Raw genomic sequence first — 54,752 nt, 5'->3', positions numbered from 1 at the left:
AACTAGGACACAGTAGATAAGACTGTCCTACTAGTGGGACAACTCAGGGTGCTGGTCAGGCAACACATTCTACTCCCTCTCAAGTTCAGCCAATTTCATAGTATAGTGGTAGAAGTCAGGGTTCTGATGGTCGTGATCAGGGTGGTAGAGGTTCTGGTGGTAGAGGATCTGCTCAAACTCAGGGACAAACATCTGGTGGTAGAGGTTCTGGTGGAAGAGGATCTGCTCAAACTCAAGGACAAACATCTGGTGGTAGAGGTCAAGCTAGGGTTTTTACTTTGACTCAGCAGGATGCTCAAGCATCTAATGCAGTAGTGACAGGTACACTTCCTATTTGCTCATTTGATGCTAGAGTACTGTTTGATCCTGGTTCCAGTCATTTCTTTATTTCTCCATACTTTTCCATGAGATTTAGTACACCACCTACTTTGTTAGAGTATCCTTTATATGTATTAACACCTATGGGGAATGCAATAGACACTGATATGGTGTATAGGGGATGTATAGTTCACATTGGGGATAGGGAATTAGCTGCAGATCTTGTTTCTTTGGATATGTTTGAGTTTGATGTGATTTTAAGCATGGATTGGTTAGTCACTTATCACGTTTCATTGGATTGTCATAATAAAGTTGTACTCTTTAAAATTCATAGGGAGGCAGAATTTCAATTTCACAGAGATCGCAGTATAGCCTCTAGTAATCTTATCTCATAGTGAGTGCTAGCCGATTATTGTGAAAGAGGTGTAAGGGTTATCTAGCTTATGTTAGAGATGTTCAGGTAGAAGGTGCAGGTTTGGAGAATGTTGTAGTGGTTAAGGAGTTTCTTGTTGTGTTTCTAGAAGATTTATCAGGTTTACCCCCAGAGCGAGAGGTAGAGTTTGGTATAGATTTAGTTCCTGGAACTGAGCCCATATCTATGCCACCTTATCGTATGGCAATCGCAGAACTTAAGGAGTTGAACGAGCAGCTACAGGACCTACTAGATAAGGGGTTTATTCACCCTAGTGTTTCTCTATGGGGTGCTCCTGTGTTATTTGTGATAAAGAATGATGGTATTTGAGAATGTGCATTGATTATAGGCAATTGAATAAGGTGACTGTGCACAATAAGTATCATCTTCCACACATAGATGACTTATTTGACCAACTTCAAGGCACAAAGTATTTTTTCAAGATTGATCTTCGATCTGGGTATCATCAATTGAGGGTTAAGAAAGAAGACATACTCAAGACAGCCTTTAGGACTAGGTATGGACACTATGAATTTCTTGTAATGTCTTTTGGTCTTACCAATGCTCCAGCCACTTTTATGGATCTCATGAATAGAGTTTTAAAGCCTTTCTTATATCAATTTGTTATAGTATTCATCGATGACATTCTAGTGTACTCAAAGAGTAAAGAGGAGCATAAGCAGCATTTGAGAATTGTCCTTTAGACCTTACGGGAGCACAAGATATATGCTAAGTTCTCAAAATGTGAGTTCTGGTTAGATAGTGTGGCTTTCCTAGGCCATACAGTATCTAAGGATGGGTTGTGTGTTGATAAAAAGAAAGTTGAGGCAGTGCTTCATTAGCCTAGACCCACAACTGTGTCAGAGATTCGTAGTTTCTTGGGTTTAGCAGGGTATTATAGACGGTTTGTTTAAGACTTCTCTCGTATTGTAGCACCTTTAACTAAGTTGACATATAAGAATGTGAAATTTCAGTGGTCTGAGGCTTGTGAAAAAGTTTTCAGGAGTTTAAGACTCGTTTAATTACAGCACCAGTGTTAGCCCTTCCGTCTGGATCAGGGGGTTATGCAGTGTATTATGATGCTTCTAGGATTGGTTTAGGATGTGTTTTGATGCAGCATTGATGGGTTATTGTATATGCTTCTCGTCCGTTGAAAAGGCACGAGCAGAATTATCCAACTCATGATTTGGAAATGGTTGCAGTAATTTTTGCTTTGAAAATCTGGAGGCACTATTTGTATGGTGAGACTTGTGAAATCTTCACTGATCACAAAAAAGTCTCAAATACATCTTTGACCAACGTGATCTTAATCTTAGGTAAAGGAGATGGGTAGAATTGCTGAAGGATTATGATTGCACCATACAGTATCACCCTGGAAAAACTAATGTGGTGGCTGATGCTCTAAGCAGGAAGTCTTCTGGTCTAGCCCATATATCCACTAAGAGGAGGCCTCTAATTGGTGAATTACATGAGTTGCTAGATCAAGGAGTAGAGTTTGAAGTCGTATCTGGATCCTTCTTAGCACATTTTCGAGTTAGACCTATCTTGATTGATCGAATTAAGGCTGCTCAAAAGAGGGATTCTCAGTTGTGTAAGATTATAGATAGTATCCATCAAGGCCAAGCTCAAGGGTTCATGTAAGATGATGATGGAGTTCTTCGTTATGGTGCTAGACTTTGTGTCCCTAGCGTTGATGAGTTGAGAAGAGAAATCATGGAGGAGGCACACCATTCTGCTTATATAGTACACCCAGGTTCAACTAAGATGTACCGTGATTTAAGGGAGCATTATTGGTGGGGTGGCATGAAGAGGGATGTTGCAAACTTTGTTACTAAATATTTGACTTGTCAACGAGTTAAGGCAGAACATCAGAGACCATCTGGGTTACTTCAGCCATTACCTATTCCCGAGTGGAAGTGAGAGCACATTACTATGGACTTTGTTGTGGGTTTACCTAGTACACGAGGTGGTTACAATGCAATTTGGGTGATAGTGGATAGATTGACAAAATCTGCTCATTTCCTTCTTGTGAAGACTATATATGACTTTGCTAAACTTGCATAGTTGTATATAGACAAGATTGTTAGTCTTTAGTTGTATATAGAAAAGATTGTTAGTCTTTAGTTGTATATAGACAAGATTGTTAGTCCTCATGGTGTTCCAGTTTCCGTTGTCTCTGATCATGGTACTTAGTTTACTTCTCAATTTTGGAAGAAATTTCAAGAAGCTTTGGGAACACGAGTAGAATTTAGTACTACTTTTCACTCTCAAACAAATGGACAGTCAGAAAGGACCATATAGACGTTGGATGACATGCTTTGTACATGTGTTATGGATTTTGGTGGCTGTTGGGATCATCATTTGCCTTTAATGGAGTTTGCTTATAATAATAGTTATCAGGAAAGTATAGAGATGGCTCCATACGAGGCATTATATGGTTGAAGGTGTAGGTCACTAATTTGTTGGGATGAAGTTGGAGAAAGAAGGCTTACTAGACCAGAGTTGATACAGTTAACTTCAGAGAGGGTTCGACTAATTCGTGATAGACTTTTGACTGCTCAAAGTCGACAGAGAAGTTATGCTGACCCTAAGCGTAAAGATGCAGAGTTTATGGTTGGTGATTATGTATTTCTGAGAGTTTCACCTATGAAAGGAAGCATGAGGTTTGGAAAGAAAAGGAAGCTTAGCCCTCGTTTTGTTGGTCCATTTGAAATTTTAGAGAGAATTGGAGCAATTGCTTACCGTTTAGCCCTTCCACCTGGTTTTGCACATGTACATCCAGTTTTCCATATCTCTATGCTTAGAAAGTATGTACATCTCATATTTTGCAACCTCATACCATATAATTTAAGGATGATATGTCATATAAGGAGCAACCAGTAAAGATTTTAGATCGACAAATTATGAAACTTCGGTCTAAAGAAATGGCTTTGGTCAAGGTCTTGTGGCATAATCACTCAAGTAGTGAGGCCACATGGGAGGTAAAATCTGAAATGTGAGCCAAATATCATCACTTATTTGATTATTCAGGTTAGAATTTTGTCTGTTTAAATTCGGAGACCGAATTTCTTTTAAGGGGGGAAGCATGTGGAAACCCAATATTTTATCTATTTATTTATTTATTTTAATTAGCTAATAATAATTTAATATAATTATCTAAAAAATGAATATTTTATTGGAAGACCTACTTATTTATTTTTATATATATATTATTTTTGAAATTAAATATATATCTGTAATCTGAACAACTCAATTCAATAATAACTCTTATCCCATTCTACACCTAATAGAATTCTTAAAATATATATGCCATAATCATCTCTTCTGCTAAACTTTGCTCTCAAAACCTATTTATCACCTCATTTTATACTAAATACTCTCAACAAGTATTTTCATCATCTTTTATTTATTGTTATATATATATATATATATATATATATATATATATATATATATATATATATATATATATATATATATATATATATATATATATATTTACGATTTATAATCTAATGTGCGTAGAGAATTCCTAAATTTTTATTTCTCTATTCATCACCTTCAATTCTGTTTTCAAGGTAAAAATTCTCGTTCTTTGTTCAATAAGGGGAGAATCTGATTTTATTTTCTTTCATTGATTTGTTACAACTACTCTAGAAATTCATTTTTTTCTTTGATCATTGGTATTGAATTGGGTTGATCATGATTACTGTTGGACAATAACTTATTTTTATAATATATATATATATATATATTAAGGTTATTTTGTTCTATTATTATTTGATATTTTTTTTTTATATTTGGGTGTGTAGGAGATTCGAATATTCAATCTGTCAATTGAAATTGTCTCTCTTCCATTGAAAATAACCATTGTCTTGGAGGTTCCAGGTGAGTGGTTGTTATAATACATGGCACCGTTATAGTCCCTTTTAAAATTTCTTAGCATAATTTGTTATTAAATGAAATTTTAAATCAATATTTGAACAATTATTTTACATGTGATTTCTAGAGTTTTATTTTATTATCGAATTTTATTCTGATTTTGATTAAATAATTGATTTTGTTAATTATCTCTGCATTAGAGCCATTAGGATTCCGAGAACAGGCCTTTAATGTCTTTTATATTGATTGATATCTAATTGTAGAATTTACATATGTGTAACGCGAAATTGATTGAGATTAATTTGATCTTATTGACTCTCTGAAATTATTGAAATAAACTATTGGAATTATACTGTCAGTTATTACTCTTTATCTTTAATTTTGGGTTGATTTTGATTGATTTATGGAAATTGATTTTCTAGTTTGAATTGGTACCTGTACCCAATATTTGTATCTGTTATCTGGCCCGGCTGTGTGAACTATCACGGTATTAAGTTGCATTATTGAGTCATGCATCATTATAATTTATGGTTTGCATTAGTATCATATACATTGATATCAGTGAAGGAGGAGGAAGATATCTAATACCTGATAGTGCACTTACCATCTAGCCTTTGGTGATGTGGGGTATTATCACCCTGGTGTACTGTACCATAAAATTTTTATTGAATGAATTTTTTTTTATATATGTTTTATGAAATTATTTTATTAATGATTTTGATAGCATGAGCATGATTTTATTGAATAAAAAATTTATTGTGAAATTAATCAAGCATTTACTTGTTCCTATTCCATTGTGTGCTATAATTATTATTCACTGAACATTAGCTCAAACCATGTTTTCTCTGTCTGTTATCTATTTCAGATCAGTAGAGTTCTACAGCTGATCCAAATATTCAGTCTATTTTCTGAAAAGGGACAATCTTTGATTTATTCTCATGGTATGCCCGAATTCATATTTTCTCAGGCTAATAATTAGTTTAGTTTGTTGAATAGTTTAAGTTTTTATTTGAAATCTACAGAGACTCCACACTTTACTTATGGGATATTTATGATATTTATTCAGTATTTTGTTTATTTAGATTTTGTCTTTTTTTTTTAGATTAGTAAGTGACAATATATTTATTTAAGATACTCTGATAAGGCTTGCATGATTTAAGAATACTTAAATTATACGCCGGTCACGGCACAGAATTTTGGGTCGTGACACTTTAATTATGTGTTTCAGTTGAAAAGAGCCTCCCAAAGAAGGGAAGGATTAAGTTAAGAATAGGGAAGTCAAATAAGGTTTATGCACAATTAGTCCTTAATTAATAAGTGTTTTACATATTTCAATTGATTAAATGATTCTATTGTCTTCATGTATTATGTTTATCAAATATTGATTTTATCTCAATAATTATTGAATATTATTATGGTGTGAATGAAATTGGTTTTGGGAAATTGTGATTGAAATGGGATTTGCATGGAAAATGGAAAATATTACTTACTGAGATTGGCATGGAAATTATTTGTATTATAATTATATGCTCACAAAAAGGGCAATGAATTTTCTGATGTTATTTTATATCTCACTACTAATGCTCGACATGGTTATTACACATCCCTCATTTATTGAGGAGACACTGGTGTTAGCTTTATTTTGAATGCCATGGTACATGCACATTGATGATTTGATCTTCCTCATATAAGGGGTTAGATCTAAGTTGAAGATGACCTTTCGGAATTTAATTTGCTATGGTGTGATGGATGGATTGTGCACGATTCGATCTCCCCTACCATAGGGAGTGAGAATAACTTCGAAAATGGCCCTTACGGATTAGTCTTGCATTAAGTAAGTGAGAATAAGAATGGATTTGAAAGTGAGCAACTGTGCTTCTAAAATGATATCTTTGGTTTATATTTTTATACTTTCCTTTTTTGTGAAATTGAATGTTTATTTTCATAATTTGATGTGAATATTTCAAATGTGCATTTATGATTTGGTAAATCTTAATTATTGATCAATGTCATTCAAATAAATGACTTGTACTATTGAAAACATTGACTTTGATTTTATGTATCATGAAGAAATTGAATATTTCCAATCTCTTTGTTATGATTTTGTCAAAGTATAGTGTATTAAATTTTAAATTATTAGTTGTACACCACTGAGTTCACCGCTCAGCGATAACTTTGTATGCTGTCGCAGGTAAAAGGTGTAACACCCTAGGCAAATCCCACATCGGCAAAACACGGGAGAGATGCTGGGTTTATAAGTTAGTGGTTTGTAACCCCTAATGACACGTTTTAAAACTGTGAGGGCTTCGGCCCAGAGCGAACAATATCACTAGTGGGCCGGGCCGTTACATTTGTGGTATCAGAGCCGCTCCACATGCAACCTTGAGCGATAGTGGGGCAAACCTCAGTGAGGACGCTGAGTCCCATAAGGGAGCTGGATTGTAACACCCTAGGCAAATCCCACATCGACAAAATACGGGAGAGATGCTGGGTTTATAAGTCAGTGGTTCGTAACCCCTAGTGACGCGTTTTAAAACCGTGAGGGCTTCGGCTCAGAGCGGACAATATCACTAGTGGGCCAGGCCATTACATTTGTGGTATCAGAGCTACTCCACGTGCAACCTTGAGCAATGGTGGGGCAAACCTCAGCGAGGACGCTGAGTCCCATAAGCGGGGTGGATTGTAACACCCTAGGCAAATCCCACATCGGCAAAACACGGGAGAGATGCTGGGTTTATAAGTTAATGGTTCGTAACCCCTAGTTACGCGTTTTAAAACCGTGAGGGCTTCAGCCCAGAGCGGACAATATCACTAGTGGGCCGAGCCATTACATTTGTGGTATCAAAGCCGCTCCGCGTGCAACCTTGAGCGATGGTGGGGCAAACCTCAGCGAGGACGCTGAGTCCCATAAGGAGGGTGGATTGTAACACCCTAGGCAAATCCCATATCGGCAAAATACGGGAGAGATGCTGGGTTTATAAGTTGGTGGTTCGTAACCCCTAATGACGTGTTTTAAAACTGTGAGGGCTTCGGCCTAGAGAGGACAATATCACTAGTGGGCCGGGCCATTACATTTGTGGTATCAGAGCCGCTCCGCGTGCAACCTTGAGCGATGGTGGGGCAAACCTCAGCGAGGACGCTGAGTCCCATAAGGGGGGTGGATTGTAACACCTTAGGCAAATCCCACATCGGCAAAATACGGGAGAGATGTTGGGTTTATAAGTTGATGGTTCGTAACCCCTAGTGACGTGTTTTAAAACCGTGAGGGCTTCTGCCCAGAGCGGACAATATCACTAGTGGGCTGGGCCATTACATTTGTGGTATCAGAGCCGCTCCGCGTGCAACCTTAAGCGATGGTGGGGCAAACCTCAGCGAGGACGCTAAGTCCCATAAGGGGGGTGGATTGTAACACCCTAGGCAAATCCCACATCGGCACAAATATAATGGCCCGGCCCACTAGTGATATTGTCCACTCTGGGCCGAAGCCGTCGCGGTTTTAAAACGCGTCATTAGGGGTTACGAACCAATAACTTATAAACCCAGCATCTCTCTCGTGTTTTGCCGATGTGGGATTTGCCAAAGGTGTTACAATCCACCCCCCTTATGGGACTCAGTGTCCTCGTTGAGGTTTGCCCCACCATCGCTCAAGGTTACACGGAGCGGCTCTGATACCACAAATGTAACGGCCCGGCCCACTAGTGATATTGTCTGCTCTGGGCCGAAGCCCTCACGGTTTTAAAATGAGTCATTAGGGGTTACGAACCACCAATTTATAAACCCAGCATCTCTCCCGTATTTTGCCGATGTGGGATTTGCCTAGGGTGTTACAATCCACCCCCCTTATGGGACTCAGCGTCCTCGCTGAGGTTTGCCCCACCATCGCTCAAGGTTGCACGTGGAGCGGCTCTGATACCACAAATGTAATGGCCCGGCCCACTAGTGATATTGTCCGCTCTGGGCTGAAGCCCTCACAGTTTTAAAACGCGTAACTAGGGGTTACGAACCATCAACTTATAAACCCTGCATCTCTCCCGTGTTTTGCCGATGTGGGATTTGCCTAGGGTGTTACAATCCACCCCCCTTATGGGACTCAGCGTCCTCACTGAGGTTTGCCCCACCATCGCTCAAGGTTGCACGTAGAGCAGCTCTAATACCATAAATGTAACGGCCTGGCCCACTAGTGATATTGTCCGCTCTGAGCCGAAGCCCTCACGGTTTTAAAACGCGTCACTAGGGGTTACGAACCACTGACTTATAAACCCAGCATCTCTCCCGTATTTTGCTGATGTGGGATTTGCCTAGGGTGTTACAATCCACCCCCCTTATGGGACTCAGCGTCCTCACTGAGGTTTGCCCCACTATCGCTCAAGGTTGCATGCGGAGCGGCTCTGATGCCACAAATGTAACGGCCCGGCCCACTAGTGATATTGTTTGCTCTGGGCCAAAGCCCTCACAGTTTTAAAACGCGTCATTAGGGGTTACAAACCACCAACTTATAAACCCAGCATCTCTCCCGTGTTTTGCCGATGTGGGATTTGCCTAGGGTGTTACACCTTTTACCTGCGACAGCATACAAAGTTATCGCTGAGCGGTGAACTCAGTGGTGTACAACTAATAATTTAAAATTTAATACACTATACTTTGACAAAATCATAACAAAGAGATTGGAAATATTCAATTTCTTCATGATACATAAAATCAAAGTCAATGTTTTCAATAGTACAAGTCATTTATTTGAATGACATTGATCAATAATTAAGATTTACCAAATCATAAATGCACATTTGAAATATTCACATCAAATTATGAAAATAAACATTCAATTTCACAAAAAAGGAAAGTATAAAAATATAAACCAAAGATATCATTTTAGAAGCACAGTTGCTCACTTTCAAATCCATTCTTATTCTCACTGACTTAATGCAAGACTAATCCGTAAGGGCCATTTTCGAAGTTATTCTCACTCCCTATGGTAGGGGAGATCGAATCGTGCACAATCCATCCATCACACCATAGCAAATTAAATTCCGAAAGGTCATCTTCAACTTAGATCTAACCCCTTATATGAGGAAGATCAAATCATCAATGTGCATGTACCATGGCATTCAAAATAAAGCTAACACCAGTGTCTCCTCAATAAATGAGGGATGTGTAATAACCATGTCGAGCATTAGTAATGAGATATAAAATAACATCAGAAAATTCATTGCCTTTTTTGTGAGCATATAATTATAATACAAATCATTTCCATGCCAATCTCAGTAAGCAATATTTTCCATTTTCCATGCAAATCCCATTTCAATCACAATTTCCCAAAACCAATTTCATTCACACCATAATAATATTCAATAATTATTGAGATAAAATCAATATTTGATAAATATAATACATGAAGACAATAGAATCATTTAATCAATTGAAATATGTAAAACACTTATTAATTGAGGACTAATTGTGCATAAACTTTATTTGACTTCCCTATTCTTGACTTAATCCTTCCCTTCCTTGGGAGGCTCCTTTTCAACTGAAACACATAATTAAAGTGTCACGACCCAAAATTCTGTGCTGTGACCGGCGTATAATTTAAGTATTTTTAAATCATGCAAGCCTTATTAGAGTATCTTAAATAAATATATTGTCACTTACTAATCTAAAAAAAAAAAGACAAAATCTAAATTAACAAAATACTGAATAAATATCATAAATATCCCATAAGTAAACTGTGGAGTTTCTACAGATTTCAAATAAAAACTTAAACTGTTCAATAAACTAAACTAATTATTAGCCCGAGAAAATATGAATTCGGGCATACCATGAGAATAAATCAAAGATTGTCCCTTTTCAGAAAATAGACTGAATATTTGGATCAGCTGTAGAACTCTACTGATCTGAAATAGATAACAGACAGAGAAAACGTGGTTTGAGCTAATGTTTAGTGAATTCGAGTAGTTATACAAAAACTCTTATAATATTATTTTGGAATGCACTCAAATGCAATTATTGTAATATTAATATGAGATTTTATTTACTTGTATATATTTTTGTAAAATTAATTTTATCACCCCAACGAATGTAATATTTAAATTCTTTCTGAGTCTTGTAGATAATGAATCATTTTCTTATGATGGGTTTTAGTGAGAATGGAATGAAATAAATTGAGTTGATTGCTTGAAACGAATTGTGGAATGTTGAGATTGGACTGGAATATTTTTGTAAATTGCCTTTTTCAGGTGAATTGAAGAACTGGTTTTACCTAGTTTTAGCCATAATTACGCGGATTTTCCACAAAATTTTAAAAATACCTAATTATTCATAAATAAGTTTTACGACATATACTTAAATTGAGACCACTTAAGATAAATTCTTATCACCACGCTAGATTTATTAAATGGAATTGTTCTACCAAAATTTCTTGTAATATATTCAATAGATTATCGGTAGGCGAAGTTCGGTAATTTATTAGGTATACTACGAGATCATGTTATACCTTACAAAGGGTAAGGTGTGACACTTATCTCATTCCCATATATTATATGCCCCATTCTTTTTTATTTAATAATATTCTAAATTAATTTAAAATTATTTCTAATTGAATAATTTAATTTTCAATCATTGTAGTAAGAAGAAGTGTTATTAATATTCACTCCAACAACAAGTGACCAAGATTATATAATAAATAGTTAAAACCCTTGGTTGGGACATCTAATAAACCAACAAAACCAACATCTACTAATGGAAGGCCAAAAGCAATGGGCTACCTTTTCTGTGTTTGTTTCCACCGTGGAATCTCTCCATTGCCTTCCTCTGTTTTATTCTTGCTTATCATCATATTAGCTACGTACCATTAATTCTTATTTAATTTGGAAAATTTAAATACGCTCGTCATGTCCCATGAAACTAATAATAATATAGTAGACTGTGCCTGGAAGCTAATGAAATTGCAGATTTATAATTAATTTTCTGAGATTAATAATATGGTAATGCATAGATACTTTATTTCCACGAAAATATTCCTACTACGGAAACCAACAAAAGTTACGAAACCATGCATATTAGTCCTTATCACCAGCAACCATAATATTTATATATAAATACATAAAACTGAGGGTCAGGCTATGGTGAGAAAAAAAAAAGTAAAAGAAAAATAAAATTGTTCTTATTTAATTTGGGAATTTTACAAATAATTATAAAGGTTTTATTGTCTTTAAAAAATCAATTAATGTGCTTTTTTAAGTATAATAATTGACTCTCAATAATGTATCAAGTATAAAAATCAATTAATTTTAACAATGCTTAGACCACAATCGCTACACAGTACACACTTTTTGACTTTTATTTTTCGCACTCTTAGACTTACCTCACCATCTATAACTTTCTCTACCTTAAGCATATTCTCAATCGTTAGTGCTATCACTATATTTTTACGAGATTAGAGGTAAGAGGGTTTTGCATTTATTATCAACTTTTACATCAATGCTAATTAATTGAATAATTAATCTAGCAAATCACTCAACTACCGTAAATTATGGCATTCATTGCACACACACCTCACTGCCGTCTTAATTTTAGCCACGCTTAGACCATAATTGCCACACAGTACATACTTTTTTACTTTCATTTTTCTCACCCTTGAACTTACCTCATCATCCGTAACTTTCTCTACCTTCAGCATCTTCTCAATCGTTAGTGCTATCACTATACTTTTACGAGATTATAGGTAAGAGGATTTGGCATTTATTATCAACTCTTATATCAATGCTAATTATTTGAATAATTAATCTAGCAAATCACTTAACTACCGTAAATTATTCTCAATCGTTAGTTTTATCACTATACTTTTACTAGATTATAGGTAAGAGGATTTGGCATTTATTATCAACTTTTACATCAACGCTAATTATTTGAATAATTAATCTAGCAAATCACTCAACCACCGTAAATTATTCACAATCGTTAGTGCTATCACTATACTTTTACGAGATTATAGGTAAGAGGATTTGGCATTTATTATCAACGCTAATTATTTGAATAATTAATCTAGCAAATCACTCAACCACCGTAAATTATGGCATTTACTGCATATATATCACTCTCATCTTAATTTTAGCTACGCTTAAACCACAATTACCAGATTGTACACACATTTTCACTTTCATTTTTCGTACCCTTGGACTTACCTCATCAAAAGAGAGCTTTCTCCTTATACACTTGCACGCTGCACATCGAATAGAGTCCGATTTCGAACCAAATTCCTCACCATTCGGCTTTTGATTTTGAATTGTTGGGTCTATTTTTTCAATTTCAAAACGTCAATGTTCGATACACATTTGATATGTTGGAGTTAATTTGGGTAGTCATCATGAATCACACAAGTAAATATTGGTGGGCTAAAAAATAATTAATAAGTCACTATTTCTAATAAAAAAAATTATTTTCTAGGTTAAGCGTGTGGAATTGACTTAGAAATTTGTTCAAAAGAAGAGAAAGTATGGGCAAATTTTTTGGTAAAAGAGATATGATTTAACATAGTGCAGGGTTGGCACAGTTTAACGCCATCGCTTTTGAAAATTCATGGAGTACTTCTTTGAATCTCTGCATCGTAGCCATCAAAGTCTTTGTTGGTGAACTTAAGAATTGCTTGTTTTTCTTCAACCCTTTCTTTGGAATATAATTATATATTTGAAAAGGAATTTCTTTTGCAATTAAGTGCTTGATCAAGTTATAATTAATACAGCTTTTATATTTGGGAAGTGTTTGGTAAAGGTTAAAAAATTAAAGATTAATGGTTATTTTTATAAATTTTAAAAGAATAATTGTTAAGGGATGAAAAATAATTAATAATATTTAATAGGAAATTAATAAAAAAAATTAAACAGAATATGGTATTATTTTATTTGTTAAATTTAGTTAACTTAGTCAGAAATGTTTGATGTAAGATTAATAAAGAATAATTATTATTGTTGTAACTTTTAATCTCTCATTAAAATTATTTAGATATTTAAAGAAATTAGGTTAATTTTTTACTTATTAAATATTTGTACCTTATTAAAAAGTTAAATGTTAAACTTAGGAATTTATGTCAATAATTATTTTCATGTTTAGTATCAGGTTAATAAATATTAATGAAATAAAAAAATTAACCTAATTTCTTTAAGTATTTAAATAATATTAATAAAAAAATTAAAAATTATAAAGATAATAATTACTCTTTATTAATTTTTATTAATCTTGTGTCAAAAAGGTTAAAACTTAAAAAAATTCTTATAGGCTAGAATTAAAGAGTAATTTTTTTATATATATACATCGAAAATTAAAAAAAAAAAAGTTAATCACAAGAAAGAAAGTCAAATTCGCATATAATCAATAAGAAACATCTTTTGAGAAGATCAAACAAATCAACGAATTCAAGTAACTCATTAAGTCAATAAAAAAATATCTTTTAATAGAGTGACGAACATCACATAATAATTCAGGCTAAAAAGGTATATCACTTCAAAATTACAGCAGCTAAATCATATTAGAAATATATTTGGAGAGAATAAAACAAATTGCTTCAAAAGAATCCAATTTCAGAATCACTTGTAAGTCACCCACACTCTACAATGACTATATAGGAAAATTATAAAATATTTTGAGGCATTAAAAAATCAGAGTTTTTTATCCTCACAAAAAATTAATTATTTTTGACATCCTAAATCCTAATGGATTGCTGCTTTTTGCAGCTTTGATAATGGGCTTGGCCCACTGTTCTTTGATATCAATTTATAGAATTTACTATTGTCTAGCCCAATATACAATTCAACGATTAACGTCCATCTGGGAAAAAAAAAAATTCAACCACCGCTAAGGTGGTTGCTTCCCCCTTTGCCGCCGGTGCCGCTGCATTTTCCGGCATATCTACCCGCTCAGAAACCCACAAACCCAACACACTCATTTCTGCAAAACGCGCTGGATACTGCCCTCGGGATCGCTCTCTATAGCTGATGCTTGGGGATGGAAGAACATTGACTCCTTCGCATTTGGTAACCACATTTCTTTTTTTTTTTTTTTTACTTTCAATCCTTTTTGATTTCACCATATGGTAGATGCAACCATAAGATAAAACATTGGCATTGAATTCTCGTTATGAGGAACCTATTGTAATACAGATCAGCTATTATATAACTCTTCAACTTATTTGTTACAACTCATAACGTAATTGTATTCTTGTCAAACACATATCAGACACCTTTACTACATTTGGGAGGGAGTGTAAGGAGGTAAGGTAAGGTTTTTATAAGGTAAAAGTAAGGTAAAGTAATATATAGAACGTAACGTTATTTGGGAATAAGGTAAGATAAATGATGGTTTATCAGCGTATGAAATGGTAATGATTAGTAATAACTAATATTAATTTATAAAAACCCTTTCAATACTCCGATTTGATGGATTGAGAAACTAAGAGTTTTAAAGGTTTTTAAAACCTCTAAAAACTCTCAAAAACTTTACTTTTCCTATAAAATCTTCTTTCCAAATAAGTTCATATATCTTAATTACATTGAAAAATCTTATCCTACCTTCGAAAACTTGCTTCCAAACAAAGTGTCAGTGAGTATAAATACTTGATACTTTCTTTTAAATATAAGGAAAAAACACATAAAAAATAAAAACTGAACATATGTCAGACATGGATACATGTCTAACATCTAATGGCATTAAAACTCAACTCAATTCAACTAAATTTTTATTCCAAAAATTTATTTGAGTCGGTTATATAGATTTTCTTTCTTCATTCTAAATGATTTTGAGTTAAATCCTAAGAAATGTATAATGCTTTTAGGTCATATTGTACTACTCTCGTCTAAGTCAGTTTAGATCTACCCCTTCTTTTCTTTCTATCCTCTAACCCAATGACATTCGTTTAAAAAAAAAATCATTTAAAAACATGAAAATTAATTAAAAAAACAAATCAATGTAAAATTTTAGTTTCGAAATAAAGGGAATATGATTCCAAGCTTAAAATAAATTTATGAGGGTGGTGCATTTTGATCTCAGAAATGAAGTTATCTAAAATGTCAATGTGTACATGACCAAGTAAAAATCCAAGTTCTGTGGAGGATAAGTAGTAAACTGTATATTAAATGCTTTCATGCAGGAGATGTTCCTTATATTTTGAATGCAACATCAAGTGAAGCTTTTCTAAGTTTTAATTTCTGTAGTTGATGGGAAGGAAGTGGGAAGTATCCAAAGCAAAATACCTTATTGATCAATTTTAGACCTATAAATATGTGAGGATCCATTTGATGGAAAGGCCAAAGAAGAAATTGAGAGGAAATTGGCAGCTTTTCTTCAATAGTGAGTCATCATATGCAGAATGTACTGGATGAAATATAGAATTTTCCCTTATGAGAACTATAGTGTGTCGTCTTTTTAAAATCCCAAGGATGTGAACCAAGCATATTGAAGATTTTTGCCAAGGATACACATGGCTCACTGTCTTCTTGTTTCACTTACATGTACACTAATCTTTTGGAGGCAATGCTTATGTTTCAGATAAATCAGCGTATATAAAGTGATAAGGATAGCAGTTGTAGTCCGATTGTGACCGCTCATAATTCCCTGTAAACTACCCATTTCTACGAATCTTTGCCCTTTTATGTATCGCCTGGCGCTTGCACACGCTACGATAAAGACCAAAGGGAATTAAAGGGATGGGGCATGAAGGATCTTTCTGTTGAGATGTAATAAGGTAATCAATGAAGGATAAGAAAAAAAACTAAATAAGGGGTCAGGCTTTTAATGATTAATTGTTTCTTCTATTTCCAGGATATTTACAGGCCCAAGTGGGATTTGAAAAGCTTCTGGATAAGAAATTACGATTAACAAGCATTACTCATCACAGATATTGAAAAGCTGAACTTTTTTGGGTTGCTGCATATGATTCCTTTCCATTTCTCTGGTCCACTTTTTGTTTCCAATTTTTGTTAATGTTAAAATTTTACAAAATCCGCTACCATATGATATTTCCAATCTCAGTATGGATATCGGATATCGTACATGCCCTTCTGGACCCAATAAGCAAATAATATCAATACCCACTTTCAATTGGCATAGCTTTACTGGCTTCAATTCAATGGATCACTACCATTATTATAAATAGGAGTGTGGATGGGATTAAAAAAACCCATCATGTGCTCTCGAGTAGATTTGCATTGCAGGCTTCCACTCTTGGGGAATGTATACACTTCTTTTAAAGGTGACACTATCTGCCATCTGGTGCTTCGAAGGTGTTGAGAAATTCTGCCACCGTTCTTTGTTAAATCTACAAGGTCCCTTCTCTCTATTCTCGCTCAGCTATAATTTCCATCAATAACCGAAATTGGAGAGAGAACCGCACTAAAACGCTTTAACCAGCAATAATTGAAAAGGCTGAATTTAGAATGTTCTCTATGCTACAAATTACTATCGCATTTACAGATGGGCGCAACATTTAGAACAATAGCTTTTACCAACCAAAATTCACAGTATTTAGTAGCTCCCAATTAAATTAACGTCAAAACTTGTACGGCCTAATGAAAGGTCCATCTCCCTTCCAATACCAGTCTTAGTCTGGCAGTCTCCTCACACATTTCCGCCTCAATTCATACCAGCAGGTAGACTGGGGGAACTTGGCAGTGACAAATCTACCTATCAATAGTCCCTGTAACTCCTCTTCCTTGTGAGATACGCATTGTCAGATACATATACTCAAATCTTATCCTCCAACAAGAATGAATTATGCCCGGATCTGACGCCAAGGATTGAACTGCATACAATTTAAGCCCATTATAGTTCTGCGGCTTCAGCTGCCATGGACTTGGAGCAGGAAAGGAAATGGTATACCATCAAATTAGCCAGCAAAGGGTAGACAATGGACTCAGAAATAAGGTGCAACCACACCATCTACATGCTCCATGAAATTACCCCATAGAACCAGGAATTGCAATTTCTGGAAACTAGTACTTTAGCTCCGAAAGGTGACTGGGACATGCACTTAAGATCGAAGGCACATTCCTAACACAAACTGGGGAGGTTTTCTGGCCACTCCCAGTCAAAGAATTGTCACCATGCTGCGATTGCAATACAGGAACTGATGAATTAGCTACCTTGGAATTTGCTGAAGTTGTTCTCAAGATACCAATAGGTGGAGCACCAGCAACTAACAGAGGAGACTGGTTGCTAGGAGGCATTTGTTGCCCTTGTGGTGCTAAATTAGACTTGGAATTTCGCCCAAAAGATATCTGGCCTTGTCGAGATCTTCCTTGCTGCTGAGTAACATAAAGAGCTGGGGTGTTCGGAACCATGAGTGGGGTAAGAGAAGCTTGAGTGGTTGAGGTCTTTGGTGAGTTTGCCCACTGGGGATTTTGGGGAGAGCTATTGCTTTGGGCTAAACTTTCTGAAAGAACAGGGTTATTTGAAAATTTGGAACCAATGGAAGATGAAGGCAGACTGTTAGTCATCAGAGTTTTACTTCGAGCTGCTCCATTAGGTCGGTGTTGCTGTTGTTGCAAAATATGTTGCTTTTGAAGCTGAAGTAATTGGTGCTGCTGGGAATTTGAAGAATTAATAGCTACTGAAGAATTTGTGGTTGAAATGATGGGGCAAGCAGGCCAGTTCCCGGTGAAAGGAGAAGACGCAAAGTTAAGAGTTCTAGCTGAATTATCAAAACTAAGTTCTTGCCCAATACTCGGCTACTTTCCCACCATGGCCTTTTTTCCATCATCAGGATTGGCAGCATTGGCTCCAGTCTTCCCTTCAGATACCTGGTGATTCTTCTTTTGTGTGGATTGGGATGCAGATACAACCTGGTACTCCTGGCAAGTCATGTCTGGAAGGTTTTGTAAGATCGCAGGATTTTGTGACATGGATGCGAAGTTCAGGTTTGAAGGTGTGTTGCTTCCATTGAAAGAGGCAAATGACAATGCAAATGCTTGAGAAGGGACCATATCTACTCCACTCTTCAAACCCTTGTCCTGTGATTGATGTTGTTGTCCTTCTCACCATGATTGCCACTGCCACTCACACCAAGAGTTTTTGAGGGCATTAAAGTGAAGTTTGGCTGGAAAGGAACCATGAATTTCTGGCCATGAACATTCTTTTGAGAGTGAGAGGCGTGGGTGTCAGAAATTGTTGGGGTAGCTTCCCCACTCATTTTCAAGCTCCCAAGGTTGATGGGATAGCACATGCTGCTTCTGTTGCTTCTGTGACTGCACAGTTGTTGAGGTCAAAAAGTTATTACCACTAACCTGTGTGCCCCGGGGCTGCTGAGTCTGCGGTTGTTTGTGGGATGATGATGAGCCACTTGATGAGCTTGCATTCTAACGAACTGGTTGGACCAGAGACTGAGAGTGAGACTGTTGCCGCTGAAGCTGGGAGGGATGTGGCATCTGAGATGAGTAGACAGACCCATTATAGAAAGGCAATGCTGAGGCAGGACATCCACCTCTGATTGCTGGTGGGTTTCCAATGGGAGTGGCAATTAGGAATGAGTAACCATTGTTAGGAAGTATTGTCAAGTATGAGGCTTTATTGTCTGCCAAATTTGGGTAACTAAATCTCAAAGCTGCAGCTACTGCTGGCAATGCTGAAGAATTTGTTGGAACTCTGGGTACTGCACTACCAGAGAATGATGTGTTGTTGACAGAGGCGGCAGATTTAGAAGGCCCAGTTTGAATTCCTGTAGCTGCTATTGGTGCTTGTGTTAGTAGTATGCCCTAGAGCATATCATTCAGTATGTATCTTATACATGTTTTTATTAATAAAAGGCATTTCCACTTTTTCGTTTACATAAGATATTTATATATAATATAAAAGGTCCATTGATATTTTGTTAGAAATTCTATTCTTAAGTTGTTAAGAATATGAGCGACAGTATTTCTAGTACAAAGTATTATAAATAGGTTCACAATCGATAATACTTCATAATAAGGACATGAATTATCCAGAAAGATTGTATTCATGTTTGTTTCCAAGTTATTTATATGAGATATAAATAAGATGGAATGGTAAGTCTCATGCCATATGACAAACATGATAGGCACTTATAAATGATAAGTAGGCCGAACGAGTGACACTTATGACAAGCACATGGAGTTTACTCTTGTCAATGTTTTGTCATAAATCATATCAGTGCATATAATCTTTAGACCTGAGATAGCACAGTTATCTTGTATATAAGTAGTTTGAGTTTGATATTGCTTTCATACTTGTACTGTGTATGGGTATATGGGTATGTGTTGGCTCCTACTAGTTATATACGGAGGTAGGTGTTGATCAAAATAGAATCTGTTCCTCTAAGTAAATAGAGATAAAATCCTATGTTCATTTAATTGTTCTTGATATTTCAAGTTCCTGGCCAGGACAGATAGATTTAATTAGAAAAGAGTTTCTGATGAGAAAATCTTTTTAATCAAGAACTGGAATTAAAAAAGAACTTAATATTCATAACAAATGGAGTTTGACATAAACCATGACTCCAGCTTGAGTTAGGATTTTGTAACAGAGAGATTCCAGTCCATGGTAACATATGATTATAGGTTCATTTAAGGTAAACCTTTTTACTAATTAGGTGGCCATGGCATGCTATGCTAGGTGTTAACCATGGTCTATGAGATGCATAAAATGATTTAGAGAAATCATTTATAGTAAGAAAGAATTCTGATGATATTAAGAGTTAATATCATATCTCATTGCTAATTAGTGATGGGCCTAGTAAGTCACACACATACACAAGTTATCACCTAATTAAATATGATTTAATTAATTAATTAAAGAGTTTAATTGATTAATTAAATAGGTAAAGTCCCTAGCATGACTTGAAACCAAATCTAGATTATTGAATATATAGTATAAGTTAAATTTATATTTGAAGTGTTTAAATATGAATTTAATTAATGAAAAATTAATTAATATAGATTAATTAATTAATTTATATTTGATATAAATTGATTAGAAGAAGAGAAATAATTATTTTGGGTTAAGAACTCAAAATTAAGACACAGGGACATTTTGGTCATTTCACAGGATGACATGTGGCACCATGAGATGGTGACACATGGCATTACACATAAGCTTGCCAAATGTTTTTTAATTATGTAAGATGATTAAAATTAAGATTAAATATAGGTTTGACACTTGGCACAATGTGATTGGGTCAATTAAACCTAGAACCAATCAGAGAGTTTAATGTGGCAAGGGTTTAATGTGTTGACCTAGCTATATAAGTGATGTTATGAAAAGAAAATAAAAACAACCAGCAGCTCCTCATCCTTGGTGCCGCCATCCAAGAGTGTCCCTTATCTTCTTCTTCATCTCTCATCTATTCCAAGAGATTAGCAAACAATCTCTTGAATTAAAAATACTAGAAATCGTTTCTAGTATCCTGTTTACATCTTTAATCTCTTAAAAGGCAGAACTTGATTTTCTAAATAATAGAAAAAGCTTTAAAAGTTATTCAAGGGCTGCCATAGGTGTTCTTGGTGTGGACAAGCTAGAGAGACAACATCTGGTGTCCTAAAGACGAATCTCAAAGGCACAAATACACTGCAGTACATCAAGAGGTTAGTGTATTTGTTCTTCATTTAATCTAGGATTCTAAAATTAATCTGATTAATTCTAAAATCTTAAATGGCAAATACAGATCCAAAAACATATTAAAAGAGTTTTAATATGTTTATCATTGAAATCAAATAGATAAAAATAAATCTTGCATGATACATGTGACCCTAGGTGAAAATTTTGAATTCAATGGTATAAACTTGTGTTTTTCACGCTTCCGCTCCTTCAATTAGTATCAGAGCCACTATATTTGTCATTTAGATTGTTGATTATATGATTTAATTGTGTGTTTTGTTCATGAGATGATTTATCCATTGCTGGTTGCAATGGATGTGTAGCGGTATGCTTGAAGAACACCATCAATGGTGCGCATGGTTTGGCTTCATGGGTGGTGCAAAGGTTTGGCTTTTTAATTTGCAATTGTTGTATGATCTAAAAGCTCATCCTATGTCTAATTAAATTGTTTAATTAGATTTTAATCACAATTAAATTTTGATTCAAATCAGAATTTTAAAAATTGTTTGAATGTGATTCAAATCAGAATTTTAAAAGTTGTTTGAATGTGATTCAAATCTGAATTTTAAAAGTTGTTTGAATATGATTCAAATCTGAATTTTTAAAGTTGTTTGAATCATATTTAAATCTAATTTTTTAAAGTTGTTTGAATAATATTCAGATCTGAATTTTTAAAAATTGTTTGAATATGATTTAAATCTGATTTTTTAAAAATTGTTTGAATGTGATTCAAATCTGAATTTTTAAGCTTGTTTGAATGTGATTCAAATATGAATTTTTAAATTTGTTTGAATGAGATTTAAATATGAATTTTTAAATTTATTTGAATCATATTCAAATATGAATTTTTAAGTTGAATATAAGATATTCAATTTAATTTAAATATGTATGTTTTATTTAATTGTTAAATAGTGATATGTATGATGGATGATCATGGATTATAAAAGACCAATGTGATTGGATTTATTTCTTTTATGTTTCTTTGGTATTGTAAATTAATTAATTTATTTTAATTTATTTTGGGCATGTATTATTAAGGTTGTAATAATTTTTGGGTTGTAATTTCATTTATTTACTTCTTGTAAATTCGCCTTGGTATGCCAAGGATCACTATGTAATATTGGATTGCAAGAAGTTCAAGGAGGTCAAGAGCATTGGTGGGACCAGTGGGAGGAATTCAAGATCAAGTATTGATTATGTACTTCTTCAGCAACTCTTGTAAAATGAATGAATGAAATACACCTAGGAATGCCCTGATTCAATTCTTGGTGACTCAGAATTGAATCCCTTAGAAAGTCAATGATCATACCATATTTATTGCTTATCCATGAATGCATGAGATGTATGGGAATGTATGCAATTATATGATATATGCATGCCAAATGGATAATGTGCAAAGTGAGACCTTAATAGTAATTAGGATGACCATAAAATCTTCCAAACAAATGATTAAGTTGGAAATACTATAATTAAAGTAATTATAACATAAGCCCTCCATTGGGGCAATTATTTTAAGAAATTTTAAATAGTTGCATAAAATGCAATTAATTTAAGAGATTTTCTTAAGAATAATTGTTAAGCATGAGATGTTGTAAATATGTAAATGGTTTGGTGGCCAATATTGAATGTACCTGAGGACATTAAAATTATTTGCATAATTACTGACTCAATGGGATCAACTTAACTAATGCAAGATAAGTCAATAATGGATGTATCTGAGATTTTGAGCATTAGGGGCTAGATAAATGATTGAACCTCACATGAGATGTGATGGGCAAGAAGTTGCTCACTTATAGTTTATTGTAATTCCAATAACGGATGTACCTGAAGATGATCAATAGAATTATAAGAATTCAATCACCCACTAGAAATCCATCCAACTAGGATTTCCGTTTTCTACTTTTGAAGTGTAGGATTCGCTAAGTTAGTGGAAGAACCAATTTGATTAAAAGACCATATTCATTTTGGTTAATTACATGATACATTTACTAATTAATCTGGTTATTTTCTGCAGTTAATTTTCTGATAATAATGAGCATAGAACAACCACCACTATCCAATATCCTTGCAAGCATACTTGATCGCAATAGGTTGATAGGACCTAATCTCTCTGATTGGCTAAGAAATTTAAAACTTGTCCTGAACCTTGAACATATAGGATTTGTTCTAGATTCAAATGTTCCTGGTCCCTTACCTCCAGAGGAACATGAAATTTTGGACAAGTGGAAGGAGCATGATATGAGAGCTAAGTGTTACATGCTTGCTTCCATGAGTAATGAGTTACAGAAGCAGCATGAGAACATGCAAAGTGCGAGTGAGATCCTCCTTCACCTACAAGAGTTGTATGGTGAGCACAGTAGGAATGCTAGGTATGAGATATCTAGGCAGCTGTTCCGCATGAGGATGTCTGAGAGACAGAATGTTGGGGATCATGTCCATAAGATGATTCGCCTGATTGAGCAGTTGGAACATCTTGACTTCAACATGGATTTCCAACTACAGACAGATTTGATCCTTCAGTCCCTTCCTGAGTCTTTTGGAAATTTTGTGACAAATTTCCATATGACTAAACAGGAATGCACCTTAGCTGGTTTACTCAACATGCTGGTGATTGCCCAAAAGAATATGACGGGTAATAAAGGCAAAGAGGTAGCTTTGATTGTATCTTTTTCTACTGGAAAGTCCAACAAAAAGAAGGGCAATAAGAAAAAGAAACCTCAGATTCCTGATCCTTCCAAGAAAATAGCTAAACAGAAAGGGAAGACTAAAGCTGATGGAGGCAAAGGAAAGTGTTTCCACTGCCAGAAGGATGGGCATTGAAAAAGGAACTGCTCAGAGTATAGCAATCTAAAAGAATACAATGCCATGATGAAAATCAACTCAAGTTCAAAATATATTTGGCACTTAAGATTAAGTCATGTAGCAGAAGATAGGATTGCAAAACTGGAGAAAATGGGAATTTTATCCTCATTGGGCTCTAAGCCTACTTCAACTTGTGAATCTTGCCTTCAGGGAAAAATAACTAGATCACCCTTTGTTGGATAAGGGCTAAGGGCTGAAAATATTTTAGAGTTAATACATAGTGATGTATGTGGTCCATTTAAAGAAATGGCTAGAGGTAGTTTTCATTATTTTATTACCTTTACTGATGATAAATCAAAGTTTAGGTATTTGTATTTAATGAAATACAAACATGAATCCTTTGAAAAGTTCAAAGAATTTAAATCTGAAGTAGAAAATCAAATAGGAAAGAGTATTAAAGCTCTTCGATCAGATCGTAGAGGTGAATATTTAAGTATTGAATTTGATGAATACTTGAGAGAGCACAACATTGTTTCCCAGTTGACTCCTCCAGGAACGCCACAGCTGAATGGTGTATCTGAAAGGAGAAATCATACCCTATTGGATATGGTACGTAGTATGATAAGCTATACTGATATGCCAATCTCCTTTTGGGGATTTGCATTAGAATCAGCTTTGTATATTCTGAATAGGATTCCATCAAAATCAGTTTCTTCCACACCTTATGAGATATGGCATGGAAGAAAACCAAGTCTTAAGCATGTTAAGATTTGGGGTTGTCTAGGTTATATCAAAAAGCTAAACACTGATAAATTTGAAACCAGATCAGAAAAGGGTCGATTTGTTGGATATCCAAAAGATAGTTTTGGATATTATTTTTATTTGCTTACATCACAAAAGGTTGTGGTGAGTAGAGATGTCACATTTCTTGAACAACAGTTTGTTCAAGAAGGAGGCAAAGGAAGGCAAATAGAGTTGGAATTAGAGAATTCTGACCAACCAACAGATCAGATGGATATAGATCCATCTAGTCAACCTATACCCGTTAATGAAATATCTACAGCTGTTCCTCGTAGAACAACCAGGGTATCTCACCCACCAGTGAGATATGGTTTCCTTCATGAAAAATAACAAGAATTATCTACTCATGAAGAAGTAGATCATGGAGATGATCCACTTACCTATGAAGAAGCTATATCAGATATAGACTCTTCAAAATGGATTGATGCTATGAAATCTGAAATTGATTCCATGTATAAGAATCAAATTTGAGATCTTGTTGACCCACCTGAAAGTATTGTACTATAGGGAACAAATGAGTTTTCAAGAAGAAAATTGATTCTGATGGAAAGGTAAAGACCTATAAGACAAGGCTAGTAGCAAAAGGATTTCGCCAAAAGCAAGGAATCGACTATGAGGAGACTTTCTCGCCTATTGCCATGCTTAAATCAATTAGGATTCTATTAGCAATAGCTGCATACTATGATTATGAGATTTGGCAGATAGATGTCAAAATAGCTTTTCTCAATGGATACATTGAAGAAAACATTTTCATGGAACAACCTAGGGGTTTTGAATCCCAAGATAGTTCCAAGGTAAGTAAGCTAAAGCGATCTATTTATGGGTTGAAGCAAGCTTCGAGGAGTTGGAACATTCGTTTTAATGAAGCCATTAAATCCTTTGATTTTATCAAAAATGAGGATGAGCCATGTGTATATAAGAAGGTTAGTGACAGTGCTATCACTTTCCTTGTCTTATATGTGGATGATATACTGTTGATGGGTAATGACACAGGTATGTTGACAACTGTAAAGGTGTGGTTGTCAAATACATTCTCCATGAAAGACTTAGGGGAGGCAACCTATATTCTTAGGATTCGCATCTATAGAGATAGAGCAAAAAGAATAATTGGTTTATCCCAAAGTCTATACTTGGAAAAGGTGTTAAAGAAGTTTAACATGCTTGATTCCAAGAGAGGATTATTACCAGTGAGACATGGTATCCATCTTTCTAAAGAGATGTCTCTAAAGACACCTGAAGAAAGAGATAAGATGGCCAGGATTCCATATGCTTCGGCTATTGGAAGTTTAATGTATGCAATGTTGTGTACTAGGCCGGATATCGCATATACTGTTAGTTTGACTAGCAGGTATCAATCCAATCCAGGTTTGGAACACTTGATAGCTGTCAAGAATATCCTTAAGTACTTGAGAAGAACTAAGAATTTATTCTTGATCTATGGAAGTGGAGACTTGCAATTGGATGGTTATACTGATTCTGATTTCCAATCAGATATCGATGATAGAAAGTCTACCTCTGGATATGTGTTCATTTGTAATGGAGGTGCAATCAGTTGGAAGAGTTCCAAACAGAGCATGACTGCAAATTCCACTACCGAGGCTGAGTATATTGCTGCATCAGATGCTGCATCAGATGCTGCAAAAGAAGCTGTTTGGATAAAGAAGTTCGTGACAGAACTTATAGTAGTTCCTTCCATTGAGTCAGCAGTTCCACTACACTATGACAACAATGGCGCAGTCATACAGGCTAAGGAACTAAGGTCTCACCAGAAATCCAAACATATAGAAAGGCGCTACCACATTATCAGAGAAATAGTTGGACGAGGCAATGTAGCCATGCAGAAAATAGCATCAGCTGAAAATCAAGCTGATCCATTCACTAAACCTATGTCACAGACTCAGCTAGACCGACATCTTGAGAAGATGAGCCTAAGATATTGTAATGAATGGCTCTAGTGCTAGTGGAAGATTGTTAGTAGTATGCCCTAGAGCATATCATTTAGCATGTATCTTGTACATGTTTTTATTAATAAAAGGCATTTCCACTTTTCCGTTTACATAAGATATTTATGTGTAATAGAAAAAGTCCATTGATATTTTGTTAGAAATTCTATTCTTAAGTTGTTAAGAATATGAGTGACAATATTTCTAGTACAAAGTATCATAAATAGGTTCATAATCAAGGATACTTCATAATAAGGATATGACTTATCCAGAAAGATTGTATTCATGTTTGTTTCCAAGTTATTTATATGAGATATAAATAAGATGGAATGGTGAGTCTCATGCCATATGACAAACATGATAGGCACTTATAAATGATAAGTAGGCCGAACCATTGACACTTATGACAAGCACATGGAGTTTACTCTTGTCAATGTTTTGTCATAAATCATATCAGTGCATATAATCTTTAGACCTGAGATAGCACAGTTATCTTGTAAATAGGTAGTTTGAGTTTGATACTGCTTTCATACTTGTAATGTGTATGTGTATATGGGCATGTGTTGGCTCCTACTAATTATATATGGAGGTAGGTGTTGATCAAGATAGAATCTATTCCTCTAAGTAAATAGAGATAAAATCCTATGTTCATTTAATTGTTATTGATGTTTCAAGTTTCTGGCCAGGACAGATAGATTTAATTAGAAAAGAGTTTCTGATGAGAAAATCTTTTTAATCAAGAACTGAAATTAAAAGAGAACATAATATTCATAGCAAATAGAGTTTGACATAAACCATGATTCCAGCTTGAGTTGGGATTTTGTAACAGAGAGATTCCAGTGCATGGTAACATATGATTATAGGTTCATTTAAGGTAAACCTTATTACTAATTGGGTGGCAATGGCATGCTATGCTAGGTGTTAACCATGGTCTATGAGGTACATAAAATGATTTAGAGAAATCATTTATGGTAAGAAAGAGTTCTGATGATATTAAGAGTTTATATCATATCTCATTGCCAATTAGTGATGAGCCTAGTAAGTCACACACATTCATAAGTTATCACCTAATTAAATATGATTTAATTAATTAAAGAGTTTAATTAATTAATTAAATAGGTTTAATTTGTAATTAGATTGCAAAGTCCCTAGCATGACTTGAAACCAAATCTAGATTATTGGATGTATAGTATAAGTTAAATTTATATTTAAAGTGTTTAAATATGAATTTAATTAATAAGAAATTAATTAATAGAGATTAATTAATTAATTTATATTTAATATAAATTGATTAGAAGAAGAGAAATAATTATTTTGAGTTAAGAACTCAAAATTAAGACACAGGGACATTTTGGTCATTCACATGGTGACATGTGACACCATAAGATGGTGACATGTGGCACCGTGAGATGGTGAGACATGGCATTACACATAAGCTTGCCAAATGTCTTTTAATAATGTAAGATGATTAAAATTAAGATTAAATATAGGTTTGACACTTGATACAATGTGATTGGGTCAATTAAACCTAAAACCAATCAGAGGGTGACATGTGACAAGGGTTTAATGTGTTGACCCAGCTATATAAGTGATGTTATGAAAAGAAAATAAAAACAACCAGCAGCTCCTCATCCTTAGCGCCGCCACCCAAGAGTCTCCCTTCTCTTCTTCTTCATCTCTCATCTATTCCAAGAGATTAGCAAATAATCTCTTGGAATAAAAATACTAGAAATCGTTTCTAGTGTACTTTTTACATCTTTATCTCTTAAAAGACAGAACTTGATTTTATAAATAATAGAAAAATCTTTAGAAGCTGTTCAAGAGCTGCCACAGGTGTTCTTAGTGTGGACAAGCTAGAGGGACAACATTTGGTGTCCTGAAGACGAATCTCGAAGGCGCAAATATTGCAGTGCATCAAGAGGTTAGTGTGTTTGTTCTTGATTTAATCTAGGGTTCTAAAATTAATCTGATTAATTCTAAAATCTTAAATGTCAAATACAGATCCAAAAACATATTAAAAAAGTTTTAATATGTTGTTTATCATTGAAATCAAATAGATAAAAATAAATTTTGCATGATGCATGTAACTCTAGGTGAAAATTTTAAATTCAATGGTATAAACTTGTGTTTTTCACACTTTCGCATGAAGGGAGGGCCATGCTACAATTTAAAAAGATGAGGATCAATGACCATACAAGAGATACCTCTAGATCAAAATATAAACTGGAACAACAGGACAAGATCTATGGGCCGAGTCAAAAACGAATTACAATGAATGAACAGGATAAGACAATACCATCAAATTACCAGCTGAGGCTGGCTGTGGAGATTTTTCTGTGCTGTGTCTATGCAGTTGGCCCCCTCAACATTTCTATCTTTCCAAGTAAAAACAGGAAAATTTGCCACAGCCTGCCCTTTGTCCTGGGCAGTGTTGGCATTCACAACTGGAAAGCTCCCTTGCAATGGATTTCTAATAATCATATTCTCCATTGAAGACATGGCATTGGTATTATTGGGTTTGGTTACAGGAAGAGTGACGGAGCCAGCTGCTGGTGCCCAGAAATTGTTCATCTTTGTGAATTGCTGATGCAAGCAAATGTTGCTAGCAATATAATGGTGGGTCGAACATCTCTTCGAGCGAGGTTGTGTAAGAAGAAAACGAGGAGGCTGCCCATAATTTGAAAATTCAACAGCAAATTTAATAATGATTGATAATTCGGGGGGAAAAAAAGATATATGTCTAAGTTGTAATCCTGACGAACAAACACATGATACCTATGTTGCTGTGGATGATCCAGTAGTCCCATCCATTGGCACGACTGTCTGGAAGGGAGGCATGTATCTGTCAATAAATATAAATTACTTTTGTTGCCTCAACTCGATGTATTTTCAACAGTAGTATCAAAACTGATTACATGCGAGAAGAATTAGTCTAATAATAAAATATCGCACCCGAAAGGCGGAAGACCACTTGGCCAACTAGAGACAGCAATTGGTAAATGCACTAAGCTCGATTCAACTGAGAAAAAAAAAAGGGGAAGAAAACAAGAGAGAAAAATGCAGTCAGATTTTTGGGTCAGGATACAAGTTAAAATGATAGTTATAGGCATTACACTTAACGCCAGGTTGAAATGTTGAATACCAGTTGTCTCCAATTCAGAAATAGCAGCTTTAGGTGGTTGTTTCTGCTGTCATTTAGCAGCATCGTCATTGGTACAGTCGTGATCCAGCTTCCAGATCAAGCTTTAATTTAGGCTTTTCTCCAATTACCTTTATCTTCTTATCTTTAACTTCCACAACTGCTGCTTCCTTCACCGATTCTTGCACTTGTTCTTCGTTTTTAACCTTATTTTCTGTCTTCTGCAATAGAAAGTAGAAGAGCCGGTGAGTTTAAAACAAAAATACAGAACATCAAAAGAGTCCAATTTTTGAACTATAACTGGGAAAACGAAATTAGTTGAAAATCCAAGTGTGTACTCACCATTTCCACATCCTCGGAAGTAGGTTTAGGATCCGATGACAAATCAATAAAGCCATCTCGTTCTGGAGAAGATACCATAGGAGGAGGAGCCTGTTTGGAAGGCATTAATCTTCTTTGAGAAATTTTGAAAAGGAAATACTAACCAAAGTCTAATCAAAATGCGAAAGAGAGATTCTCACCATCAAATCGATCTTGAACTTCTCCTTGCGCTGGCCCTCTACCTCTGATGTATTTGAAATGCTGAGAAACCAGAGCAGATAGTATAGGGGGGAAAATCAGATATCCCGAAAGGATCACTGGCAAAAAAGAAAGAAAACAAAAGCTTCTTTTATGCCCACGCTTTCTTCACTGTTGAATCTTAGAAATCAACATCCAATTTAGTGCAGGAAGCCAATTCCTCCTCTGGTGACACAGATTTTTCGTCGCTAGCAACTCCAGGTTCTTCAATCGCCGATTTTGAATCCACTTGCTTAATTACCTCCTCTTGCAATTCTGGTGACTAGGATGCAGCTCGAGAATCACCCATATTACGCGAATCTTCACAAGGTTCCACATTATATGTAGAAATTTTCTCCACTTTTGGTGAAACAAGTTCCATTTTCACAGGCTGCTCGCTTTCATCTTTAACTAAAGAAGCAATTGAACTGTTTTGGAATGGTGCTGTTTCAGCCTCTAATTTTTGCTTCTTTGAAGCTGTAAATATCAATTGCAAGGATTAAAAACCATATATAAACTCGTCAAAAAAGAGAGGAAAATAATCTTTACAATCGGAGCTGCAAGCTAAACACTCCCACACGCACCAAGGATGGGATCGGTCGTAGGGCTTACTGTTTTGGGAGAAAAAAGAGCTCTGGACAGAGACTGGGGTCAGGGATGACTTGGAATCGTGAATAGCACCATTTGCATCCTTAGATTCAAGCTTCTGCAAAGAATTTTCAGCGTCCTTCTCCTCCTTGGAGCCCTGCGATTGCTTCATTAACCCATACAAAACCTCTGCGATCTCAATCTCGATATCCTCGTGGACCGTAGATTTCCACACTTTGGAAAAACGAGTCTTGGGTCCATTGAGTTTCTGCAAATAGAATAAACGCAAAAATCCCAATCCTTAATATTCCTTCAAGGTTAATGAAATGAAACTTGAAAGAAACTAAAAGACATGAGCCAACCATCTTCTTTCTAACTGAAATGTCCGACGATGAAGGTGGCGAAGCCTCAGCGCTCCGACTCACCGATGAAGTGGAAGCTCGCCGGTGTTTGAGGTCTTCCCCAAATCCACCATTTCCTGAACCCAACTCTCGTGCGACCTTTTCACAGAAGCTGCCAAAAGGGGGGGAAATAAAAATTTAACAAATCCAACAGACCATATCCGAAAATCCAAAAAAAAAAAAAAAGATCCAAGACAACAAATCCTCAACCTGAGCGAGCCTTCCTCGGTACAGACACACCAATCATTTCATTAGGGACCTTCAAAGATGGCACTTGTCTGAAACCAACTCTCGTCGGAGGCAGGCTCTTCCGGTGGCTGTGGCTTGGAAGCACCGAGGAAGAGGATGTTGCATTGGGAGGAAGCATCCGAGACACTCTACCGTCATCAATTTCATAGTCCTCTTCATCACAGGCGCTCTCTTCCGTTGTTTCTTCCCCTTCTTCTCTGCTAATCCCTAGCACCAACCTATCTCCTATTCTCCGCTTATTCCTATTCAACAATTCTCGATCTCTTAGCCTCGCTGATTCTTGCAACTCTAAATGCCCATCCTCTTCTGCGACAAAAACAGCAAACCAAATGTAAATCCATGAAACATGAAACATTAATTCTATAAGTATATAATTAGAGATTAGTAGTTTACCAGGAGAATCTCGATGAGGGGTACTTATGTGTCTAGCTGACCTAGTATAGAAGCTTAAATTGTGCTCTATCAGGAGAACAAAGGAGGGGGGAGGGGATGGGCGCGTTGCAGTTGAGGGAGAGAGAGAGAGAGAGAGAGAGAGAGAGAGAGAGAGACGGGGGGAGGTGATTTAGATTACAATGGAGCTGTAGCACATTATTTTATTTTCAATTTGATTTAATCTTACAAGTATTTAGAAACTATTTCTGTTGGGTTTTTAACCGATTAGTAATCGGTTACCTACACTCTAATCTAAAAGACGACAGGTGAAGTCTTATGAGGTCTTTTGAAATATACTTTTGTGGGTAAGACAATAATTCTCAATTTATGCTGCATAGTTTACTTCTCCTTGCAAACTATATTGCTTTCCAGTTACATTGAGTTGACAAATTAGTGTAGCCCAGAACTTCTTTATGGCATTTAAGACATTTTTCTTCTCTTGTTGCCTTACTGATTGATTTAAGGACAGTTATACAACATTATGTCTTAGATGGAATTAATTGGATTTGGTTAAGGCTTTTGTTTGATTGCATCTTCACTTTGTAAATTATATGACATCCTAACTAGCATTGGTTTAGGAATCTTTCTATTTACAACTTTTATTTTGCAGTGATAAAGCATACTTCGTGGATCTTTTTGTTAGAGCATCAAATACACCTGCTATAAACATGTATGAGAAGGTAATGGTTCTTTTCTTTGACATCTTTTATAAATTTTCAATTTTGCTACTTGATCATATTTCTAGTAGCTGTAAAAACTCAGGCAAGTTTATCTTATTGCAGGTATTTTGAACTTTAAATCTTATATGAACTATTTTCTTTTTTCCTTTTATCAATGTTGCATTTAACTGGCTGTGTTAGCTTCCCTTGGAGTAGTCTCATGCGAACTATTTTGTTTAGCGTTTGAGTCTTGAGCCTTGTTTGGACCATTGATGTTTCCTACTATTTTATTAATGTTATAATGTTGGAAAATAACTGCATGTTGTGATCATTAAAAAAATAAATAAAAATGTGCAAAAGATGCATGGTAGGTTCTTCTGCACTGTGAGAAATTGTAGCTGACATAAACGTTTCATCTCATCGACAAAACATGTTTCTATAGTGCGGCTGGTTTGGATCAGTTCCCTTTGTTAGGAAAATTGTAGAATTTAAAAACTGCTGGGTTCTTGTTGCATTTTCCATTGGGAAATTGTTTTACATTTAGTTGAAGAAAATGCTAAAAGGAATGGAGCCATAACTAAACGAGAGATTCAATTTACAAGTCATATGTGTAGTATTTTTTGGGAATGGGGTCCTTGTGGATATGCATATGTCTCTGTACTTTTTCCCTGCTTGCTTTTCAATAGACAAGATGATGCTTATTATATCCGTCTTCTTCATCTCAGCTTGGGTATGTAATCTATAGACGAGTGCTACGCTATTACTCAGGGGAGGAAGACGGGTCAGGTGAGTTTCCACATCTGCCTGAAACATCGTTATGTCCTTTTAATTGAACTTCCATCCCCCGTTTCCCCTAGACAGATAGCCTAGCAATAAAGCATTGGGATCTTATTAAGGGGTCTCAAGTTCAAATATTGCCAGGTCGAAAGATGCAACTCATTTAATGTTTTGACGTACAGAAATAGTACTTTTATTGCCTCTGATAAGTTATTCTGTTGTGCTCTGCATTTAGATATGAGGAAAGCTTTATCAAGGGATGTTGAGAAGAAGCCCATCATTCCCCTCAAACGGCCAGTTACCCCTGAAGAATTGGAATATGATTAGACCTCCTTGACAAGTGAAGGTTAAGATGATGATGATGCTTGTAGTTCTTGAGATGAAAGAATAAGCTCATAGATCAGCCGTTTAACTTATGTCAAAAGAGATCTAAAATGTGTGACTTTGATTGTGATGATTTGATTTGTTTGGCATGTGAACGTTGAAGATGAGATCTGTGCAGTTTTTTCTTTTCTTTTTTTTTTTTTTTCAATGAAAGAAAACTGCATTAGATATTTTACTAGCATCAAAGGATAATGCATCATTCCGGAATGATGGAGGAGACAAATTCCACTCATTCAAGCCAGACGTGGAAGCAGCAGCATCAGCGAGTGCATGAGCACACTAGTTTGCTGACCTTTTTATAAAACAAATAGAAACAATAACAAGCTCGTCCATAGGGTTTTCACATAATTAATAATTGAATTCAAATAAGAAAAATCTGTTGATAAACCATTAAAAGCCTGAAACAGCGTGAAGGAATCGAATTTCAACACGTGAAAAGCCTTTTAATTTTATCCATCTAAGAGAGCTTCCTGAGCTGAAAAATCTTCAACCACAAGACGATTAAGAGTACATATTATAATTAATAATTTACATAAAAATATTTTTTATTAATAAATTTATATTTTAAAATTTTAAAAATTTTATTAAATATTTAAATTTTATTTACTTAAAATTTAATATATAAAAATTTGTGAATATTATTATAAAAATATATATTTTATATTTAATTAATTATTTTTATAAATAAATTTAAATAACGAATACCAAAAATATAAAATATGAACACAAATTTATTATAGATATCATTTCTCAATTCAAAATTAATCTTAAATTTAATTATATATTATCTAAATTTATTATTAAAATTTAGTAAAATCAGATACTCACAAATATCCAATCTTATTCCTACCCCTAAATTTTTGAAAGAGCAGCCGAAATGTTATAATAACTGTCCCTCGCAATCTAATCCATTTCACTTGTTGAAGTATTGCTGTTAGATATTGTGTTATTCAATGTGTTATGGGTTATTGATATAGTATTTTGGTTTATTTCAAATGAAATTTTGAATTTTGTATATTATTTTTTAATCTTTGTTTTTTAACCCTATATTTCCAAATTAACGCTTAAAATTTTACTGTTAATCACTTGTGCATATACGAGGATTATATTAAACCAATGGGGGTGTCAGGTATTACATGATAATCATTGAGTGGTCTATTTTATTCTTCGGATTTCCAAAAAAATGGTTAGAAGAGCAAAGACCAGCAGTTGAGTTACTGCATTGGTAGGGTGCACTTTTGAAGGTTTTCTCAGGTTTTTTTTTTCCCTCTGTTTCTTTTAATATTAAATTTGATTTAAGACAATGTTCATATATAGTTATTTTAGCTTGCTGTAGGACAAGAAATTGAAGTGGAGATAATTAGGATTTCCTCTGTTGTTTCTCACCAATGAGTTACCAAATCTCAAGATGTGGGATTTGGCTTCTCCTTCGGTTATAATATCTCCAGTTGAAGGGAGCACCAGCTTTTATAACATTTTCTTGGGTGACAATTGTCTGCCATCTTCACCCTGATTTGGACAAAAAGAGCAATAAAGAGTGTCTCTACCTCCTCCAAGTGGTTACTTCCTTTGGAAGGATATTTTGGTAAATACACATGCAAATTATTTCCCTCCATGTGTCTGGATGTAATTTTATTTTTTTTTTTTGTCTGCCAATTTTCTGGTTTGTACTGGTGTACCATGTATGCCTAATATTCTAGCTAGCTACCTACCTACCTAATGTTGGATATGCCTTTATGGCTTACACAAGTATTGAAGCATTGGCGATTGCATTTTTTTTCATTTAAAATTTGATAATTTTTTTATAATATAATTGAGTTTCTGAATTTTAAAAAATTAATTAATTAATTTTTAAATTTTATATTATATTATATTATAAAATTTAAATTTTTTAAAATTAATTATTTAATCTATAAATTTTATATTATATCACACTTTAATCTCTATAATTTAAATATATACAAAAATTTATTTTTTCTATAATGGATAAAATTATAAATATTAAAATCACATAGATTAAATTATTTTATATATTAAAATTAAAAGTACTAAATAATTTATTTTTTAAATTTATTAAATAAAATATAATATAGTGTAAAATTTAAAATTTAAATAATTAATTTTTTAAAATTTAAAAATTAAAATATAATATAAGACAAAATTTAGAGATCAAATTGTAAACTTTTTTTTTTCATCCAGGGCATGTTTCATTGGTGATAGAAAATCCATTGTGCAATGTAACAGTATTTAAAAAGAAATTAGTCTATTGGGTGTAGTTACATTGCAATAATTGACAAGAATATGCACGAAATGATCGCATAAATCTTGCACAAAGAAGATGAATAAATTAATTAGCACAGTTTTTCAAAGAGTACTTTAGAAATGTGATAGCTGATAGTCCCAGGATCACAGATGGCAGGGTAGTAAAAACTCTTAACCACTGTGAAAAATGTTTCCTTGATGTTAGAATCCATTCCTTCTGAGGACTTTTGGAGCACTAACTTCACCAGCTCTTGCATGTCACCCTCTATTTCTGGGGTTGTGCTTCTCTTGCTGTCATGTTCCTGAATTTTTTACAAATAAATAAATATGATTAAACATAGAATCAAATGAAAGCCCATTGGCTTGGTAGTGATGCGGACCCCACCCTCCACTTCCCATCCGCAATATCAAATTTGAAGCCATCTTCCCAAAAGAATCCCAGTTGAGCTTTGGGTGCCTTGTCGGAATCCATTGAAGGCAGATATATACGGCTTGAACTTTGATTTTTCAAAGCATTATATAATTCTATTATTTATGATAAAATTTGATAAAGATATAATACTGACCTTGTTCTTCCTGTAATGTCCAAGTTGGTTGCATATTCTGTTTGTAAGTTTAAAAAGTTTTTCATATTGAGAATGATAGCTCAAAAGCTCCTCAGAGATCCATCTTCCAGCTGCCAGATTTATTGTTTTCACTATCAATTCTGCTTCTCCTTGGTGCCTGACTCCTTCCTCTTCCCACTCAAGGAGCCATTTTTCCCACTGCATAATTAATTAATTAATCAAACAAATAAATTTAGGGCATTGAAATTAACCACATCTTCTTCCTCTAGCTGTACAAATGTACATAAGAGATAAGGCGTTTGAAACTCACAGCATGACGTAAACTGTGGCTAATGTCTCTTCCATAAGCCACCAGTGCGTACAAAGAGACATCATTTAGGGTTCCAAGCACTGTCCTGACTAGTTCCTGCCTTGTCTTTGCTTCCATTGTCCTGCAACCAGTATTAAGACCGTATTGGTTCTCTCTAACACCTTGTTTGGATAGGTGAAAAGGGAAGAGGAAGGAAAATAATAGGAGGAAAACACCTTGTTTGGATAGATGAAAAGAGAAGAGGAAGGAAAATAATACAAGGAAAATAAAGTTGAGAAGATGTTTTTTATTGTTTGAAAAGAAAAAGAAAAATGAGAAGAAAGAAAAATGAGAAGGGAGAGAAATTTTTGATTTTCTTCTAATTATCTTCTCTCTAATTTAAAAAAAAATTAAAGAGTTAAAGTAATTTATTTTATCATTTTTTTATTATTCATAAAAAATAAGTGATAAAAAAATAAAAAAATAAAAAAAAAAATTTTTTCTTTTCTAATTATTTATCCGAAAGAGTGTAAAGTTTTCATGCTCAATGCCATTATTTTGATATACTATTTTATTGTATTTAACATAAGACAAAGAGTATAGTTTGAGAGACACACCCAAAGACATGTCACATCAGAAATTAATCTGACAAAATAAAGAAACAGACACATATCCAAAGGATGTGATATTATTCTATAAAATGAATAATATATATATATATATATATATATATATATGTGTGTATGTATGCGTACCTTCCATTTACAGGTCCTCGTGCGCCAACCCCGTTTTTAAATTCTTGGACAAAAGCTCTTCTCTGCTCAGTGGAATTATTGTTGTCATCGAAATAACGGTCGATGGTCTCGAACAAGATTGTGGTCTTAGCCCATGCAAGCCTCTCTTTCGACCTTTCTGGCTCAAATATGCTGGCTGCTGCCAGGAAATAAGCAAATAGGAGCTCTCTTTTGCTTATACCAAAGTCTCCCAAGTTGCATCCTTCATACCACCTGTACGTTACATTGCACCCGTATGCGTTGAATTAATTAGAATCATGATCCGCAATATTATTGATGATCCATATAATATTAATTAAAAGATAATTAGTGAAAGTTACTTTTGAAAATTGTCCCATTCGACGCGATGCAATGCTTGGCAACTGTTGTAGTCAAGTCTTGCGAGCTGGAGGTACTCATTGTTGTTCACATATGGCATCCTGCGGTAAGTAAAAAATAATAATAAAAATATAATTAATTATTAAATTGAAATTAACAACTTTTTCTTACTAAATTGGAATTTTTTTTTAATTTTATTATATATATATATTTATTTAATTTTGACTAAAATTTAAATTGAGACTTCATAATTTTATAAATAATTTTTTTATTATTAAACTATATATTATAAATATATTTTTATATAAGGAATTTTATCTGGAAAATTTTTTTAAAGTGTGACACAAAAAAAGTCGAATGATGAGATGGAGAAAATTGTGTGGAGACTTTAACTAATTAAAACCTCCAAGATTGACAGCATCTCTTGGATTATTCCTTCCACTGTCTTTATAGGAATGATAAAATTTTTTTACGGTCAACAATGGAATACCTGTAAAGAGTCTTGCCAATCCATACATCATCTTCGCCGCCATACTGTTCTAAGTAGAATCTCGCCTCCACTCGAGGCAAGTTCGCGTACCAAGGAACATCCAATGAATACTCAACCTCTCCTGGTAAGTCCTTGGTTATAATCCATTTATCGACGACTCCATTAGCAGCTTGCTTTTCTTTTAGGAAACTGGATGAAAATTCCTTAGCTTCCTCGAGGATTTTCTCCCCTGGAAATAGCACCTGAGAAGCTCTATAAAGGTTGAACATTCCGGTAACGGCCTGAGATGACTGCCCGGCAAAGCAGAAGAAAGTATCACCCTTCTTAAAATGCTTGAACACATCTGCCAATTGCGTAACAAGAATATGAGGATTACTGTAAATATATATTTATAGTTTAAGAAATTTTGTGCCGTGGATTTACCCGAAGAAACTTCATGGCCGTATAATCTAAGAACCCTGAATCCCATAGCTGTGTCGTCAATGTCATGAACCTCGGAGTTTCTTGCCCAACAGATGCCGTCTTCTCTCCAATATCTGCGGAAGCTCAAGTAAGCTTTAGGAAAGGAAAATATATATCTTCTCATTTTATAGATTCTTTAGTAATTAAGTTGTTTTGATTTGTTTGTCGGCTTCAAATGTCCTGGTTGATTATACCTAGCAACATAGTCAACGCATTCTTTAAGCTCTTGCTCGAAGTATCTTGAAATTCCAAGGCGATGCAAGCGATCGACAGCCCAGATGTGCTCGAATAGGTCAACCGGGTACCCATTTGGTACTGAAAAATGATGAACGCGTGAAAATTTATAAAAAAATATGAACATAGAGAGTCGACGTAAGATATTTTGAAGATGAGGATTGAGAAAAGGGAACTTTACCTCCTCCTTTAAATCGTTGGACTATCTTGTTTAAATATGCCAAGCAATTTTCATCTTTAGTTTGCATGAGTGCGAAGGCAGTGGAGGATGGAGAGAACAAGAATGACCCATCTTGACACTGCAATTTCAGAAGCTTGTCCCACTCTAGGCCTGGCATTCCTTCCAAGCTATGGAGTAGTGTGGTGGGCACTTTGTGCATTATGTCTTTTGGTATCCTATTTCCAAAAATAAAAAGATGGATAAGATATTATACAGGGAGACCTTCTATGGTGCACCGGTATAATTCATTTTTAGTCATTAGATGATAAAATAATGAATTTAAACCGTTAATCTATGTCATCTGTTACCTATATGCAAGGATTTTTTTAGGATTTTTATTTTATCATTGAGCCTTAATTTTTTTTTTTGAAAAATTAATTTTTTACAAGAATATAATGATATCAAAGTAAATCTAATGATTTTAATCGCAAATAATTATAAGAAAAAAAGTAAGTAAAGCTGTTAAGCATATGATCATGTGACATGATTTTGAAAATAGGAAGCCACATATATAGCAAGTTATTGGAAATAATGAGTTTGCTTTATATCGATTTATAACATTATATAGATATGTCTTTTTAATACACATGGCAAGCATGCAAGAATTTGAGAGAATTTCTTGACAAAGGCTCTCATGAATGAGTTGTTTCTAATCTTTTATTTTAAAAAAAAAAAAAATTGTCCAGAAAACCGTTGTCAAGCAAAAATATTTTAATTTCAAACTGTTATTACGAATAAGATTTCTTGGTGAACTAATACACCGGTGCAATCTAGTATTACCCATTGTAAAAGATAATTAATAAAGCAAGCCAACAAAATTATTACAGCTCAAGTTTGAGTAGTGAAAATTACTTGGTAAGCTTCAGATTTCTGCTGGCATAGATCTCTTGCAGGACGGGAGAATCCTCGGGAACTTCAATGTCTAACTTTCGTGCTAGTTCTAGAAGTGAAGGGAAAACAACTTCAAAGCCGATGGGCATGTGCTCAGCATTCTCATCTTCAAGCTTACACAAGTTCTCTTTAAAATATTTCATTCCTGATGAGGATACATAAAGTTGATGCCCAATAAGTTAAGTAATTAACTTAGCAAGCACGTTTAACTTAAAAACAAATTAATTAAGATGATGCTATAGATTAATTAATTGATTAATTAGCCTGGAAATCAATTATAACTATGTACGTTTTGCACTGTGATTAATTATATAGTATGTTATATACCTTTCTCACACTTGTCTGGATGTATATTCCATGACTTCAACGCAATAACACAAGCTAGTGTGTTGATTATCCTGTCATGCGAGATAAAAATATCAGCATCACCCCATGAACCATCTGGGAGCTGATTTTTGGCTATCCATTCAAGGCTAGATGGGAATTGAGGAGCGCCACTCCCGTTAACATCTTCAACAAGAGCAACCCATGCGGTGTCATAAGCTGAAATGCTTGTCTCTCCATCTTCCATGGAATTCAACATGGATTTAATGGTTTGAATGCGTTTGATTTTCTCATGTGATATAGATACCTTAATTTGTACAAAAACCATGCAACCACAATTAATTAAACTTAATTTGCATATATACTTAGTTTAGTAGTAGCACAGGAATATATACTTAGTTTAGTAGTGGCACAGGAGAAAGTCAAGGAGAAAGTGACACTTCCAAATCACCTTAGAAACTTGCTCTTTTTTGTCATCCTCCACAATCTCATGCCACTTTACAACTGGCGATCCATTTTTTTGAAAGTCATCTGGGTATTCTGCAGGATAATTTTTTTACTAATTAAGTATAATTAAAATAACAACTTAACTAAAGCCAAGGATGTACATATTTATACATTCATAACCTCTTCGCTTATGTTGTTATTTTTGAAGAATCATCCTTGCCTAAACTCGGTATAACAATTATAGAGAGACGTGGAGGGTGGTACAGTACCTTGACTACGAGGCTTCGATATAGCTCTGCATCTTGGGCGAATATCAGCGTTATCTCGGTTGTCTTTAGCTCCGTACAACCAAACACCTGCAAAAACATATATGGTTGTTACATCAATTAGCTTCTTTCTTCCGTTTTAATAATTGAGCTTGGTGACTTTAAAGTAAATTATCGGCTTAAGGATTGCGGACGAATAAAAAGGACGAAATTAACAGAATTGTGACAAATAATGAATGCTGTATGTGAAGCAAGAAGGAGGCGAAAAATCCAATGAAACCTTTTTTTTTCTTTTATTTAAAACAAAAGCAAAAAAAAAAAAAAAAAAAAAAAAAAAAAAAAAAAAAAAACGAAAGAATTGAACATTGTCCTCGCTTTTAGTGATTGTAGAGAATTGTATCCATGATCAGGAGCAGCGTTTTTTCAAACAGAGCGCTGCGCTTATCATAAACCAATCAAAACATACAAAGAAGACGATTTGATCGGCAAGAAAAAACAAACGTTATGAAAGAAAGTTGCAATCTTGAAATTAAAAGAATGACCGGAAAGCTTATCGTTATGAACAAAAATGGGAAAATATTTGTGGGTTGTAAATGACAGGAAAGAAAAAAGATAGACAGCAAACCGTTGTCTTGTCTTTTCTACGTTAAAAAAAATTAAAAAAAATAATAGGGTTAGTGGTGGCTGGCAGAGCTGTCGAGCTCCGTTATGAGAAAAGGAAAAAGGGAAAGAACTAACCGGAGAAAAGTTGGGAACGGGGGCGGATGGGGAAGGAGGAAGAAGAAGAAGATCTTGGGGTGGTGGCTGGTGCGGTGGAGAGGAGGTAGGAACTAGACATGATGAGTGTTATATTTAATTATTTATCTTCTTCTTTTTGGGTGGGAATGTAGTAGAGGATTAAGGAAGCTTAGGGAAAACTATGGGGTATTTAAAAGTGAAGGGGAGGGAAGGAAGCTGACAGAATCGACTTCCCAAGAGATTCCCACTATTACGTGCATGGTATCTCTAATTCATTCATGGCAGAGCTGTCCTTTTCCCTTTCATTTTTTGGGTTTTTTCCCTGTCTACTCTTCATGTGAGCTGCGAAGAAAAATGTTGAGATGCGTAGGGAAGTTTGGTAGTGCTACTAATTTTATAACCATATTTTCATAAATCTGTCTGCTATTTTTATTTAATTAATTATAAAAAAAGACTTATTTTTTAAAAAAAGATGCAGATGCATAAGTGTCCTTAATAATTCGTGAAAGGCATTGTTTCATAATTTTTTTTAAATTACTATTTATAAAAACATTATATTTTGAAATTTTTTCCTTAAAAATTAATATTTGCTTCCTTAATATTTGTTCCCTAAATTTTGACTTAAAAATAAAAGTATTTATAATTAGCGGAATACCCATACCATGTGTGTGTATATATATGTCACGACTCAAATTATGGGCTGGACCGGTACTATGACTTGGGTCAGCATAAGACCCCTGAAACCCGAAGTAAGCTCAATTAAACTCTAACCCATTGTCGCAAGGGTTTTTGCGGTCGCCTGGACGAGTTCTCACCGAAGTGAGAAAAGTGAGTAGTTGTCACTTTAATTTTGAGGGAAATTAAAGAAAACCATTTTGAAAATTAAAATCCACTTTAAAAACAGAGATTTTAGGTTCGGGGTCCGTACACGGGTAAGGAAGGTGTTAGGCACCCCACCTCGTCCCTCAACAATGGTAAGCAGATTTAATGTTATGCTCTTCGTAAATTAAAATTTGATAATTAGGGGGTAGAATGATGTAAATCCTTTGTGCGGATAAAATGAATATTTAATATTTCACTATTTAGGGTTGCCCAAGAATACGAGTACATGAGATGACCCTTCAGTGAATAAATATTGCGTAATGGACTTTTGTTGGGGGGTTAATTCGCATATTGAAGTTATGATGTTTTAAGTTAAGAGAATTCGGGTAAGAACGCTCTCCCGATTTCTTAATGTATTCAGTTTAAAATTTAAGCGAGAGATTTCGAATAAGAACTCTCCTCCGATCTCCACATATTTTATTAAGGTTTTGGTCGAGAATTCGGGTAAGGACTCTCCCCCGATCTCTTAGAGTACTCTATTTAAAATTTAAGCGGGAGATTTCGGATAAGAACTCTCCTCCGATCTCCATATATTTTATTAAGGTTTTGGTCGAGAATTCGGGTAAGGACTCTCCCCCGATCTCTTAGAGTATTCTATTTAAAATTTAAGCGGGAGATTTTAGATAAGAACTCTCATCCGATCTCCATATATTTTATTAAGGTTTTGGTTGAGAATTCGGGCAAAAACTCTCCCCCGATCTCTTAGTATATTATAGAATTTAAGTTGAGAACTCGGGTAAGGACTCTCCCCCGATCTCTTTAATTTATTGCGTTTAAATTGAGCTCGGGTAAGAACTCTCTCCCGATTTCTTAATGTATTCGGTTTAAAATTTAAGCGGGAGATTTCGGATAAGAACTCTCCTCCGATCTCCACATATTTTATTAAGGTTTTGATCGAGAATTCGGGTAAGGACTCTCCCCTGATCTCTTAGAGTATTCTGTTTAAAATTTAACCGGGAGATTTTGGATAAGAACTCTTCTCCGATCTCCATATATTTTATTGAGGTTTTGGTCGAGAATTCGGGTAAGAACTCTCCCTCGATCTCTTAGTGTATTATAGAATTTAAGTTGAGAACTCGGGTAAGGACTCTCCCCTGGTCTCTTTAATTTATTGCGTTTAAATCGAGCTCAGGTAAGAACTTTCCCCCGATCTCTTAATATATTATGTTTTTTAAAAATTAGGCTGAGCTCGGGTAAGAACTCTCCCCCAAACTCTTAATGTGTTTATTAGAATTGCATTTTATAAGAACTTTGAACTAAGGATTCTGGTGACCGAGGGCGTAAGAAACCCGTGCAAAGCTTTTCCTAGCCCACTGAACCTTATAACTAGAGGGTGGATGCAAGACCGGACTTCTTGCCGATCTTCTACGTGATTGCCTTATCAGAACTCTTTGATTAGCGATATTCGATCTCTTTTTAGTCGCTAGTCTGGGATCCGATCTTATCTCGATTCCCGATCTATTATATTATTACCTGGGCTCATTCCGTGGCCGATCTCATAACTTATTTGTTTGACCTACTCTTGTTTCCAGCCTATTCGACCTTTTGTTACACCTATCTTTTTATCACTTTTCATTTATTTAGCCCTGAAACTATCATGCTAAAATACTTCTGCCTATATATTCTTTAAGAGTATTTTCAAGTCACTTATGACTTGAATGTATATTCTCGGAGGAAATGAAAACTAAGTAACGAAAAATGGACTTTGTGAGTGAAACAAAAAAAAGACACAGGGGATAAGTTCGAGACTATTCTGAGACTTAATATGACTGGATATAAAAGAAACTTTAAAAGAAGGCTTGAGAAAACGAACCAAGGGTATTTAACAAAACGACAGTGTAGATGCTTACCTGTGGAAAAGTTGAGGAGACAGATGAGCTGACTCCGGTATCCATGAATCTTGCCGGAGTGGGAGCTCACGGCCGAATGACTAGGACTTACCCGAAGTAATGGGAAGAGGTTAGAACGAAGTTGAACTCGGGGGGGTAATGCCAGATACTAGAATGGTGGGAATGAGGTGAAGATGAAGATGGTTACATTGAAACAGAAAAAATAGAAGTTTTAGGACTTAGAGCTCCTTTTGATGAAAATACTTAAGAAAACTGGTTTCTGAAGTTTCTCAACACTTCGAAAGCTCAGAATGGCAATTAGCAAGACTGAATCAAATTTCAGAGTCTTTCCACTATAATCACCACCTTCTCATTTTTTTTTCTGCAGTATTGCATGCAGGTATTTATAGGAAACGGATGCTCATAATGAAGGGTTAGGATCTCACCAGGGGAGACAGAGGGTTTATATTCAAAAGGACATAATCTGATGTCTAAGAATTAAAGAGAATCAAAATGAAGAGTCAGGATTCCGTTCAGAATATCCGTCCTTTCTTCTTTTAATCCAATGGCTCAGGGTCTTGCCTTACAAGATGGATCCGAAGGCTAGGAATAAAAAACACCGAACCTGTCATCTACTCTTTGATCCGAGGGCTCCAGATCCATCCTCACGATTATGATCAATGGTGGAGATCGAGATGTACAAGACTGCCTTAACTATTTTGGAGTCTGGCAGCTAGGTGGGCATTTTTGCAGATGAGGCGTGTGGTGAGGATCTGATCATGCCTGCAACGCTTTAACTAACTCGAATCTGACGATGAAGAGAGTTGATTGAAAGTTATTTAATCTCTCTATGCTTTTTTATCTCTATTTTCTTCCAATCTCCCTACTATGACCCTTTCCTTTTCCGATCTCTTTCTTGCATCGGGTCCCCTCTCATTTCTCGCTCTCTCCCATTCTAGATCTTTCCTTTTTATCTGACTTGCATTGGTCAACGCAATAAATTTTTCAGTTATCGATACATCCGCTTCGGGTTCTGTATGCAATAAATGTCAAGGCCCTATATATATGAGGCAATGGGAAATTATCTTCACACCTCACTTTTCCTTTCTCAGTTTGTTTTCAATGCACCCCTTTCCCAATTCTAGCTTTTCCGGTGATAATTTTAATCATGATGGCAATTTTGATCTTTTTTTCGACTGTTTCCTTTGTCCCTCACCTGAAAATTTATGACCCCGGCGATCGGAGAGCCATGAGAATGTTATCTAATGATAGTGAGGGAACCAGACTAATTTATCGATCAAGATCGAAAGTGACGATCATGCTGATCTCGAATTAGTCTATCGGTACAATCGGTTGACCGATCTCGAACAAGAGGACTGCTAATTTCAATATTGATGTCGATGACTGCCTCTTAAAGTTCATTTGGCTCCCAATCATATCGATCGGCCTGACTACAGCTTGGTTCTGGTCAATGACATCGGCGATGACTCTACTCAATATCATGAGAGTCATAGTCACCCCATCTGAGCTGCACATCTATCCAACATTTGTGGTTGGCTTTCTGATCAAACACATTTTTTGATTCAGCCACAAGACTAGGCTTTAACATAGGCCTGCATTCCGAGCCTCGGAGTAGTCTCAAGCTAAGTAGAATGTAGTGCTGATTTTGAGAGATCGCCCAAATGATATAATCCGATCTTTTAAGATCGCCCAAATGATGTAATCTGATCTTTTGAGATCACCCAAATGATGTAATCCAATCTTTTGGAAATAAAATGAAATTTTTATTTAAATGTTTTTGTTTTATTATCGCATTAGTTATCTTTCCGATCTCAGATAAGTGTGTTCGATCTGATCCCTAGGCAAATCGTCTTTCGGTGATCCGTGGGTTTGAAAATTTATTCAATTTGATGACTTTAGTTATCCAATCTCATTTATCCGATTTTTATTATATTTCTGGAACCTTCTTGCGACGTGTCAAGGAAGCGGCCCGGTTTCACTAACCGATGCGTCGCTTGGGACTTCGTGAGCATTTAATGCTCAGACGGGTATAAATAGGGGAGGGGTGACTCGTTTGCTTCCTCATGTCATTTCAGAGCTTCCTTTAGCAATTTCAGCACTTATTCTCATTTTTTAGAGTTTTCAAGCATCGATTACACTCCGGTAAGGATTTTGATCTTTCCTCGGTTAATTTTCTTTTTGATTTCTGAAAATGAGCGACACCGAGGGTCAGAGAGCTGCGAGCCCGCCTGTCGACACCATATTTTGGCCGATCACCGAGGTCAAGGAACTTTAAAATCGACTCCCAGCCGACGTCCTTCAATCACAAATGACTTTTCCAAACACATCGATTACTTGATCATGAAATAAACCGATCTCATACTTAGTTGATTGTTTTCTGATCTCTTATCAGAAGGGTTCGAGCCAATTTCAGGTCTCTGTACCATCCAGTCTCACCTCCCAATCTCTCTTTAGAAATATTGTGGAAAGTCATTTAGCTAATGATAGAATCAGGTCCCTCACTTGTATGCCACAGATATTAAAGGGAAGTTAAGATCTTTATCTGGTCTAATGACGATCCCGATCTTTAGAATTCAAATCCATGTCCGATCTTTCCAATTCTAATGTTTTAAGGTCTTACCTGGGGTTTGGTCGTGGCTTAGTTCGATCTCAAGCTTATGTATAATGTTTTTCCGGTCTTTTATGCTTAGGTTAATGGTTGCTTTAAGTTTACTGTCCAACACATTCAAAATAATTAAGTATTCATACAATTTGGCCACTTTCCGATCTCATCAAGAAATTAAACAAAATAGAGAACTTTACTTCATTTCAAGATAAAAATTTACAAGTCATTCGGCTGGAGGGTCTCCCTCAGCCTGTTCTCCAGGTACATCGACGTTTCTCTCATTTTCTCTCTCTCTCTCTCGGGCTCCTCCTCGCTACCCTCTTCATCTCTAGGAACAAGATCAACCATCCAGGAGAAGTCTTCCCCAAGATAAAGCCTTTCAAGCTTGGCCAGAAGATCGCCATGTGCATTCACATAAGCGCTAGTTTCCCTTGTCACGACCTCCTCTTCTTTCACTTTGAGCTCTTCAGTAAAGTGAGCAACATCGGCAGTTTGGCAGGCCCGAGCTTCTTTTAGTTCACGCTCTAGTTTGGCTATCTTGTCCTCATAAGATTTTGTTCGACCCTCAATCTCGGTGATATAGTCTTGAGCGGACGAAAGTTGGGCCCGGGAGGAAGCGGCATCCTGGACCGCCTTCAGAATTTCCTGCCTCAGGAGGTGAGGCTTTTCCATGATTATGTGTTGGTTCACCAGGCTCTCCACGCTCAAGCTCATCGTCTGAGCCAAGAGATTATCAAGGCTATCCGGGGTCAGCCTGTTCCGATCATCTTGAAAGCATATGGTGGCGCCCAGAACTTTGGCCAAGCCCGAATTCCCCCAAACTAAGCGGTTCTTCTCGAGAGAGTAAATGAGGACCTGGGCGCCATGAGAAAGGGGCCTTACAGCAGGTTGAGAAGAGCCTCCCTCGGCACTTGAGGGAATAGGAGGAGGTGGTGGTTTTTCCTGTCGAGGAGGGGAAGGAGCGATCTCTACCTCGGGGATCGATTGTTTTGAAGGTCGGAACGAAGAGCCTGGCACTTCTCCAGAATCTCACCTTGGCGTCTAGGATGCCGCGGCGATCTTCATTTCTCGCACCTTGCGAGAGACCTCTCTTTTCCACTTGCGACTTTTCTTTACGCTTTCTCCTCCTGCCATTCTTGCACGAAAAAACAAGTTAGTGAGATTACCTGAGTCAGGAGGCTAAAGGTTTAGGTTATACTGATCCCGTGTCACACCTTACCCCTCTGTAAGGCATAACATGATCCCGTAGAATACCTAATGAACTACCGAACTTCACCTACCGATAACTCATTAAGTACCCTACAAGGGATTTTAAAACAATTTTCTTATCTTTGACAAGTGGTGAGCATTTCTAATAAGTATTTAAAACATTTAGTTGAAATTAAAACTAATTAATATTTTTGGCCATTTTAGTTTTCCGCAAATCTTATAAAAATTTTGACAGAGTTTCCTCTGTATTTTGAGAAAACCGTTCTTCGAATACCTGTAAAAAGCACTTCTAAAAGTTTTTCTCAACTAATACTTCGGTTTCACAATCAAACTCAATCAATTTCTCAAAATTCACAAGTTCAATAGTTCTCAAAATACTGTCAATCAATATCATTCATATTTCATTAAAAACAAAATAATTTATACACAACCTTACAAATTTATATCAAAAGAAACACAAACTAAACCTTATTACAAACTTCATACAAATTTGTGTACAAGCTGCTCAAGACCCATTTTTAGATGTCCATACATTTATGTGCAATATATACATCAAAAGAAATATTTACAGTTAGGGTATAAATTATACCCGAAGGCTTCAAGCTGATGACTTCACACACCTCAGCAGCTCAGTCTGCTGCTCCTCTAGTCTCTGTATCTGCGACAGCAATAAAAGCTATCGCTGAGTACTAGGACTCAGTGGTGCACAATATACTAAAATAATCTTTATGCAAAACTTAAAGCACATTCATTCAAAAATTTGGCTAAACATGAAAATTAAATACAATCATGCATTGTAAGATTTTACATGTAAACCAAGTTCATTTCAAAGTATCAAAACACATTTCATAAAACCCACAGCTAGATCATGCCATTCGAAACAAATAGAATCTCAATAGCCAGAGGCTAAAGAGAAATCACATGAATCTCAATAGCCAGAGGCTAAAGAGAAATCATATCACAAGGCTAGCTAGCTCAAATATATGGATATCCATTCACTGGCACACCTCAACACTTCTCCAGAGAAGGAATCAAAATTCGAAACTAATTACCCCCACTAGTCGTGCTAGTGAGGTGTTCAAATATGTGGTCATGACACTGTGGTTTCAAAACTTATCTTAACAATTTGTTAAACATTGTCTTTTCAAATATACATAATAACTTTCAACAATTTAGATCAAACATCATAAAATGCCATAATCCAATATTTCATATTATTCAAAACGATATGCAAAAGATGATTATAAAAGTATATGTTGTGCACAAACCTCAAACGAGTCGCCTGTTGGCCTTAACTCGACTCCTCGGGTTCTGTCCTGGTATTCTTTTCTACTGAAACACGAAATTTTCCAATGTTTCAGTACTAAAACTTAAAATAAATCCAAAATAAACTTAACTTCACATTTACCTAGCTCTAACGTGTTAAATTCGACGTTCTCGAAATTTTGTGTTTCGGGTTACTATTCACTGCACTATTCAAGTCAAATTATTGACTTTCTAAGGCATAATGGGTATGGGAACTCCAACTTCACCCACATACCACATTTTGGTCACCAAACTTGTTGGTTTTGGTCATTTGTTTAAAGCTTAGGTCATTTTGGCAAAATTGCCAATTTTCGGTTTTGGTTCTCTGAAGTTGCACTGTTCCATTGGTCGATCTACTGTTGGAATTTGACAAAACTTTCTTCATAGAAAATTTTCCTTATTGTCTTAAGTGTATTCTCATTTTTGGATCACCTCAATCGGAGTTTTGTAGCTCAAGTTATGGCTAAAATAAGTTTACTGTTCACGTGTCTTTGTTCATCTTGAGATTTTGGTCTTGTGATTTTTGGTCCAACTTTGGTCAATAATTTGATCAACTTAAGTTCATAATTTGGTCTCACTTTCTTCATATGAAATGTTGTACTATGTCCTAGGTTTCCATCAGTTCAAGAATCGCCTAAATCCGAGTTTTCTAGAGGGAGTTATAGCCATCCAAACATTGCTGCTCAATGAAAATTCTGCAGAGTCGCAGGTTTGGTAGCCTAACTTTGCTCAATAATCTGAATGGGTTAATGGCATAATTTGGGGTGATGTTCTTCATGAAAGTTTTAGATCTATATGCCCTCTAACCCCTGGCCAAATTTCAGTTCAATTTGACCTGTCTAACTCGAGTTATGACCAAGTGAACAGTTACTGTTCATTTGGTCAGTTTAGTGCAGTGGCAGCCTGCTATCAACTCACTTTGGTCAATTGTTTCACCAAGTTTTGGTCAGTTTTTGGCCATGGTTCCTTAATGAAAATTGTGCTCTTTTATGTCTATTTTCATCTCCAATTGGTGGCATATCAATTGGACTTGTAAAATTTGAGTTTTGGTCCTTCAAAGTGGGTTTGGTCATGCTGCCAGCAGCATGACCATTGACCTACGAATTTGGTTTAATTTCCTACCATTCCCACACAACTTATTTGGTCATTATTGACCATTTTTCAGTCCACAATTGGTCAAAGATATCATTTATGCATTTCTCCAAAATTTTGCCTCAAAACCCTAACATTCAAACCCTAGCTCTTCCATCTCATGCATTAAATCACAACTAGTGCACTTAACCTTAACCATTCACTAATCAAAGCTTTTAAACTTATTCTAATGCATCAAATTCATGTAAATCATACTCCTCTCAAGCTGCCCAAATTTCAGTTTGGTCCTTCTCCCATGTTTTTATTTCATTTCATAACTTCTAAGCTCATGTCAACCATTGCATATGCATTTAAAGAAGTAATATAATGAGTTAACACACTAACCTTTCTTAAATCTTCAAACCCTAACTTTTGTTCTTCTTTCTTTCTTTCTTTCTTGCTCAATCCTCTTCTCAAGTTGCCTAAATAAGCTTTAACTATGGTGGCTAATTTTTCTATGGTGAAATTTTATGATATACAAGCTCAAAATTGAGCTTTAATGGAGTTTGTGGAGATGGAGAGTTAAGAAAAAGAGAGAGATGAGAGAGGAGATGAAGGTTGAAATGAAGAAAAAAAAACCAATTTCTTTTCTTTTTATTTTGCTTATGGAAGACCACAAAGTCCAAATTTAATAATTCATTTAATTAATTCTTTTATGACATCACCTTTGACTTTTCTAACTTCTTTCTTTTCTTTTTTTTTTTTCTATTAGTTCTTTAATTTAATTCTCGATTCAGAAATTTTCTTTTCTCTGATTTTATTTGACAGTTAGGTCAGGAGTCAGCTCTCGGGGTCAATTGACCAAATCGCCCCTCGCCGGTTCATCCCGGTTTGCAAATAATCCAATATTTCTTCCGGCTCCCTGACCTAATTATTTGGTGACTTATGACTCTTTTCGTGATTTTCTCTTTTCCACTGTGTTCATAAGGGTCCTAAGGACCGCAACGTCACTTTTTACGGTTCGAAATTTGAGTTTAAAATGACTTCGCAGTCGTTCCCGAGGAGGTCACTCATCGCTGTGACTCTCGGCTCGTTTAACCTCTTATGTTCTGTTTTTCTTATTTATAGTTAACTAATTAAACATTACTAATTATCTGTGTTTATGGTTTCTCAAATTGTCTTAAGTGTGGCCCTAATCCCATTAATTGTCCGGACTGACACCGGTCACCGGAACAGTGAAATATACCAGGCTATACCAATAGGGGTGTTACATCCCGGGTCCGAGGTCAGAGAGCTACAGTTCATAATCTTCATTGGTGATCACCCTCATAAGCCACCACCTCAGTTTGGCCATTACGGCATATGGGCAAGAATACTTTTGGGTGGCCGCCTGCTCCTTCAATTCCTTTACCATGGCATCCTCATCTCTATTCAAAGTGACCTCTTTTGGAGCTGAGGGGCCCAAGTATTGCCAGCTGTGTGGGAAACCTTCGAAGCCATTCGGGTTCTTGTTCCTCAATATAAAAAATCGGTTCTTCTAGTTCTTCAGCGAAGAGGGGAAGTCAAAAAAAAGCCCACAGTGTGGCTTGGCTTGGAAGAACCAGTACTCGTCATCCTTCCGATGAGAAAGTCTACGCAACTCAGCGAAAACCTTCGCTGTAGGCTCGAGCTTCTTGGCTTGGCATAAGCCCCTAAAAGCCACCAGAATCCGCCATGAGTTCGGATGCACTTGGACTACACATACATGGTGGAACTTTATAACAGCCTTAAAAAAGTCGTCAAGCGGGAACTGAAGCCCGGCTTTTAATTACTCTTCAAACACCATGATCGCGTTATTTTCTTCAAAGAAGTGATCAGCTCGGAGATCGCCATGGCATCTGATAAGCTCGTAAGAGTCAGGCCGAAAGTTGTACTCTTGACTAATGGATTACAGATCGGTTTCCTGGAGAACCGACGGCAACTCATCCATGGGAAGATTTTCTTTCCCCGAAGTAGAGGCTCGTTTGGATTGAGCCACCTGACCGCGAGCTGGGGCGGTGTTTGCAAAAGGTTCAGGTCGCTCACTTGGCCTAATTACCCCAACTTCGTCCGATGTCCACAAGATGTGAACGAAAGGCAGACTAGCAGCTCTCTCACCCTCGGCGCCACTCATTTTCACATAAAACAAGAGAAATTAACAGAGAAAAGAATCAAAGACCTTACCGGAATGTAATCGATGCTAGGAAACTTGAGAACGCAAGAGGAAATGTTGAGAGTGTTAAGGAAAGTTTTGAAAATGACATGAGGAAATGACTGACTCACTTCACGCCTATTTATACCCGTCTGGGCATTTAATACTCACGAAGTCCCAAGTAGCGCATCGATTAGTGGAGTCTACCCGCTTTCCTGACACGTCGCGGGAAGGTTCCAGAAACACAATAATAAAATCGAATAAAATGAGATCAGTCAGCCAGGGTTATCGGATTGTGCAAATTTTCAGAGCCGCAGATCGGCTAATAACGATTTAGTTAGAGATCAGATCGGATATGCACATCAGAGATCGAAAAAACAACCAATGTAATAATTAAATAATAACCTTCAAATAAAATTTCATTTCATTTCCAAAAGGTCAGATTACATCATTTGGCCAATCTCAGGAGATCGGATTACATCATTAAGAGAACCTTTAAAGATCAGATTACATCATTTGAGGCGATCTCTAAAGATCAGCGCTACATCTTACCTAATAAGGACCTATGTCAAAGCCTAGTCTCGTGGTTGAATCAAAAGATGTGTTCGATCGGAAAGCCAGCCATAAGTATCGGATAGATGTGCAGCCGTAGCCACTTTAATGTCACATGGTATTTTGCAATCGCCTGGACGAAAGCTCTTCACTGAAGTGGGAAAAGTGAGGAGTCGCCACTTTAATTTTGAGGGAAATTAAAGAAAATCATTTGTGAAAATGAATTTTAAAAAAACCACTTCGAAAACAGAGATTCTAGGTTCGGGGTCCGCATACGGGCGGGGAAGGTGTTAGGCACCCCACCTTGTCCCTCAATGAAGGTAAACAGATTTAATGTTATGCTCTTTTATAAATTAAAAGGATAATTAGGGGGTTGGGATAGTGATGATGTTAATCCTTTATGCAAAATAAAGGAATGTTTGATATTTCACTTATTTTGGGTTGCCCAGAACACAAGTTCGTGAGATGGCCCTTTAGTGAATAAGTGTTTGAGTGAGATTGTCTTGTGTATTGGGGTCATGTCATTTAGTTTGAATTTTGTTAAGAGAGCTCAGGCGGGGAACTTTTCCCGATCTCTAGATATATTTTATTAAGAGTTTTGAGCAGGAGGTTTCGGATAAGAACTTTCCTCCGATCTCCCTGTTTTAATTTAAGCGAGTATCAGGTAAGAACTCTCTCCCGACCTCTTTGGGTGTTTGGTTTAAAATTTGATGAAGGATCTTGGATAAGAACTCTCCTCCGATCTCCGCGTTTTTTATTTGAATAAGGATCAGGTAAGAACTCTCCCTCGACCTCTTTGGTTCAAAATTTTAAATGGAGGATCTCGGATAAGAACTCTCCCTCGACCTCTTTGGTTCAAAATTTTAAATGGA

At 35.6% G+C, this 54,752-nt stretch overlaps 1 protein-coding gene and 1 long non-coding RNA gene across 12 annotated transcripts; both read right to left on the bottom strand.

Annotated features, from left to right (window-relative positions):
• Positions 1–28,934: 28,934 nt before the first annotated feature.
• Positions 28,935–32,249, bottom strand: LOC110669019 (uncharacterized). 11 transcript variants are annotated; one of them, XR_009151149.1, is made up of 10 exons: positions 32,077–32,248; positions 31,645–31,989; positions 31,396–31,546; positions 31,058–31,301; positions 30,409–30,922; positions 30,230–30,319; positions 29,891–30,108; positions 29,701–29,767; positions 29,524–29,590; positions 28,935–29,415 (listed from the first exon to the last, which is right to left on the bottom strand). It is a non-coding gene; the product is annotated as an uncharacterized LOC110669019 (long non-coding RNA). The 11 variants fall into 11 exon arrangements; XR_009151150.1 differs by having other exon boundaries at positions 29,701–29,752; XR_009151154.1 differs by having other exon boundaries at positions 29,524–29,571; positions 29,701–29,752.
• Positions 32,250–36,260: 4,011 nt separating this feature from the next.
• LOC110669087 (ent-copalyl diphosphate synthase 1-like) lies at positions 36,261–42,336 on the bottom strand. Its single transcript, XM_058152104.1, has 14 exons — positions 42,237–42,336; positions 41,502–41,588; positions 41,237–41,325; positions 40,789–41,092; positions 40,423–40,606; positions 39,532–39,746; positions 39,311–39,431; positions 39,078–39,190; positions 38,655–38,997; positions 38,167–38,265; positions 37,808–38,059; positions 37,074–37,194; positions 36,764–36,961; positions 36,261–36,499 (listed from the first exon to the last, which is right to left on the bottom strand). The coding sequence occupies exons 1-14, from the start codon at positions 42,334–42,336 to the stop codon at positions 36,287–36,289; spliced, it is 2,439 nt and encodes an 812-aa protein (XP_058008087.1). The 3' UTR covers positions 36,261–36,286.
• Positions 42,337–54,752: the final 12,416 nt, after the last annotated feature.

Source organism: Hevea brasiliensis, chromosome 9 (genome assembly GCF_030052815.1).
Source record: "Hevea brasiliensis isolate MT/VB/25A 57/8 chromosome 9, ASM3005281v1, whole genome shotgun sequence".
In the NCBI taxonomy this organism is placed as follows: Eukaryota; Viridiplantae; Streptophyta; class Magnoliopsida; order Malpighiales; family Euphorbiaceae; genus Hevea; species Hevea brasiliensis.
The sequence above is the reverse complement of the archived record's forward strand: the minus strand, read 5'-3'. Positions and strand labels throughout refer to the sequence as shown.

What these genes read in the sequence shown, in the direction of transcription:
- LOC110669087 (XM_058152104.1), bottom strand. Translation starts at nt 42,336, where the DNA reads ATGTCTAGTTCCTACCTCCTCTCCACCGCACCAGCCACCACCCCAAGA. An exon ending in CCAACGATTTAAAGGAGGAG is followed by an intron (nt 39,432 to 39,531) that starts GTAAAGTTCCCT and finishes ATCATTTTTCAG; the next exon opens with TACCAAATGGGTACCCGGTT. An exon ending in TGCGTTGACTATGTTGCTAG is followed by an intron (nt 39,191 to 39,310) that starts GTATAATCAACC and finishes GAGCTTCCGCAG; the next exon opens with ATATTGGAGAGAAGACGGCA.